Here is a 72089-nt window from a genome sequence, read left to right on the forward strand (position 1 = left end):
ACAGCTTGAAGATGATACCCTTTAAGAATGATATTTTACATGGTGAAACCCTGTCTCTACTAAAAATACAAAAATTAGCTAGGCATGGTAGTCCCAGCTACTCAGGAGGCTGAGGCAGAAGAATCGCTTGAACCCAGGAGGGGGAGGTTGCAGTGAGTCAAGATCGTGCCACTGCACTCCAGCCTTGTGACAGAGTGAGACTCCGTCTCAAAAAATAAAAATAAAAATAAAAATGATGTATTAGGCCATTCTTGTATTTCCATAAGAAAATGTCTGAGCCTGAGCCTGGATGATTTATGAAGTAAAGAGGTTTAACTGGCTCACAGTTCTGCAGGCTATAGAGGAAACAGTATGCTGGCATGTGCTCAGCTTCCAGAGAGGCCTCAGGGAGCTTTCAATCATGATGGGAAAAATGTGGGAGCAGCCATATTACACGGCAGAAGCAAGAGCAAGTCAGAGTGTGGGGGAGGCATCTCTACACTTTTCAACAGACGGATTTTATGTGAAATCACTCATGAAGACAGCTCCAAGCCACGAGAGACCCGCCTCAATGATCCAAACACCTTACACCAGGCCCCACCTTCAACATTGAGGGTTACATTCCAACATGAGATTTGGGGGGATAAATATCCAAACCATATCAGATGGTGAGTGACACTTCAGAATCCTTTTATATTTTAAACTGAAGCCCATTCTCTGGTACTGTGTCTGCAATAGGTAGAATGGATCTGGGAACTAAGGAATATAAATAGGAATGACACTATCTATCATCACTCCTTGTGACTCATATAGTAACTTTGTACAATCCATCCCCAAACATTTTGGCTCTGTGAGATTAGAAATCCTGGTTTTCTGAGCAGAGACACCACAAGCACATTAATTCTACCTCCAAACTTAAAACCCCAGCTTTCACTTGGTCATTTGATGCTTTTTGTATCAGTAGATCAACAGGCATGAAAGAAATATCAAGCTGGAAGAATTATTGGAAATAAACTTATGAGAAGTTAGTACTGTTGCAATGGCATAGGAAGGGAATACGCCTGGAACTTAGTTTAATGTGCTAAGGTGTATCTTTTTGTACTTCCAGGTTCCGTTTTAATTATAAATGAACAAATATAGCAACCACAGCTGGGTAAGTGCATGTTAAACCAGGGACACAGACAACTCAAAAATGAAAGTCTGCTTTATCCCAACAGACAGGGTACCTAGATCAGCAGAAGTACTATATATAACGGAAGGGAAACATTTTGAATGGATGTTCCAGGATGGAGATGATGAGTAATAGTCCTGAAACTAGAAATAGCTTTAGCAACAGGGAGTGCAATTCATTCTGTTATGCCTCTTCTTTTAAGTTTCTCCAGAAGCAAAAAAAAAAAAAAAAAAAAAAAAAAATTTAAATGGTACAAAGGTTGGAGACAGTAGATTCAAGTTGTCTCCTCCAGATCCCTTTTGCCAGGTCAGTTTATTTGTCTTCTAGTTGCTATTGAGTGTTGGCAGTCAATAACTCACAGTTGCTTCAGTTCTCCAGAGAACTGACCTAACTGGCACTGCCTTGCAAAGAGTAGCATGCTTTCGTTCTTAAGAGTTGACCCACAGCTAATTATGAATTATAAGAGATACAAACAACTATATCCATTGATTCAACTGAAGTACATTTTTATGTTGCAGAATCTACCCTTAGAGTAGCCTAGGCTTAGAATTTAATGGAGAGCACAACTATGCTAGTCTCTTTCTATTTTGCTTCATTTCCCTCATTACAAGTTTTTCCTAAACAGGACTTAAAGCTGCATGTGAACTTCATTTCTTTTCCTTCACATATATACCCATAAATCCTTAAAGTTTTATGTGCACTTCAATTTCTGACTCAGCCTCTACATCTAAGGCATCCATCACAAGAACACCTGACTTTAAATCTTTACATTAACCCCTATTTCATTAGTACCCTGAGTCCAAAATGATCTAACTTATGTCTTGACTGTAAGTTAAAATTTTTATATTAATTTACCTTCTATTATTAAATTAACTTATATGATATAAACATTTAAATAGATTCATGTCAGAATATTTTAAAAACTCTAAATTATTCACTTCTTTTGATCAAATTGCCAACAATGACTGATCTTGTATATAAACACATAGATATATGATTGGCAAATGATAGAAATAGATATGTATATTAATATACCAAATGCAAATCATAATTATAATTGCATATTAAAACTATTTGGGGAAAACTTTCTGCCTTATGTTTAAAATTAAGTGTTTATGGACAATCCAGTTGATTCAACTAAAATAGAATTTCTTGTAAAGTTCTTCTTAGAGTAATCCTTAGACAATGCTTAAAATATATTTAGCATTTAATGTTGTATTTAGATTTTCTATTTCTTGGTTTTACTGTAACTCCTAATTTTTACCAATATGTATGCCACTACAAAATTGTCAATTTCATCTTGTTACTTTGAAACTTATTTTAGCTTTATTATATTTACCTCTATTTCTTCATGGTGGATGTGTATTTGTGGGGTATGTGTATATGTGGGTATATTTGTAATGTTTTGTATGTGAAAGTATTAACAGTTCTTGTTGAATAAATTGGTCATTTCAAAGTCTTCGATTTTTAGTTCTTTTTGAATTTTGACTTCATAGATTTTCACTTTCATTATCAATGTTTTTCTTCTATCCCTTAAGCTAACTTTTAATTATTTTTCAACTTTTCACAGTCGTGGTTGGTATCTACAATTCTATTTATTAATGACAAAAAATTAACATTTTTTATCTAATCATGAATGTATTTATTATGCTGTACGTATTTGCTTTTATATTTTATCTGTGATTAAGACTTATTTAGAAGACTGAATAAAATAATAAAACCAGATTTTTTTAAATTGCATATTTATATTCATTATAATATAGTTTCATTGCATTCTAATTATAGGTTACAGTCTGTATGATTTCTGATTTTGGAATATGTATATATTTATAGATACTTTTCTATTTTGTAAGCCAATTCTTACTTTTGCTACAATGTTTCACTTATGTATTTTATTTTTTTACTTGAAGGGCGCAATGCATTTTAATTGCATACATAGAAATTTAAGTGATATTAATTTTGAAATTAAATCAACCTTGTTTTCAATTTTATTTAAAACTGTGCATTTCTATTTTTAGGCAACTAATAGGTCAAGCTCTGAGAATAATGGCTGTGGATGTTTCTGTTACTAGTATCACTATGCTTGGCCTTTGTTAACATTAACTTATTAAAGTACATATTCTTTCTTCCTTTCAATCTTTAGATACAATTTTATTTTTAGTTAAAATTTCTTGTAAATAGCGAAAAGATAAATTTAAATTTGCTAAGTTTGATTCCTTAACAAGGAAAAAGAACACATTCATGTTTAAGGTGATGACTAAGATTTTAGTTTTTATTTTTGCTATTTCATAAAATGGCTTATGCTTGTTAGGCTTTTTTTTTTTTGTCAATTGTATTTTTTGTAGTATGTACATCATACTATATTTGCATTCTATTTTTAGCTACCCTACATTTTTACATGGACATATTTGAAACTATGTAATTTTATCAATATCAAGACTTAGTTTTACTATGTAATTCCATTACCAGCAAGTTTTATCATAGCAAGTTGATATGGTTTGGCTCTGTGTCCCCACCCAAATCTCACCTTGAATTGTAATCCCCATAATCCCCATAGGTCAAGGGCGGGAACAGGTGGAGGTAATTAAATGATGGGGTGGTTTCTCCCCTGCTGTTCTTGTGATAATAAGATAGTCTCATGAGATCTGGTGGTTTTATAAATGTCTGGCATTTACCCTTCTTGCACTTCTCCTCCCTGCCATCATGTGAAGAAGAACGTGCTTGCTTCCCCTTCTGCCATGATTGTAAATTTCCTGAGGTCTCCTCAGTCATGCAGAACTGTGAGTCCATTAAACTTCTTTTCTTTATACATTACCCAGTTTCTGGCAGTTCTTTATAGCAGCTTGAGAACAAATAATACACAAGTTCATGAGTTAATGGTCTTTGTTAGATTGTGAACTCTGGGAACTTGAATTGTGCATTATTTGTCTTTCATTCCCCAATGTCAGAACAGTTTACCACACAGGCTCAACTCAAGGTGATAATAGTTGTGATGGTTAATACTGAGTGTCAACTTGATTGGATTGAAGGATACAAAGTATTGATACTGGGTGTATCTTTGAGGGTGTTGCCACAAGAGATTAACATTTGAGTCAATGGGCTGGGGAATGCAGATTCACTGTTAATCTGGTGGGCACAATTGAATCAGTTGCCAGCCAATGTAAAGCAGGAAGAAAAATGTGAAAAGGAGAGAGTGGCCTAGTCTCCCAGCCTACATCTTTCTCCCATTCTGGATGCTTCCTGCCCTCGAACATGGGACTCCAGTTTCTTCAGTTTGGGACTTGGACTGGCTTTCCTTGCTCCTCAGCTTGCAGATAGCCTATTGTGGGACCTTGTGATCATGTAAGTTAAAACTTAATCAACACCCCCTTACATATATATATATATATATATATATTAGTTCTGTCCCTCTTGAGCACCCTTACTAATAACATAGTAAATAGATTATTTCCTAGATTCTATTGCATTGATTTTGAACTCTCTTTCAGAGACATGTCTGCTTTAGTGCCCCTTTGACTCACTAATGTAAGGCTTCTCACTAATTGATCTTGCTAGGGAATACATTACCATGATTAGTCATTCATTCCCCATATTGTTCTTATTCTTCCTATAACGTTTCCCTAGTCCAACTATTATTTGAATGACAGACTGTCACCTCATTTATAGTTAGAGTCTATTTATCCATTGCAAAGGATTGGATATTTATATTGCCCCAAAATTCATATATTGGAATTTTAACCCCCAAGGTATTAGGAGGTGGAACCTTTGGGAAGTGATTAAGTCATGATGGCAGAGGACTTATTAATGAGATTTTAGAGCCTTTACAAAAGAGACACCAGAGCGATCCCTTGCTCCTTTCACCATGTGAGGTTACATTAGAAGACTGCTATCTATAGGAAATATATCCTGCCCAGCACTTCTCAGCCTCTAAAATTGCACTTAATTAATCTTGCACTTCTTAGCCTCTAAAATTGTGAGAAATAAATTTCTGTTGTGTGCAGTCCTAATTAGCAAAAAGGAGTCAGGCTGGTAACACCAAGGAAAAGAAAAAAAGAATGCAGATAAGCTAAAAGTCTGCCTTTCTTCATGGTCCAGAACGCATAGCCCTCCTGCACAAATAACTCACAGTATCCCAGACCAGTTATTGCTATACCCTCAGGTGATATAAAAACTGCAAGTTAACTCACTACAACCTTGGCATTTTCAATATTGCACAAAGCCCTCCTCAGCACATAGCACAGACACCATCCTATAAAATCCCCAGCAAGCCTTTGTCTCTTTGCAGTCAGCTCCTCACTTGCTGGCCTGCCTGTTGCTTCCTTGCAATGTATTTTTATACTTTCTCTAATAAATCTTCCTGAGGTAGTTGCTGATTACATGAAACATGTTGTTTAAAAGCCACTCAATCTATGATATTATTTTTCTTGCAGCCCTAACAGACTAAGACACCCATTGTATACATTTTTACTATCCAAAAAAATTATCTCAATCTATTCAGAGTTTAGTGAATGGTTAACTTTCAATTTTATTAAATATGCATATATAAACATGGACATTTTGAAATTACATTCAGTAACTTACCAAAGTTGTGGAATAATCAGAATGCAGATAATTTGAGCAATGGTTATATTTCTGAAGAGTATTCCAAATTTAGAATTGCCTGCATTAAAACTAAAAGTATGCTTGAGCTGATATAAATATGTGTCTTTACTTTAAGCAATTTTAATTAAAGATTATATGCAGTCAAAGAATATGAGATCCCAATTGACTCAGGATTAAATTCTCACTGTTGCAGCTGTACGGTTTTTCCTGGACACTAAATTGATAGATAAATTTCTGTATATTCAGATGTGTTAAGACCATTAATTCTGAGTTTGTAAAGATAATTAAGGAAGCTGGCAATATTTATTCGAAAAAATAGAAATACTATAGGGCCTATAACAATTATACTCAAGTGTTTGAAGAAATTTCCTTGGAAAATTAGACCATACTACCTCAAAGAGATGAGCTAGTGATAACAATTAAAGTCACAAAGCGATAAAGCTTAGTTCACTACATAGAAGTATTGTTAGTTGTTCATGATTCAAAGCGGGCAGCTTGGAAGTTTTTGGATCCCCTGTCAGTGGAAGCATTCAGAAGCTGAATGACCATTTATTGAAATGATTCAGGAATAAGAGGTGGTGTTTCCTTTCAGGTCTTTCCAATACTAAAATAAAAAACATGAGTCTATAAAATATCTTTATTCTTCTTTATTATTTTTAGCATTTTCATCCATTATTTTAAAAATTATCATAGATTTATAATTATGGAGTTCTATTGAGATTACATGCTCATAAAACAGGTGAGTATACTGAAGACAGAAATACAAAAAGACCCATAGGGAGTTGCAAAAAGACCCATAGGGAGTTTTTGATATTAAATAACTTGTCCTGCTGATGTTTTTGTATTTTAGTAGTGGAACATATGGTAGTTAGAACTTGGGTGACTGATGCAATGCAAGATAGATAATGCAAGTCCAATTATGTAACTTAACATTTTATCATGATTAGTTTTAATGTGATTTTAACATAACCATGTTAAAATGTCAGTTACAGAATCAAAAATATACTGTGATACACACACATATAAACAGAGAGCTCAATATAATAACAGAGGGCAGGTATTAAGGTCCTGCCTTATGGAGATATGCAAAGATATTAAAGATCACATATTGTAGCACTCTATCATTATACATTAGTACATTTTAAGTAATTTAAGCAAGGTTACAAAAGAGAAAGTAGCAGAGCCAGAAGTAGTACCTACTCTTCTAAGAAGCAATCTGCTTTTCATTTCTATAAAGAGTTCACACGTTTCTCTAAGCTACATGAGGGGTAATTTGCTATGCATGAACAGGTAAACTATTACTTGCAAGAGGTGGTAAGGAGATATTAAACATATATTTTTCAAAACAGGAAAAATAACCTGAAATTTTAAAGTTACTTCTCTAAAAGTTTTGCCTTTTACTCAGTGTTCTACTTATCTTTTGCTATCTACAAAAATTTAGGCAGGTGATATTCAGAAACAATCAATAGTATATCTCCATTAAATCCTCTTTCCAAGGTCATATGATTTGACCCTCTTGGAGTTAATCTTTTCAATTCCACTAAGCTAAAAACGAAAAGTGATTTTGAATCTCTAAGGGCATACAACACCAAGAACAAATTAAAGGGAGCCCTCCTACTGCAGCAGTGCCTTGTTTTTTCAGAGTGTCTAAAACAAGAGAACTAAAGGACAGTCCCCTAGAGTAGCTTCCAAAAGAATATTCATAGGCATAGAAAAAAATACAACTTGCACAAACATTAAAAATCCAATCTAGAAAATTAAATTCATCAGAGTTTCCAAAACCTCAATCAAATATGATATAATAAAGTTATTTGCTTCATTGAACAGGTGAATGGTTCAATTTATAGAAATGAAAGCAATTGCTACAGGAGAAAACATCTAATGTTTTAGCAACGAATGAATATAAGGTACTGTGTCTTGGCACCTTGTGAAATTATCTTCCCAGATTGTTTTGTTGTTGTTCATAAAAAGGTAGAATTAATGTTGGGGTCAAATTAGTTTCCTAAATTGATAAATATTTATTGATATGTATTAATGGATAGGTAAACATTTATTAATAACCTATTCTAAGTATGTCATTGATAAAATGACACACTGTTTATATTAACAATGCACTGAGGAAGAAATTTTGATCCTTATAAAAAGGGCAACAATTATGCATCAGAAATATTCCATGAGTGTTTTTATAAGGAAGGTAATGCAAGAAAATATCACACTTCCGTGATATGTACATAGAGGGAAACAATATAATAGGACAATTTGCCTCTGGCTCATTTAGTTCAGACAATAGGGAAGAACTCAGTGTTAGTATGTGGACAGTCATTATGATATTCGAAGATAAGTGAAAGGGTAAAGGAGGAGAGATGTGTTACTCTAAAAAAAGCACAATGATAGGACACTGGGAAAGAATGATAAATTCCTTTGTAATTGTGAGATTTGGAAAGAGGAAAATGTCTGCAAAAGAAATCTCAGACGTTTACTGAGAAGTGTGTTAAATAAAAGTCCATGAATACCCTTTAAGGAAATCTTCATTAAATATATATATGAAGTCTTCATTAAATTATGAATATATATGTATATACACACATACATATATAAATTATTTAATTTTTGAGTCAGATTTGTACTTATGTTAAATTATATTAAATGAATCTAAATTAATATAGATGTTTCATTATGCAGAGACAGAACCAAAAAGGAATGTAACATTTTATAAGTGATTTTCTTTAAATATAATTGTGCTTTCAAAGTACAAGTTACTTTCACAGATTTTATTTCATAATTTGTTTTCATCTAGATTTTCCCACACAAAATAATCCCAAAAATTATCTTTAGAAAATAATTGGGAATGTTGTATCTTTGAGCAAGCATAAACATAGGTTGGATTCTACAAAGCAAAATAAATGCAAAACGATTAATTATACTCGCTCACCAGGTGAAGTGATTTAAAAATCTATTACGTTAGCACTAAAAAGTAACTAACTTAGGACACATGATCTATTTTTTAAAGTTCAAAAAACAACATAACTTGAAGCAATTGCAGGAAATCAACCTCTATTGATAATCGTTCCCTTCATCACACAAAGAAATGTGCACAGGTGAGAACTGCATCATTGTTTTTCCCATAGCTTACTGACTCCCTGCTGTATACCTTCACCTAAAGTAGCATTTTAGAAAAATTAGTGACTGTAGAGATGATTATAATGTCACAAATGTGAGATTATGACTTTAGCTAAAGAATAAACAGCAGGAGGAAAAAGGCTATTAAGGAGTAAATATACTATTTCTCAGGAAGAATTGTTTGCAATTAGAAAGAAATGGGAACAACAGAGAATAGAAAGATACAGTTATGCTAATTTTAGCAAGAAAATAGTTTTATGAAGTAAGCTATCGGTTGAATTAAAAAAAAATCACAGAGGACTATAATTTCGAGAAGTTCCCCTTTGTCTTGGAAAAAAAAAATCAAATACTTTTAGAACGGAAAATATGACAAAGATCAAATCAAAACATTGCTAATTAAGTATGACAGATAATATGTATGAATGTAAGTGTTAATTTTGAATGGTTATAGTTACTTGAATGAAATGCTCCGCCAGGATATGTGAAAACTAGATGTCAGAAATCTGAATACTTCCACCTCACCCATCTCATAATATAAACTAGATTAAACAAGAATGAGTAGAATCCATGGCCAGGCTGTGCCAGTATTTCTCTTCTCAGTTAGATCACTGTTATTTTTAAAAATAATGTGCACACAATAGAGATAGATACATAGATACACATATACACACAAGAAGACAAAAAGGCAACTGAGGTAATAGACAATATTTTTGAGGAACTTTGCTTCAAAAATGTGATTGATTTCCCAAATCTTTTGTATTTTTGCCCTGAGTAAAATATATATATATCACCAGCATTCTAAAAGAAAATGTTGAAATAAAATATGAATGACAAATGAGGTTACTAATAAAGCAGAAAGAAAATCTGAAATTTCTAATTCCATATCATGAGAAGTAAATTCTATATGCAGTAAGGTTTCTGGCTGACAGCTTTTAGGAAAGAAAATGGAATCCTAAAACAGGTGAAGAAATGTAGTAAGATAATGGCCAAATTAGGACACTGAGCACCAGAAAAAAAAAAAAAACACCACCCTTGGTTCAAAAATGTTAAACCCAAGAAAATTGTGCCCAGAGTAGTCTCAGTAGGGAAGACACTCGTGGGAAATGAGGCTGGTGAGATAGCACAGAGATAGACAATTGGTGTCAGTCAAGGTTCTCCAGAGAACGGAACCAACAGAATATGTGCATGTAAGTGAATGTGCATATGATTGAATGAAAAGTATGTTCATGTGTGTGTGTATATGTACATATGTGTACATATAAAGAGATTTATCTCAGATATTATCCCCATTTATTAAATGATTTCACTGCAATATCTATATTAGTGTTCAACTAAATAACTAAATACTATAGCCTAGCTAAGTTGACACATAAAACAAATCGCCACAATGATACAGAGTCTTCTGAGCTATGACAAGGGATTTGGAGTTGACTGTAAATAAAATGAGAAGCCTTTGATGGGTACTAGGCAGATGAAAGGAGCTATAACGATGTAAACACAGGGCCTAATAGCAAGACATTTATGTTATCTGTTTATAATGGTGGTTTTGAGTAGAAATGGCAATACTTAAAGGACTATGTGCAAGTAAGTAGAATGTAAAACTCGCTTACCTAAAGGAAGCTTTCTAAGTATCCTAAGAAAACTGTCAGTCACAATTGCAAGGCTGCCAGTAAGGATAAAGAGTTTATTTATAAAATGTTTACAGAAACAGTTTACCAAAATATTCAAGGAATAATACAGATATTTCCTTAGTCTGTATTTTTGCTTTGTCTGCTTTTCAAATGTTCAAATGATTATAAAACAATTTCAGAGACAACTAATATATTCTAATTTTTAAAAATAAATTTGCATTGACTTTTTCAGTAAAATCAGATTTATTATAGTGTTTAATCAGTGCTGAAATGCTGAATGTATATTTTTAATGGCTAAGACATAAATTGAAGTATACTGATACGAGGAGAACATCAATTATATTCCAAGTCAATTTATATGATGGATCATCCGCGCTGGGAAACTAGACTTAACAATTATGGAACACAGGGATAGAATAACAATGTAGGTGTATTAAAATATGCTTTTATGAAAGGTCTATTTTATATTACTTTTCTTAAGCTAAAAATATTATCTTTCTTCTCTAATAAGCATAATAAATATTTTCTCCTTTCTAGTTATACTGAAATTATGTACTACCATCACCACTATATAAAGCTCATAAAATATTTTTAATTCATATAAATTGTTTCCTTAGTATGAGTTATCTGGCTTATAATAGTCGTAACTCAGCCTTCATATTGAACTTCTTCTCTAAGAACTTAGATGACTTAAATCATTAGCTAATTAAATCACCAACTATTACATCCTTATAATTTATAAGGCATTTAATGTTTTCCTTATACCCTTTCTTGGATGCTAATCTTTACTTGGATTGGAAACATTATATTTTGATAGCATCTCTCTTTATTATTTGGAGTGCCTTAGGTTAAAGTACTTCCATTGATTCTTTGCATTTAGTTTTTAAATAGCATGTTTTCTGATAAAGAAGATGTAGGGTCTGTTTCCAGATTCAGGCAGGCCATTCAATATCAGAATTTTATTTTTTTTTAATTCAAAATCACGATTCTATAGCAGGCAACTGCATACGCTGCAAAGACTTGGGGAAATGGGCATTCCAGAATGTATAACATGCAGATTATGATTTCTTATAAAGCCTGTAAGTGCATCGAGCCAGTGTATTTTCGTTAGAAATAGATTAGATACTATATAAATGGGGTCAGTCATTGGAGGAACTCATAATGACTTCTTTATTGGGAGTATACATCACTGCTAAAGTCACAGGGGAGCTTGGTTTGTGTGATGGTCGTTTGACATTAACACTGTACTCCAACCTGACCCAGAGAGAGTATCCGTCTTCAAAAGATGGCTCCAGGGTATCATTCAACTCATTCTGTGCAGTTGTTCCCTACAGAGTCCATCTATAGCTTTTATCTTTGCTTTTGGAGACCTTTGACTTCAGAAGGTACTCTGAAGAAAAATCACAAAGGTTCTAAGAGTTATAGATGCTTCATAACCTCTACTTAAAAAACAGTACCTGTTATAGTATTGCTAATGTAGAACTCATCAGTTATGTAAAGTGGAAAAATCTATAGACAGAATAAGTCATAATAAATATTTCAAATAAATAAGGTTCTGTTATTTTTAAGGGTATTTTCAAAGCATAAGTCAAGTTGTAAATAAGTAAAACTTGCAAATTATGTCTGTACTAAGTACAATATTTAAGAATTATTTAGAAGCTGCAATATTGTAAACACTACCAACAAAAGTCAAAGAAAATATTTATATCTTTTCATGTCCTTCTATTTGAACAATGAAATTATCTCAATTTTATAGAAGCAATATCTTTCTAATTAATCCAGAGTTTCAGTAAGAAGTTATGGAAGCTTTTCAAAATTGTTTAAATTGTTTTCATAAAGTACCAGAGGCAGACTTACCTGTTTCCTCATGCATTTCACAAATTTGAGATTTCCCACTGAAACTCACCCAGTTGCCCAATAGACTGTCCTTTTTGATAAACATAGAAATTGACCCTCCTGGTCTTAAAAGCTTGATACTTACAGTTGTTTTATCTGAGTTTCTTCCTCAGGAAATGACCTTCAGGCCTCTCACAAAAGGATCAAAGAACTGAAACCAGATTGCACCCCTCATTCCACACGATTGCTTCCTTGCCCCTCCCAAGTTTCTGTTTTCTTACACATTGTTACATTTCTTGCCTGCTATATAAACCTCTGGTTTCAGTTAGTCAGGGAGTTGGATTTGAGACTGACTGAGCTCTCTGACTGCAATACCCAATAAAACCTTTTTTAGTTGGCAATACTCAGTGTCTCAGTGATGGGCTTTTTTTTTTTTTTTTCCTGATGGAGTCTCGCTCTGTCGCCAGGCTGGAGTGCAATGGTGCCATCTCAGCTCACTGCAACTTCTGCCTCACGGGTTCAAGTGATTCTCCTGCCTCAGCTTCCCGAGTAGCTGGGACTGGGACTACAAGCACGCGCCACCACGCCCAGCTAATTTTTGTATTTTTAGTAGAGACGGGGATTCACCACGTTCGCCAGAATGTCTCCATCTCTTGACCTCTGGTCTGCCTGCCTCAACCTCCCAAAGTGCAGGGATTACAGGCATGAGCCGCCGCGCCTGGCCAGTGATGGGCTTTTTGTGTGGCGAACAGCAGGACTGACACCGAATCCCTGGTGTGTCAGTAACGCTAGTGTGTACTAGGAACACGGCAAGACATCGGGAATAAAATAGTGAGTAAAAAGATATATAGTTCCTGCTTGCTATGGTTCTTTTGGTATAATGGGTACACTAGCATTGGAAAAAAAAGAACCAACAATAAATGTAGAAATACAGATTGCGATGTGTTGTAAAGGCAGACAAATAGGTTCTGTGAAAAATAAGTTAGAAAAATACCCTGTATTTGAATGGAAGATTAGGAATAGTATCCTGGGGGAATTTATAGCTGTCCTAAGCTCTTTTCTTAAATCTTTTAATGTATTTATTTTTATTGATAAATAAAATTTGTATCTCTTTATGGGGTACCTGTAGTATTTTGTTATACGCATATAATATATAATGATCAAGTCAGAATATGTCCTAAATTCTGACGTTTGAGTTAAGATAGCATAATACTGATTAGGGAAGTTCTGATTATAAGAGAATGGAATAATACAGGAAGAAGGGAAATAATGTGCAAAATATCAAAGGCAGGAGAAAACATGGAACATTGGTGAAACGGAAACAAGGTCAGGAAGGTTCGGGCACAAAACCGAGTAGCAGATTAGTTGTAACCAGGTTAGAAAGGGAGTCAGCGATTACATTAGTGGGTCTTTAAACCTCTTGAAGAACTGTGCTTTTTTTTTCCAAATAGTGATAAAAAGTTAAGAGAAATATTAACCAAGTGAATAAAGTCATCAGTGTAAAAAACATTTTGTGCTGCAAAATGAATAAACCTAGAGGATATTATAAGTGAAAGGAGTCAGACACAGAAAGACATACTGCAGGGTCTCAATATTTTTATCATTACTTATTAAAGTCAAATAAGCTATAGAGACAAATCTCTGAAATTGAAATAGTTTATTTGGGAGAAAATAATTGCAATTCAGGGCATACACGCAAATCAAGTTGTCTTCAATATGTCCGAAGAACAGGAAGGGTGGAGGTCTTATAAAAAGGATAAATATTACGTATTGAGAATTCTCTTTGAGAAATTTCACTGGTGCTAGTAAGGTTCTGAGGAGGAGGCAAGTTGTGACTGGTAAGTGATGGTGGTGGGCAAAACTAGTCTTATAGTTACAGCAGATCTTTTAGGAGCCATTTGACGAAACTGGTTTAGGGTTACAGCAGGCAGTTTTAGCTTCAGGGCTTGTAGTCAATTACATTTTTTAGAGCAATATTCTGCACCCTGAGTGTGTTCCCCCCCTGGCTTCTCAACTCTGTTTTAGTTAGAATGACAAGAATGACCCAATTTGAATAATCACCTTTCACAGATTCAATATGCGGAATCTTTAAAAGAAAGGGAATAGATCGAAACAGAAAGTAGAGTGGTGGTTAGCAGATGCTAGGGTGGGTTGGGTGGAGCTGTGGGTGAAGAATTGGGAAGATATAGGTGAAAGGGTACAAAGTTGCAGTTATATTGCATAATATATATACATTGTATAATATGTATATTGTATACTGTACAATATTATTATTGGTAATTTGCCAAGTGAGTAGATTTTAGGTACTCTTATCAACGTTACTTAAACTTGGAAATGGTTATATAGTTTCAAATATATGCATAATAAAAAAATAAGTAAAAGGGAAAGAAAGAAAAAAGAAAACTATATGAGATCATAAGTATGTTAATTTGCTTAACTGTAGTAATCACCTTACTATGTATATCTAAACACATATATATATATGTGTATGTGTGTGTGTGTGTGTGTGTGTATACTGGTCTCTATGAATCTACTCTGGTCCTCTCCAATCTATTTTACACATTAAGGCCAAATATATTTACAGGTAATGTATGTATTTTTTATAATTATTGTATTTTATATATACATTCACAGATTTAGGCAAATATATATATATACACACATACACATACATATATATTTGTCCTTAATGTGTAAAATGGATTGGAGAGGACCACAGTAGATTCGTAGAGACCAGCATATGTATATATATACACACACACATATATGTGTATATATAGTGTAGAACGTGATGTTTATATATGTACTTTATATATACATATATTTATTTCCTATATACATATATGTATGTATTTCATAGCTATACATATGTATATGTATGTATATCTATTTGGTATTCATGTGTAAAATGGTTTGCAGAGTACCAGAGTAGATTCATAGAGACCAGCCATGAGGAGCATGAAGAGTTTAGTAATAGAAATAGAGAAAAATCTAAGACATTGGCTGTGGTTAGTGAAAAAAAGGAATGGATCAAGAATGACTTCTGGTTTTCTGACTTGGGCTTCCAAATGAATAGCACCTATTCCAGGATTTTCATTTTTTGGGATCGGGGCTAGTTTCACAGGAAAGATCAGAATTTAGTTTAAAAACTGAGGTATTGTTGAGACATTCAGATGGATAACTCTGGTAGCTAGTTACGTATATGAGCTAGTATTCCAGGAAGTGTGTGGGGAGACCCCCTGAAACTATTGCTACAGAATAAAAGATGAAATGCTCCTGATTATTGTAAATACAGAACTGCATGCAGGGTTGTGTAAAGACAATGCCAGGTTGGGCTGCCAGAATGAGCCAACAGCGCGTGATCTGCTTCCCCCTGCAGAGAGCCTATGAGCAAAGCTGCAGTCAGGGAGGGTTCACATCACCAAGACTCCTATCCCAGAAAAGCAGATGTTCATAGCTCTGGGAATGAATGGAATGCGACCCTTGTGGAGAACCTATAAATGGACGCATGAGGGGTGCCAGTTCATATGGATAAGATAGGAATATAAATATCCTCATCTTGCCATGGCTCTTCTAGGCCTCCTTAGGATTAAGGCATACTCCCTTCTGAGAATTTCTGGTCTAACCAGTTGTCTAGCTTCACGTCCTGTTTCTATTGATTGTTTGTAACTAGCTTTTGCTGCAACTGTTACTGCTGATTAATATCTTGCTAATCATAGGTTATGGAAAGACTGTGTTTCTGTTTTAAGGCTCTGTTAGAAATTATTGATGCACACGCTATAGTGTAAATTTGTATCTCTGTATACTGTAGTTCTGCATACAGACGTTATGTTAAAGAATTACTTCATCCTCATGTGACCATCTCACCTCATAATCAAATGACACTAAATCCCTCAGTAACCTACGCCCGCCCTCACCAAAATTCAATAATAAATGCTGGTATATCCAGTGCATTGGCGGCATCACAGGACCAGAATGAGGTGACACCCTGGACCCAGCTTTCACTATCTTGTGTATGTCTATTATTTCTCGACCTGCGGATCCGCCGGGGCCAAAGAGAGAGCCCCATTGCATTGCAGGCTGCTGCCAGATCCCACAAAAGAAGTACTATTGGCGAATATATAAATGTGAATGTCATCTGCCCAGTGAGGATTCCTGAAGCCCTGAGAGTGAATGATTTTTCCAAAAGAAATGCAAAATTGTAAAATATATTTATAAGAGAGCCTTGGGAGATACTGTTCAACATCAATATTTAAATCCTACAAATGCAGCTTTAGGGAGGAAAGGTATTCAGATTTGGGAACACAGTTTTCAGGGAGAAAGCAGTTTTCAGAGTATTTTCTGCAGATGCAGGATATTATATGTAGATTCTCTTTGGAAAAGATAGGCCTATTAATTCTAGCTGTAGAACAAAAATATTGATAGAAAAAATACATATTCCACAATGTAATTCATTCTTGACGCCCCTCCCCCTACAACAGCATACACTCCTATTCAGTATTTTTTTTTACTGCTACCACTTTTCACTATTTTTTTCTTTTTTTGAGACAGAGTCTTGCTCTGTTGCCAGGCTAGAGTGCAGTGGAGTGACCTTGGCTCACCACAACCTCCGCTTCCAAGGTTCAAGTGATTCTCCTGCCTCGGCCTCCCAGGTAGCTGGGATTACAGGCACACGCCACCACACCCAGCTAATTTTTGTGTTTTTAGTAGAGACGGGGTTTCACCATGTTGGCCAGGATGATCTCTATCTCTTGACGTCGTGATCTGCCCACCTCAGATTCTCAAAGTGCTGGGATTATAGGCGTGAGCCACCACGCCCGGCCCTTTCACCTTTTAATATACAGTGTAATATACTTATTTATCATATTTATCTCCTGCTTTCTCCCACAGGAATGTAGACTTCCAAATGGCAAAATTTTTTCTTTCACTGTGTCACAACAATTTTGACAATGCCTTCCACATAGTAGATGCTTAATAAATATTTATGGAAAAAAGAAAGGAATTAGAGTGAATGAATTGGAGGAGATCTGTGGTATGCTCAAAGCAATTACGGTACCAGGTTAGGTTGTCGAAGAGGCTGGAAATAGTATGACAATGATCATATTGTCCTAGGACCTTGAAGAATTTGCTTCTTTTTCCAAGATTATCCAGGTCACTGGAGGTCACTAAAATTTGCAAAAAAATAACAATGATAACAATGATATTCTAGAATGATATTTCTGGTAATAGTATGAAAGCTTTATCAGATAATAGCAAAATAGTGATAAATATTATCAGGAACGTGTCTTATTCCATAAGATGTTTGACAAGGTAATAGCAGCTTGAGAAAAAGATGGAGGTAAGTCAAATCATTGTAGTATTGCTGAAACAAATAGTGGACAAAAAAACAAACCTAGAGTTAGAAGCAACTTGGTACTCTGACAAAATAAGGTTTTGTGTGTTTGTGTGTGGCATATGTTTTAATGTACCACAAAGACTAAACTTTAGGAATTCAACACTGTTGTTCATGTAATTTTTTTGTGGATTCCAAATGCAAAATCCTGGGTTGTCCTTACCTGGCCTGGTTCTTCTCTGTATCCCAAAACTCAGCTTGGGAGCTCACAGCATCTTTGTTTTTCTGCCCTATGTCATATTAGCAATGATTCATCAACTTATTTCATCTCTTTAGTCTTTGAATGTTTCTATTCTGCAACTAGACTCAGAGCATCTATCTGTGTTTTGTCAAGTTCTCTCTCCAACTTCTTTTTTACACTGAAAAGACAGGACAGTGAAGAAAAAAGAAAGTGCTCTTTTTCTTCAATCAACAAAGGGGACTTTGACATTTATTAGTTTTCATGGAAGAATATAAACTTATTCACTAGGGAATAGAGATGATGTTCTATTTAAATTTTATTCCTGTTTTCCGGTTTAAAATGTGTCCCCCTCACACTGGCTCAAAGGACATGATATTGCTCAGACTGATTCATCAGTGTATTGCACTCAGTGTGCATAATGAGGAAAGGAAGAGAGCACTATCAACATTCATCCATGCTTAACTGAGGACTTGGTTATAAAATAATGGTGATAAAACCACACACTTTAAACTGGAAATAGCCATTATAATATACTCTCTTATGCCCACTGACAAATAAAACTTTCAAGCTACTGCAGGAAAAATTAAGTGATGGTGCTTCCATATAACCCCCATCCCATCCCAGCTTCTGGAATCCAAGTCAGCAAGTAGCAAATAAAAGTAAATTTGTTGCAATTTGGCATCTTTTATGTTCATGTATATCACCATGTTTATTTATTTGGCAGTTTCTAGTACCAGTGAACCAAAATCAATAAACTTTCTTATAGGTTTTTTTTTTTTTTGTAGGTTGACCAAACCAGTTCCCTCTCTCACTGTCCCTATGCACATTTCCCCAACTGTTGAGTTTTCCTTATGTAGCCTTCTGCTCAATCCTATGCCAATGTTGTGTGACCTAGATGTGAATGTGGATATGTTATATAGGTTAAGAGTATGACCTTTGGAATAACAGCGAGTGCATTTGGACCTCATCTCAGTCACTTATATTCTATACACCTCAGTTTTCCCACTTTGAAAATACAGATATCATGTGCTAAGTAGTGTGCTTTTGAGGAGTCAATGAGATAATCCAGGTAGGGCACTTAACACGATTTGTGGTTTGTAATAAGCCCTCAAAATGGTTTGCTTTTATTACTGTTGGCCTGCCCAGTGTTTATTTTCAAGAACACTACATTGGAAATGCATCACTAACTGTAGGTGAATATATAGTCACCAACTGTGATTCAGTCAAGGGAAGTTCAGATAACACTTTTATTTGCTATTTCTTTATTCACTATTTCTAGAAAATCTGTTACTTTGCATACATAGTGTACATTTAAGTGTATTTATGTCTTCCCATAAAAAATATTCTGCATTTGGTTTGCTGTATTGACTGAAGTTTCTTCCACTTTTTAGGTACATACATTTTCTCCAGAAACATCTGAAATACAGTTGCAATATGTTCTATGTAATAGATACAAGATCTTAAAAATCATTTCTTTCACTGGTTTTTCAGCAAAATGCAAGAGGCTAAGAAGCAGATGTAATAAACTTTGCTGGGAATAAGGGAGAAATATAGAGAAGGTGACACTAAGCAGTGACCTATTGAAAAATATCTTATGGGAACCCCAGTCATGGAGCACAAAGTTTCTGAAAAAAAAAAGTTTAGAGAAATGAACTCAGAGTTTCACAGGTTAGCCCTAGGCCACAGTATGCACATATCAAGTGGCATATTCAACAAAAGTGAACAAAAGTAAGTAAACAAGTCATGTCTAGAGTAGAAATACATACTTTGTGGTGACTGATATTTTCATATCTCAGATTTATTCCTTCAAATAGGGAAAATTATTGAACAACCTTTAAAAGGACTCCATGATGAAACATATTGGATAATTATGATGCACACTACAAAGTTCTGTTTTGATAATTATATTATTAAGTGTCAAATTACTGATAAATAATCTATTTGAATTTTTTTAAATAAGTGCTTATAAGTAATATGTAGCTCTATTTTCAAGAATGGTAACATTTGTGGCTGGATGCGGTGGCTCACACCTGTAATCTCAGCACTTTGATAGGTTGAGGTGGGCGGATTACTTGAGGTCAGGAGTTCGAGACCCCCCTGGTCAACATGGTGAAACCCCGTCTCTACTAAAAATACAAAAATTAGCCGGGCATGGTGGTGAACACCTGTAATCCCACCTACTCAGGAGGCTAAGGCTGAAGAATTGCTTGAACCTGGGAGGTGGAGGTTGCAGTGAGCCAAGATCATGCCACTGCACTCCAGCATAGCAACAGAGTGAGACTCGGTCTCAAAAAAAAAAAAAAAGAAAAAAAAGAAAGCAACATTCAATGAAGAATAATTTCATTGTATACTCAAAAAATATAAAAATTATAATATTTATATCTTTTCTCCTAGACAGGGGAACACGTAGACTCTATAATATGTATATTATTAAATCATTTTAGTCAAAAATAGATTATTAGAAATAAATCATTTTGGAAGGCAAAAAATTTGATTTAAGATCCCTGAATATAAACAGGTGTAAACAAAGAACGTGTGTCATATTTACATTTACTTATTTATATTTATGTCTAGATTTCTGTTATCACTTTTTTATAGCTTTTAGATCATATTGCTTCTTACCATATTTTCTATTTTCTGTTTTCTATTTTCTTCCATTATTCTTGAAAAATGTTCAGCCCTTCCGCTATGATTTATTTCCTCATCCATAGATTAAAAGTGAACAATAAAATTAATTTTAAAAGCACAGAATATATCATTCATCCATGTGACTTTAACGTCATGCCCTCAGAAAAATCCTCATGTAAAGTGACACCTCAATATCTTTATCTAATTAAGTTTTTCTCAAAATACTTATCATATACTGACATTTACATATATAATATATGTATATGTGTGCATGTATATATACAAATTTACTGAAATACACACACACATATCCACATTATTTCATTAATTCACAAATTCTCACTAAGTAAATAAATTATTTTAGTCCCTTTTTGACCACAAGATGGTTATATTTTCTTTACCATCAGTAAAACCAGTCTGCTGAAAGAAACAGGAGCCATAATTAATAGGGGCTTAAACTATGCAGAAATTTATTAACCCACTTACCAAGAAGGCTAGAGGGTGGTGGATGCTGGCATCTATTTGTGCATAACAAAAATCATACAGGATTTTGTTTTACTGTCTGTTGTCCTATATTCATCACCTTATGGTTACCATAGGGCTATCACAATCCTTAACATCAAATCTAAATATTAGGTAGAATAAAATGGTAAAGGTAAGAAGGTAAAACTCTCTGCCTTTCACTTTTGTGAGAAACTAGAAATTTCACCAAAAACATCCCAGGAGACTTGACCTTTGTGGGCGGCAAGCCATCCAGGTGCCGAGGCAAGAGACCAAGAGCACGAGCTGCTCTAGTATAATAAAATATATAAAACAACAAGAGTTATACTAGATCTAGATAGTAGACATGATTATATATGAATATCATTAATCATTAGTTTGTAGCAATTACTTCTTATTCTAATATTATAATATTCCTTGCTCTACATGTATAACCTAGGAAAAACCAGACCATACAGAGATAAGAGCTGAAGGGACATAGTGAGAAGTGACCAGAAGACAAGAGTGCGAGCCTTCTGTTATGCCTGGGCAGGGCCACCAGAGGGCTCCTTAGTCTACTGGTAACGCAGCATCTGCGAAGACACCTGTGGCCAAGCGAACCGTGGTCTAGCCGTAGCTTCAGTGCCAAGGAAAACCACCCGCTACTTAGTGGACCAGGAAAGGGAGTCTCCCTTTCCCCGGGGGAGTTTAGAGAAGACTTTACTCCTACACCTCTTGTGGCGGGCCTGACATCAGTCTCCCTGTGATGCTGTGCTTCAGTGATCACGCTCCTGGTCCGTTTTCATGTTCCATCCTGTACACCTGGCTCTGCCTTTTAGATAACAGTAGAAAAATTAGTGAAAGTAATAAAAGTCTCTGATATGCAGAAATAATGGTGTAAGCTCTCTCTCTCTCTCTCTCTGCCTTGGCTGCCAGGCAAGGAAGGGCCCCCTGTCCAGTGAACATGTGACCCACGTGACCTTACCTATCATTGGAGATGGTTCAAACTCCTTACCCTGCCCCTTTGTCTTGTATCCAATAAATATCAGTGCAGCCTGGCATTCGAGGCCACTACTAGTCTCCGCGTCTTGGTGGTAGTGGTCCCTGGGACCCAGCTGTCATTTCTCTTATCTATTTGTCTTGTGTCTTTATTTCTACAATCTCTTGTCTCCACACACGGGGTAAGAAAACCACCAACCCTGTGGGGCTGGACCTACAGAACTTAAGTTTTACTGGGAGAGCAAAGTTGACCTGGAACAAAGTCAATGGGAAAAGAGGGGTTTGTAAACCCATGTTGGCCAGGAAGTGTACTGTGCCTGCCATGGTGTGTTATACTCTTTCTTGTATATTTTAGTATTTCTAGCTCCTAGACTCTGTGAGAATTCTGGCACATTAATTTACTTTTTTATATTATTTTACCTAGTACTGTTAAATAGTTTGAAAATGGAATTAAATTGAATCGTCTTTCCTGTGCTTTGTCATAAAAATTACCCTCCTGTTCTGGTCATAGGCACTGATAATAATTGATTTAAAACAAAAAAATAAGAAGACCATGCTATTAGTCTGTCTTAGCAGTGGTTCTGGATCATGTGTTGAGTTAAACTGTATCTAACAATCCGCTATTTATTTACCAGGTTTTCCTTTTAAATCTAGAAAGTGATAGTAAAATTCTTTATCTTTTTATTACTAAATTCACAGAGATTTTTCATACTATCAAAGACCCTAAATGAAGCACCAAATTTATCAGATATTTAAAAAGTGTTAAAACTGATAAAGCATATGAAACCAACTTATTTCACAAATATGATAATTATAGTACATCTGGCATAATTTCTGCTGGTCCTCCCTGCTGTTTTTTCTCGGTGGAGATTTGGGCTCCAGATGTTGCTGATGCAGTTGGATGGTCACCCACAGTCTATCACCCCAAGGCACAAGAGCTGGAGCCAAAACTGACTCAAAGTTCCTGATGGCAAAAATTTTCAGAACAGCAGAAATGCCTTGAAAACAAATGATCGCGTCCTAAATTATCAAAAGGTAGCTTTACAGAAATTGTTTTATTTATAGAAATATGCAAAGAAGTTTAAAATTGCTTGATTTGTTTCTATAAAAGATCTATAGAATTTTATTATGAAATTCCTTACTCATTAATAAACTACAATATCATGAATATGATTTCTTATTTTATCCTCTAGATAGCTAACGGAAAATTATTTTAAAATGGTATCTATACTCCTGATACATACACATATATGCATATATATAGAGAGAGAGAAATTGTGATTAAGATATCACAAATCACATTTACCATTTTTCTCTGACTTGAGAGACTTACTCTGATATGTATGTGTACATATATAAAATACATATTTAGACATATGTATATCAGAACATATATATATCTACATAGTAATACTGTTTACAATATCCTTTTGACTTGAGATTTTTAAGAAATAAAATTTCTGTAAACATTTTAACATATGCTTTACATATTTTAACATATTTTTGTGAATGAAGCTACTTTTTCAGTGTTGTGCACCCTCTTCTCTCACATCTAGAGAAAATTTCATATATGATTGTTTCTGGAAAGGTAAAGTCTAAGCCTTGATACTGGTCCCATTTCCTGCTGCTTCATTAAAATACCATCAGTAACACTTCTCTATTCTTTTTCTTTCTTCCCTTTTTTTTTTTTTTTAGAGAGACAATGTCTTTCTTGCTTTTGTCACCAGGACCAGGATGGAGTGCAGTGGTGAGATCATAGCTTGAGACACCCTCAAACTCCTAGGTGATAGCCTCAAGCTCCAAGTTCAAGTGATGCTCCTGCCTCCGTCTCCTGAGTAACTTGGACTACATGTGTCCCATTATGTCTGGCTATTAACAAAAAAAGAGTAGAGATGAAGGTCTCACTATGTTGCCCAGGCCAGCCTTAAACTCCTGACCCCAAGTGATCCTCCTGCCTTGGCCTCCCAAAACACTATTATTATTGGCATGAGCTACTGTGTCAAGCTCCTGGAGTCTTTATAAAGACACTAATTCCGTACATGAGGGCTCTGACCTTATGATCTTATCACCTTTCAAAGACCTCACCCGTAAATACCACCACTTTGGGGAGAATTAGGTTTTAACATATGATTTTGAGGCAATATAAGTATTATCTATAGCAAATAATTCAATTACTTATGCTATAATCAGATAGTGTAATTTAAAAGTGAAGTTATTTTCTAACATATTTATCTATTATAATTTATTTCATATTTAATCCACCCATATTTTCTGTATTAGTTTTCCATTGCTACTATGACAAATTAACACAAATATAGTGATTTAAAATAATATAAATTAATATTTTTCTTATCCTGGAGTATAAAAGTCCTAAAAAAAAAAATTTGGCCAACAGGGCTGTGTTCTTTCTGGAGACTACAGGGCAGAATCCAACTCTGGCTTTTCTAGCTTCCGGAGATCACTTGCATTCCTTGGCTCTTGGGCCCTTCCTCCACATTGAAAGCCAAATTTAGCATTTTCAAGTCTCTCTCTCTCTCTCTCTCTGTCTCTTCTCAATCTCTATCATTATACTTATTTTTTACCTTGAAAAAACACTAAATATTACATCAAATATTACATTAAAAATCTCAATATTTTCACTCTGACCCTCCTCCCTCCCTTTTTGAAGAACTATTGTGATTACATTTGGGCTCGTCCAGACATTCAAATAATCTCTCCATGTCAAATTTCTTAAATTAATCACGTCTGTAAATTTTTTTTTTGCTATGGCAAGTAACATATGTAGATTTCCATTATTGGGGCAAGAACATCATTAAACTCTTACTAAACCTACCGAAATTCCCTTTCAATTATTACACGAAAAGGCCTACCTCACATAACTGGCTGCCACCAACTAAACGTCAATGATCTAGAAACGAGCTAAAAAAATGTAAGTACAGAAAAATACATAAATAATGTGCATTTAGTCAATTTTACATTTTTTATTCATGGATGTACATATTGATCCTTACTTCATTAATAATTCTTCATGGTTTGATTTTCCTTAACCACAGAGCTTTAAATGTAGAGGATTGTAAGAAGAAAGTTTCCAAACAAAGCAGATTTATTGGCAATTATAAGAACTAGAAACTTAGAACCTGATAGTCTTCCTGGGGTCAAGGGTTGAATTCCAAGAGGTCAATGTACTTCTCACCTCATGCAAAATTTAGGTACAAATAGGAATATTAAAACTTAGTTTCTTTTTATTGTACTAATGAAGCATCTAGATTTCTAAACCAGAATCAGCACTAATGTGAAACAAAGAAACATAAAGTTATCATAAAGCTTCAATTTTTTTACCCTATTTAAAAAACTCAGCAGGATGACTTACATTTGGGAAATATTACCATGCAAGATTTTTAAAGTAAATTAATTATTTTGCTTGAAGCAGTAAACACTATCTGAAATATTTACTGACATAAAATGTGGCACTACAGATAACAAATAATTGCAACTTTTCTTTGATACAAAACCAGCAACTTTATCAACTCCTTATGTGGACTCTTTGTAGTACACTTATTTGACTAAGACAGTACCGAAATCTTGTTATAGTAATCATTAATATCATTCTTGTCTCAAAGTATCAGCGACCATACTTTAAGACTGAAATTGCCTTTTAATTTGTATGTTGAAATGAGTTAAGAATATGGAGTGGGGTATTTAATAAGAGTAAATTTTCATCAACTTTAGAATTTACGGAATTTATTTCTCCTAATACATATAGTAAATTGTATACATTATTTTAATTATGTGCTTTATTTTATGTTTTACTTCAGATAAACTTTTGCTATTTGCTGTTTCATGCATCTTTAGTTATGTTTCTCTGCTTACTTTTGATAGGAACCATGTTATGAAAAAAATCTAATTTGACAATATCTTTTTCTTTCCTAGAAATTTGGGATATAAGTAATCAATTTTTACAGTACATAGTGGTGTTGTGAATGAAATTAGTTGTCAAATGAGAATACTATCAGCTCAAGTGGTTAATTGTGCAATATGCACATTATAAAAGAAGAATTATCTTAGTTGCTGCTCATCTATCATTTTCAAGCAGTCTTTTAAAGACATAAGAAGACGTTGGACATTTGGAAGCTTCAGGTGACAGATCATTTTAAGAGAAATAATTTAAACTTTGAAGATAGAATAGAAGTGTCTGGTTACCGTCTATCATGAAATTCTAAAAAAAAGAGAAATAAGGATGTACCTTTTCAATGTTTTTATATGTTTTGTGTATAAAGTCCTATATATGAGAGGCTTTATAGGTAAAGCAAGGCGAAAGTGAGTGAATGAGAGAGGTAAAAGCAATAACTCTTTAAACCATGTATGTTATTCTTAATAATTATACTAAATTTCCTGAAACTAGATAAGTGAACCAGATGCACTGGTTTTGGAAGAACTGCACTCATGAAAGTAGAATATATTAGAATATATCTCTCTATTATAAATGATACAGAAGGATAATATTAAGCATAGTTGGAATAGGAGACCAGAATGATAGGAAAAAGTCATGGGGGATAAAATTAGTTAACTGGCCTAAATGGTTTATGTAGCTTATCTTGCATAATCCGGCTTAGAATTCTATGATACTAGGGTCTAGTTTCATTTGAATTTCAGAAGTAAGATTACTAAGCCTAGACCTGCTAAGTAACATGTCAACAGTTAATAGGTGCCAGAGATTTGGGATATGAGTACATTTATTCATTCACCAAATATGTTAAGCCAGGTCACTGAGGATAGGAAGTTCTATCATCACTGATCATAATTCTACAGGAGGTATCACAAAATAAATGGGAAAACAGCTAATATAGCAAGTGGTAATAAAGAGTAAGGAGTAAAAAGTAAAGAGGGGATAAGGAATTAAAAGAACAAGGCTTGTTGATACCTGAGTGTCTTATTCTATTTTTGCTGCTGTGTAAGATATCTGAGACTGTTACCTTTATTTATTTATCTAATTATTATATTGTATTTATTTATTTATTTATTTTTCAGACAGAATTTTGCTCTTGTCTCCCAGGCTGGAGTGCAATAACATGATGTCAGCTCACTGCAGCCTCCACCTACCTGGTTCAAGCAATTCTCCTGCCTCAACCTCCCGAATAGCTGGAATTACAGGCACCTGCCACCACGTCTGACTAATTTTTATACCTTTAGTAGAGATGGGGTTTCACCATGTTGGCCAGGCTGGTCTAAAAGTCCTGATCTCAGGTGATCCACCAGCCTTGGCCTCCCAAATGGTATCTTTATTTTATTTTTTTAAACATTTATTTCTTATAGATTGGGAGAATGGGAAATCCAAGGTTAAGTCACTGGCAAGTTCGGTGTCTTGAGAAACCCTAGTCTCTGTTTCCGTAGTAGCATGTTGAGTATTGTGTCCTTACATGGTCGTAAGGGAAAGGGCCCCAAAATTTTGGAAGCCTTTTTTATATGAGCCTTAATACCATTCAGAAGGGAAGATTTCTCATGATGTAACCACCGGTTAAGGGCCCCACGTTTTAACATGATCTCTTTGGCAATTATGTTTCAACACGAATTTTGGAGGGGATAAAAACATTCAAACTATAGCACTGGGGGAATAACATTTCAGGCAGATAAATAGCAAGTGGAAGACTGGGGTGTTCAAGCAAAAGCTGGGAGGCCAAGAGACCTGCATTAAACCTCTGGTGATGATAGGTTCAGTAACAGATGAGATGCGACACCAGCGAATGTATGGTCTGGTTTTATAGACTGTGTAGAAATTTTAAGTGTGCTCTGACATATAAAGACATCAAATAATTTTGAGTGGAGAAGGAACATGCCATAACTCAAACTTTAAAAGGATCACTCTGCTGACCACTGATAGAAGTGATTGATTGGTACGAAGGCAGGGTGGAGAGCAGAAGAAAGGAAGCCAGATAAGATGCAAATTAACTGCCTGGGAGGCAAATTATGTTTGTGTTGACAAAAATAATAAAGGTAGTAGTGTTGAAAACTTTGCAAGTATGTCTCTATAGATCTTTGTATTGTGTTGTACATAGATGACAGGCAAATAGAGATGTCAAGAAGTTTGATATCAAAATCTGGAGGACTCATATAAAAATACCTGTGGTTAAGATAGACATTACAACTGGAAAGTCCTCACCCTTGGGTCCTGATAATATTGTTAGGGAAATGGTGCAGATATAGGATAGAGTCAAGGAGAAAACACTGGAGAATGCTGATAGGATCAAGTGGAAAAGTAGGGAGCTGGAAAACAAAATTAAGGTGGGGGGGACAGTGAGTTCACATGAAAACAAGTAGGAAGTGCTCTTAAAATCAAAGAAAGCTGATTTTGTCCTACTTGGCTAAATAAGACAAGATAATGTAATTTATTTCTATTTATATCACTAAACAAATGGTGGGTTTTCTTGATTGTAACATAAATAACATCAGTAGAAAAGTTGGGCACGTATGTCAGTTTGAGGAAAGTTGAATGAAAGGGAAGTAAAAAAGCACAATAGCATGAACACACAACGCTCGAAAAGAGAGTAGATGATAGGGGCAGTATCTCTAATGGGATGTGTGGTCAAGAGAGTTTTGTTTTGAAGTTTTCTGTTTTGTCAAGGAAGGATTTTTTAAATATTAAATTTGGTAACTGATGAACTAATTCTGTGTTAAATAGTGATGGCTGTTGCAAGGAAAATAAGAGTAAATTAAGGAGCAATGTCCTTCTGAAATTTGGAGGAAATGCGATCCAAAGTAGAGAGTGGAAGTGGGGTGACTGTTTTCTGATAGGTAAAAGGACAATTTTTTCCCCCTATTATAATAGAAGGGAAGAAAGAGAGATGGTAAACATGCATGTTGTCTTGTAGATAAGGTAGGCTGAATAATGCCTTCCCACCCCTCAATGGTGCTCATGTTCTAATTCCTCAAACCTGTGAATGCATTACCTTAGATGGCAAAAGGAACTTTGCAGATGTGAGCAAATTAAGGATTCTGAGATGGGAGATTACCCTTCATTATTTAGATAGGTACAGATGTGATCACAATTGTCCTTGCAGGGAGCCAGGAGAATCCAAGTAAGAGAAGAACACATGAAGATGGAAGCAGAGGTAAGAGTGATCCCCTTGCTAAAAGGGGCCCTTAAACCAAGAGATGCAGTAGCCTCTAGAAACTGAAAGAGACAAGAAACAGATTCTTCTCTAGAGTCTCAGAAAGAATGAAGTCCTGCTGACATTTTAATTTTATTCCATTTAGACCCACTGTTGAAATTCTGATGTCCAAAACTGTAAAACAATAAATTGATGATTCTTGAGGCCATTATGTATTTGGTAATTTGCGGCGGCAGGAAAAGGAAACTAATCCAGTAGTCTTGGGCGTGGGAAGACAAACGAGGGCACAACTAGGCTCATGTTTTTTCTTAGAGAAGATGATATCTCCTGAGATGCATGCAGTGGATAGAGAATGGGAAGTAAGGGGATAGAAAAGCTTGTATAATAATTTAATATCATGAATTGGAAAATGGCAAAGTAATAGAATTTCTCCTGAAATAAAAGAGGAAACAGTCTCTTCACTTGTGTTAGCTTTCCTAACCAATATAAATTCAAATACAGAATAGAGAGGCATTTGTTGTGACTAATCCGTTTTTTTTTTCAATGTGGGGAAAGAGAATGAAAGATGCACAGGTGATTTGAGGGCACTGACTGATGAGTGAGTCTTGCGATAGGCAGTGAATCAAGTCTGGACAAGAAGAGTGCTGAACACAGGAAGGCTGATGAATAGTGACCAAAAAAAGTGAAGTCAAGTAGTTTAGAAAAAATGAGTTAAGTCAGTGGTTTGTAGAAGAAGGAAAAACTTAAGGACAGAATATAGTAATCAGAGAGTAATCACAATAATGATGAGCTCAAAAAGCAGAGTCCAGGATATTGGATGATTTACCGTGTATATTTAACAGTGTAAAATCACTAGGAATGATGCAGAATTAGAAAATATGGAGCATTTGACTCAGGAATAAAAGTCTTCATTTAAGAAGAGTAGTCACAAAGAAGTTGACACGTGTCAGAAATACGTGGAGAGCATAGTGTAAAGTGTCTTTTTCAAATGGAGCTAGCGGTTTTCAAATAGAGCAGATTTTTCGGAAACAGTCAATGATTTGGGAACTCATAATAGGAAGCAAGGATGATACTATTAGTACCTATGTAGATGGGAATATATACATAGGTTTAAAAGATATGTACAAAACACATTGTTGTAAATAATCATTAGTGAGATAACAAATGATTTAAAAACCTCTTCACAAACAGGACGTACCTTAGCAATAGAGCAATGACAATATAACGTTACTCACATTTCCTTATGTACTAATCATTTATTTTAGAAATTTCTGAAAAGAGATATAATGAAAAAATTATTCTTTAAAATCTGACAAAGATCTGCCTTAACCCGTTAAATGCATAAAATTTCCCAAAGCTATTATTACAAATAGATGTTATGATGTGGTTGATCATTTAGTTTTACTTACATACTAACACATAAGGGACCTCTGAATACTTCTAGTTTCAATACAGAAATTGATGATAGAGTAAAAAAGAAAGCACTCTGAGGAGAGAATCTAAGCCCACAGTGGAGTCTTTTCTTTTTTTTTTTTTTTTTTTTTATTATACTTTAAGTTCTAGGGTACATGTGCATAACGTTTATATCATGTATAACTCCCCAATGCAATCCCTCCCTCCTCCCCCCTCCCCCTGATAGGCCCCAGTGTGTGATGTTCCCCTTCCCGAGTCCAAGTGATCTCATTGTTCAGTTCCCACCTATGAGTGAGAACATGCGGTGTTTAGTTTTCTCTTCTTGTGATAGTTTGCTAAGAATGATGGTTTCCAGCTGCATCCATGTCCCTACAAAGGACGCAAACTCATCCTTTTTTATGGCTGCATAGTATTCCATGGTGTATATGTGCCACGTTTTCTTCATCCAGTCTGTCACAGATGGACATTTGGGTTGATTCCAAGTCTTTGCTATTGTGAATAGTGCCGCAATAAACATACGTGTGCATGTGTCTTTGTCTTTTCTTTCTTACTTTCACAGACTAGCTTTGGACAGATATGCATCCTAAAGTACTAAAGGAATCCTCGGGTGGCAGGGCCTCCAGCAAAAAAAAATGTTTCTGTTAAATTTTGGCAGCTCACGATTTGAAACATTGGGGATTTCTGGTAGACCATAAAATTTCCAATTAATTCCATTAATTAAGGCACTTTAATTAAAGTGATAATCCTTGATTGAACATAAATCAATATCTCATTTCTAAATTCAGAGAGTGTTTACAATAAGAGAAGATTAAGTTCATAGCATGAATTGAGACAAATTTTAACCTTAGCTTCTATTTTGTTCACAACTAAAGTGAAGCTTCCTTAAATATGATGCAACAGTTGTTAGTGTAATTGTGTCTGTGGGCATTGCTTTATGATTGATATAACTAAGCATTTCTTTTCCTACTCTGATGTTGCTGCAGCTCCCAATAGAAATTTGTTTTGCTATAATCATTCTGTTTAAATTGCACAATTTATTTATGAGGATACATGTGGATTACTTTGATGCCATGTCAAGAAAGACAATTAAGCTATTTTTAGAATTCCATATCAGAAGTAATTTATTTCAATTTCAGAGGCATTTGTTAAATTGGTTAAAATTTTATTCAGTGCTTTTAGGAAACAACGGCTCAAGGATAATATGCTTTTGAGAGGCTTATTTAGCAGAGATACACTGCCTTTATTTGGAGTTTACTTGGTTAAACAAAAGCATTATTCATAAAATTCTAACTAAATTTGATAATTATAACAAAATCAAAGTGAAATAGATCAGAAAATAGATTTTTAAAATTATTTGAAGGGTACAAAATGGCAGCAAGATTCAAGTAGATCCACATTTTGTTCACTTCCCTGAACATAAGGATCTTGCGCCAGTTTCCCTGGAGCATTTCAACATCTCTTTACATAAGAATTTATTTCATATCTGTATAAAGGATGGAAAAAGGAGTAATGAGGAGGTCATGGCTGACTCATCACCCTACCTCTCTGAAATTTAGGTAAAAAATTACAGAATTAAAAAAATGTTTTATCTTAGTTTAGGTAATGATATTAAAGACATTTTATTTTAGTTTGGGTGAACTATATTACACAAATATAACGAGCATTTTTGTTACAGAAGAGTGAATGTTTTTCATTTTTATATTGGCTACCTCCTAAGGCCAAAGTGATGATGATATGTCATGGCAACCAGTGGAATGAGAGGAAAAGATGGAGTTATTGCATGACATCCCTATGGCATTTTGGGGAAAGATTCTATTAATTGCTATTTTACCTGAGTTGTAAGTTTAATTTTTTTTTTTTTTTTACTTTTTGATGGAGATAATGTAATTTTTAGATAGTGTAATAGGCTAGGAGCATGCAAATATATATATATATACATACAATTATAAATATATATTTATATTTATATACATGTATGTAAAACTAAAAATAAAATCCTAAGCATCTGCCTGGACAACTGAACAGACACCCTCTTGGCCAACAGGACCCCAGACAAACTCTTAAACCTGACTTCCAGCCATGACGAGATGAGAGGTCAGATCCGCCTAGTTATACCCCTGCCTTTTATAGTTTAGGCACAACTGACTAGTATTAATGTTAAAATAGAGATCCTAAGACTGACAGAACAGACTCTCTGGCAATGAGATACCAAATAAACAGGACCTAAGCCTCTGCCAAGCAAGGATTAAGTCACGTACCTCTACACTTAACGAACAAAGTATATTCTAATAATCACAGGAAGTTTTCTTTTTTTCTAGCACGTAAACAAGTACTGGCCACAAGATAAGCAATATTAAAACAATTACAACTCATCCAGCTCATAGACACTGACTAACTGACATCCTGTTCCACCAGCCGGAACTACAACTTTGATTGGACAAGAAATTGATTTCAGTAACCTTCTTCTGATAAGAAAATCACTAACCAGGGACTGGTTCTACCTGGTTTACAGAGACTGAAAACTTGCACGTCTTCTTGTCCTGACAAGGTCTTTGGAGATACAGGGCCTAATTGCAGTATATTTAAATGTTAGGTCTCTACCCAAAAGTGAACATGGCGTATATGTTACATGTGTGTTTGTTCAATACACATGTGTCAGGACCACCTTCATGTATATTCATAGCTCCTCCTACCATCTATTAAATATATATATTTAGCCAACTCATTCAGCATAAACTCCTACCTGAAACCCTCCTCCATCAAAGTGCCTGCCTTTGGTCTTAGCAGAAGGTTGTGCTTCCCAGTTTATGGAATGGCCATCTTGCAGCATGTAATACTTTATTTAAAAAAAAAAAAAAGTTTCGTTTCATTTTCGAAATTAATTAATCACTTTTTTTTTTTTTTAGACAGAATTTCCCTCATGTTGCCCAGGCTGGAGTGCAATGGCACGATCTCGGCTCACCACAACCTCTGCCTCCTGGATTCAAGCAATTCTCCCGCCTCAGCCTCCTGAGTAGCTGGGATGACAGGCATACACCACTACACCCAGCTAATTTTATATTTTTTAGTAGAGACGGGGTTTCTTCACGTTGGTCAGGCTGGCCTTGAAATAAATCACATTTTTTTAAGTTGACAAAATATTACCTTTCATCTGCACTGCTGCTCCAACCCATATGTGGTATTAACTACAGGAATTAGGTATCTTTCTCCTCAGGGGGAACTACAATGGTATGTCTACAACAATCGGTCTGTTTCCATTTTGGTTGATCAACATTCCATTATGTCTCCCACTAGTCTGTGTCACAGCGACTTCATCCAAATCTTATCTCCCTGTTTTCTGCATGTCCTATGATTTGATCTAATGCTCTATTCCTCCTTCTACTTTGTTCTCTGCAAACTTCCGGATGACTTTATGTCTTTATCTTAATTTAAAACTGATTGCCCCTTGAAGGCATAGTTGTTTTTTGTTTTTTTGTTTTTTGTTTTTTTTGCCTGTAGTCTTTTCAACAATAAATTGTGCCCTTAAACCAACTGAATGTGTGGATTTTTTGAGTTCCAGTCTCTTCTCTTGCCAAACCTATCAGCTTCTTGGAGACTGATACCGCTGGCTTTGCAGTTTTCTCATTGTCACTACGTTCATCTGTTGAGCTCCTGTTCCTCACACTCACCTTCATGGACTGAAGATTTCAGCTACATTTCTTAAATCCTTCAGTTGCTTCCTGTCATTTCCAAACAATGTCTAAAGCCTAAAGCCGGTGGTACACAGGCCTCTATCTTTACAACCCTTTCCTACTACGCTTCCTCTTCCTCACTGAGCTTTAGACATACTAGTTGTCTTTTAGAACCTAGAATACATCCATTTTATCTCACTTCTGAGTCTTAATGCTTACTTTCTTCTCTTCACAAGCCAGCTACTTTTTTTTTAAGCTCTCTAATGAAATATTCTTCTTTCATGCTTGAGGTATTAGGGAGTCCATTTGTTCACTACAATAGGACTTTCCTTAATACTAAAGTAATTTCATTAACACTAAAGGAGACTCTCAGAAAAGCTGAGCTTCTGTTATGAAATACGATACAAATTGTTCCAGTATTCAATTATTCATGGTGATTATGCCTTAACACTGTGCTTTAAAAAATGTGTTATTTGTTGAAAAATATGTCTAACCTAACACACATCCAGGTGCCTTTTCTCCTAAGTGTTCGTTCATGGTCAAAATATTGACTTATGTCTTTTCATAGTAGAGAACATTCATTTGATTTTTACCAGCAAATTTCCACAACTGCGAGGCATTGGCAACCTTGAGACAACATTTAACTACTAATGGCAGTCTCAGAAACTCTATCAATCTCTTTCTTCTGTTTTGCCTCCAGGTGTGAAACTTGTCTACTATTGCATGTTGAACCACAATTTAAAACTTATCCCCATTCCTTGTCACTGCACTTTCTAAGAATATTGCTTGTTTCTGATATATTGCAACCTCTAAAGAAGAAGCAGTGTTTGTATGATCACCAATCGCACCGTGGGAGGCTGGTCTTCAGTGGATTTTGTCTTGGTACCTGAAGCAGGTGGGGTATCTAGATCAGCCTAAGCATATCTGATTTGAATTTCATTTTTATTTCCAGTAGATTGTTGAAAATATATATTTAGACACATATTTGAATCCCTTTTTTTGCATATATATATAGCATTCTTGGTTTTTGTTTAAATCAAACGCTGTGTAACAATGCATCTAGTAGATTGTTGAAAATATATATTTAGACACGTATTTGAATCCCATTTTTTTGCAATTCCTCGTATATTTAGCATTCTTGGTTTTTGTTTAAACCAAACACTGTGTAACAAGGCACAGTCCATACACACTTATACCCATATGATATACATAACATGCGTCCACACAAGAACTTCTACCCCAGGACAATTATACCAATCTAAAAGAATAATCTAAAAACTTCCTCAGACTCAGTGTGTTTAAAGGATGGCCCAAATCAATTTAGCATCAGAACTCTTCTACTCCCACAGAGTGCAAGGGTTTTGATTGAATTTTATATGCAACTGGTAAATGTACCTAATGATAATTCAACTGACACATCATGAGATGTGTACAGAAATATATAGCCTAGATATAAATTTGATCCAGAAATACAAGATAGAATTTGCTTGAACCTCAGGCTATTCCACAGTGTTTCAGAGTCAAGAGATTTGGAGAATTCCTGAGGAGGATCTATGTAATGATCTACGACTCAAGTAATCTTTCCATTGTGCTGTGTAAATTGAATTCCCACACACACTTCCTTCAGAGCATTATAAAATGTGTCTCTTTTTTATACTTATATTTTTCTTATACTTGGTCATATTTTCTTTTAGTTCTATACACACCGAATCTTTTGAGGATCGTCTTTTCTCCCAAGTGACTAAATCATCATTTCCCCCAAATAATATTATTTTACTCCCAAAAGAGCAATTTAGCAATCCCCTTAATCTAATAAGATGTCTCGAGTTATTTAATATAATTAGTTATATTAAATATTTTAGACTTTTCAGTTGTTTTGGCATGACTACATTTTTGCCATAAGTTATATTATCAGATTTTATTACTGATCTGTTGCTGTGTTTGGTAGTATTTTATTTATGAAATTAAAATATCTGTTTGTGAAATAGGCTTATAATTCTCTGTGAGATTGTTTACATTTGTTTTCCATTTCTGCTTTTTATAGATAAATATCATAGGCTGCGCTTGGAAGCTCACGTCTATAATCCCAGCAATTTGGGAGGCTTAGACAGAAGGACTGCTTGAGCCCACGAGGTTGAGGCTGCAGTGACCCCTGATTGTGACATTACACTTTAGCCTGGTTGACCGGGCAAGACCCAGTCTCAAAAAGAAACAAATACATATGATAGACTTAAATAATAAAATATGGAGCTTTTATCAGTTTTATATGTCCATTCAATTTGAATATTATAGGAATTATTCTCACTTCCAAATACATTAGCACTCATTGCATTATATTCATTCTAGATATATAGAATATATATTTATTATAGCAGACATGTTGGCTATAGAAACATATCACAGCAGGACTCATCAAGCCAAATGAAAATTGTGTTAACAAGCATCTACAATCTCACACTGCTATGCTGAGTGAGGGGTTCAAATTCTTGCTACTGCTGCTGTAGCCCATAATATGCTCAAGTCGTAATCCCACTGCATCTACTGAACTCAACACCAAGGCACCTGGAGATTGCTGTCAACTACAAATACCCGCCACAGCTCTTGCCAGGGCAAGAAACAGGAAAGAAAACATGTAATTTCTCTTTTTCTTTCTCCTTTGAATGCCTCTCAAAGGCAACACTTAACTAAAAAATAACTGTAGAAAAAAGAGAGATGAATGTGCACCTAATATCCACAAAGCAAAGGAGAAAATATTGGTAGTTAATATTGCTCTTATTTCCGTATATTGTCACTGGACTGTACATAAAATTAGCAACAACTATCTTTCATTACTTTTTTCCATATTCATTTTTCTTATTTGCATGTTCTGTTGTCCTCAGATGTTCTGAGTTAAATACCAAAATGCATCTTAGGTAGTCACTGTTTGATATGTTGTAGCATGACTCAAATCTTTATTTAGGGATAAACAACCTTCAGTCACCCTGCTTACATTGGGTTTCTATGGTCTTGCATTAACTTTATGGCTAGACTAGCAATACTGTGAGGTACAATGGAATACATCACAAGTTCCTGGCATAATTGTGCTTACATTCACAAGGTAACAAATTTGGGTAAGAAAAATAACATCTCAGTCTCCACTGCATTTCTCTTTTTTTTGCCTACTGGTCCCATAATATGTTGAGTATATAATGGCTGAAAGTCAACGTAGGCTTCTGGAGCAGTGGAAGCATTGTAAAATTTTTTTGTCAAAGCAAAAATCACAGAGGACTAAGTTAAACAGGAAAAAAAAAAAAAAAAAAAACACATTATTCAAAAGTATCCCAATAAGGGAGAGAGGCCAGAATTTAGTCTAAGCTCAGCTTCACTAAAAAAAAAAAAAAAAAGATGAAAGCTTTTAGAAGCTGAGGTGAGTGGCTTACTGGCCATCTGTGCTTACTGACTGGCTTGACTTAAAGGAAAAGTGAATTTTCTGGTATCTTCATGACAGGAAGCAGTTTCACAACTTGAAGCAAAGGAACCCATTCTTAAGCTCCCACAGAAAACAGAAGATAGAGATCCTATCTTCCTCGATGGTTACAGTTCAAAATGATGACTCCTAGGTCCTTGAGAAAGAGTAGTAAAGGCTCCTAAAAAAGATTTACATTTCAAAGCTGTGGAGTAAAGATTACAACTTATGTATTTTCCAAACTAAATGCTTTAAGGAAATTGAGTTCAGGGCCTAGAGTCAGGAAGATGACTTTCTAAACTTTAGTCTAACTGAGGAAATGTCGAGACTGTCTTGGTCACTCCTGCTGAAATCGTTTTTGCATTAAATACTAAGACCCGTAAACAACACCCACAGTTTGTGTGCCTCTCTTACATCTATTCTTTGGTTACCTGACCTCTCCATTGTGGATATGGGAGGAAGAGAATGATTTGTCGGTGACTAATTTAGAACAAGTGCTGCATCCTGAAGGGCAGCCCAATAGCTTCATGCCACAGTAATCTCCACTCTGTCTTGCTGTCCTCTATAGTCATAACTGTAAGCATTGGTCAATGATTAGTAAAACTGGGCTCATTCTATCATTCCCATTGAGAACTCAATAGCTACAATTCCCCATCTTTACTAATGGATTCCATAATGTATCATTTGAACTTTTTCCAAGGATATTAGCTCTTTCTTCACTAATGAATTGTTCAAGTACTGGTTAAGGAAGTGGCTTCCAGGCCTGCTAGGGAGACATAGTTAAAACATGGGTAAACCAAAAACACGTAAGTCCACTTGAATACCCCAATCTTTTAAAGTCTTCAGATCCTTTCTTCTAAAAATATTGTATTGAATACAAATATAGTGTTAAATTCATATGTGTCTTACAATTTTTTTAGTCATACTAAAATGGAAAATATTTTAATAATATGTTTTATTTAATCTAATATATCTAAAATATCACTTTAACATAATTAATATAAAATGCACTAATGATATTTTACTTTTATTTTGTATTAAGCCTTCAAAATATGGTGTATATTTTACACTTAAAACACATCTTGATTTAGAGTAATCACATTTCAATTGTTTGGCAGTCATATTTGGCTAATGAATGAATACTGTACTGAACAGAACAGTTCTTGACTATAACCAGAAATTTCTAGTGTTTAATCACATGCTGAGTATAAAACTGTTGAGTCTGCTTCAGACATGTGACAGAGAAAGAAAGCGAGAAAGAGACAAAGAGAAAATTCCTAACTGCTAGATAAAATACTTTGAATTCAGCATCTTTTTCCTTCCTTCTTCTTAGTTTAGCAAACTCACAAATTACCCATGGTTTTGAAGGTATAGATTTAAAAACCTTGCAATACTTTTGCCATCCCAAGTTCAACTTCTTAACTGACACCCTGGGATAGCCTGGGATGTTAACAGGAGTACAGATCAAGACCCATTCAGGAATGGTAAAGATGAACCAAATTGACAGTCCCTTAAAAGATAGCTACTTAAATTGAGGTCTGAATGGATTTCCAATTAATGCAAGTCAGATTTCATCAGACAGTGAAAGAGTAACCACCTCTGCTGACTAGAAAAACTCAATGAATTTCGAACCTTTGCTTCTCAAGATTATCTAAATACTTCTGAATGTCATTATTCCAGCTATCAGGTTCCAATATTCCTAATGAATAACTTTGACAGAAGAAATCTGGAAGTCTGTCAGTTCAATCGACATCATAATTCATATCCACCCGTCACAAAGTCTTTGTATGACTTTTGATGATAAAAACTTATGGACTCTTTAGATATTTCTTCAACAGGGAACTGAAAATGTTGTTTTCTTTCTTCAATTTTTCAGTATTGTGAGAAGCATTTATCCCCCTCACTCTATAACCTCTGTGTTTTGTGTGCCCAGAACAAATGCTATGTTGGTCAGTATTTGTTCCTCCATAGTTATGCCGCCAGTAGGCATTTTATTCCAGGTCACTACAGGTGCTTATTTAAATGACAGTTTTGTCACTGTGCACCTTAGACTACTTCGGTTTCATTCTCTAATGTTAAAGATGTTAAACTTCATTCTTTTGCCTTTAAAACCTAGAGGAGATTACATAGCCAACCTCAAAATCCCATTCTTCTAGGGTTGGCTATTTGCAATTATGTCTGTTACTGATTACTTTATAATTTAGGTTTCAGCTGCACTTCATGTTTCATTAAGCAAAAGGGAATTTAATACAATGAAATATAATAGTAGAATCTGAACTATGAACTATCTGAGCGACTCAGAGAGAAGTAGAAACTAGTTGTACATAGCATAGTACAATTTTGAAATAAGTAGATTTCCACTGATAATTCTATTTAGTGGTTTTATTTCCTATTTTATTATGAATGATACATTATTATTTGTAAATTAATGCAATTATATTTATGATCATTTTCAGTGTGCCATGCATCTTGAGATGAGATGTGCTTTATTTTCATAATTACATTACTTGCATGAGAAACATGTAAGATTAGTAGTATGACAATCAGCTCTTTGCCAATAAAGACATGAGAAACAGGGTGGTGAAGGCAAATAACTGTTAAGAGCGAGCACTAAGGCTCGAGTACAGTGTACATCTCTATCTGAAAACCTCATGTTTTCAAATATTATGTTACACAGTCTCACAAAATATAAACTAACTAACAAACAAAATTACAATAATGACTAATTTTTACTGGAATAGCCACACTAATATTTAAGTGTCAAGCTAATTTAAATATCAAGCTAATATTTAAAAGGTACTAGATTTTTGTCTCTTCTCGTTACATGTGTTGGTTAACCTAAGAAGAAAAATAAAGTTCGGAAGCCTGCATTAGTGTTTTGACTTATAGCCTAGTAATTACTTCATAGGTAAATCTCAGTGAATATTCTAGATAGTATTTAAAGGACATTTCTAGTGCCCATTTCTTTGCTTGTAGGATATGCAATATCTATGGCATATTATATTCTTGAGGATAATTGGTTGTATTTTTTTTCAAGGAGAAAATTTAAAAAGTAACTCTGAATTCTATTAGCATACTTTGAACGTATTTCTTTCTTTCCTTTTTTTTTTTTTTTTTTTTTTGAGACAGAGTCTGACTCTGTCGCCCAGACTGGAGTGCAGTGGCGCGATCTCGGCTCACTGCAAACTCCATCTCCCAGGTTCACGCCATTCTCCTGCTTCAACCTCCTGAGTAGCTGGGAATACAAGTGCCCACCACCATGCCCGGCTAATTTTTTTGTATTTTTAATAGAGACAGGGTTTCACCGTGTTAACCAGGATGGTCTTGATCTCCTGACCTCGTGATCTGCCTGCCTCGGCCTCCCGAAGTGCTAGGATTACAGGTGTGAGCCACTGCGCTCGGCCCTACTTTGAACATATTTCTAATCAATAATATTTTAAAATATAAAACCTGCATACACAAAAGTGCAAATATCATAAGCATGCATTTCAATGCATTAAGTAAAATGAACCTAAGTAAACTTCATCCAGGTCATGAATTATAATATTACCTTCATCTCAGAAGCCTCCCTCTTAACTTTTTACAGTGATCACCCTTACATTTTCTCCAAGACAACCTTGTGACGACTTCTAGTTCCATATATATATTTTGCCTGCTTTTGAAGTTTATATAAATAAATTGTAGAAAGTCTATTCCTTTGAATTTGACTTTACTGGCTAGGCATTATGTTGACTAAAATCATTTATGTTGTTTACATCTCTAGTTAGTTGGTTTTCTTTGATGTGTAGGATTCTATACCATTATGTATCCATTTTAATGTTGATGAACATTTGTTTTTTAAATTATGAATAATGGTGGGATAAAACTATTATTCATAACTTTTGATGAATACTTACACACATTTCCATGAGTTATTTACTCATGTTTTACATTACTAGAAAATTATTAGGAATTTTAGCTAGTGGTAGATTTTGACTCCCATTGATAGTACATGAAAGACCTACAGACCTTCACAAACACACACTTAGCATTGCCAGTCTTTTCCTTATAATAATTCAATTGAGTCAGTAGCAATGTCTTGTTTTTTATGACTGTGCATTTACATGACTGTTAATGTAGTTGATTATTTTTTCATATTTTTGGCCCAATATCTCTTCAAGTATCTTATCCGGTTTTAGTTTACCTGTCTTTCTTGATTTATAAAAAATCTTTATATATAGATACACACACATACACATGCATACATATGTACACATATACATATACACACATATGCACATACATATACATATACATACACACACATACATATTAAACACCAGTCTATCAGTTTTGTGTTTTATAAATCTTATATCACACCTAGTGACTAGTATTTCTATTTTTTTAATTGTGTCTTTTGAAGAAATTCTGATAAAGAACATTTCTGAGTTATATTATTACTCTTGTGAGAAAGGAAACGTATTATCTAAAGAGTAGTTTGCATGAATTACTCGTCTAATAAGTATTCTGACTTTGACATTTCCATTTTATATAAGAAAATTACCCACTAACTTCCCAAAGTGGCTGAGTTTCTTGACTATAATTGAGAGGTCACAAGGCTTTAAGTAGCAACCCTTATAAAATGCAAATTGAAAAGAAAGTACTTCAAGTGAATAACAGTATTTAATAATCTTCTTTTACTGTGAAGACTACAGTTATTCATACATTGGTACTTCTAGTGGAATTTTTTGTTAAAAACTCTCTCACACTCAAGAGGAGTTTGTTCACATAGCAACAGCATAATATATTTTGTTTATTCTCCTAGCCTGATAGCACTTCAGGCTTTAGGTTCTGACTGACATTGATCTATTTTATTCTTCTCTGTAAGCTGGGGAATATGCATTGCTCAATTTCACAGGAGACTAGACCCTATCAATTTCTACTATTTTCAACATTTCTAACATTTCCATGTGATATTTAAAAAATATGTCCATTTTTGAATTGCTTCTGAGCAATTCAGTCTTTGTTTCGTTACAGATTTTAAAACTTTGGTTTTTTTTGTAGTATTATGAAATATATTTCATTTTATTCTTTCCTTTGCAAAACACAAATAATAAAAAACTTTGTCTCTTAATCTACTTGAATGCAGGTCTTCATATTTTGTGTTTTATCCTTTTTTCTGGGCATTTTATTCTAGCTTTTAAATTTCAATGTGATGAGGAGATATATGTTGTATGAGTTTGTGTGGGTATCTACGTGTGTGTATGTATGTTTTCACTCTAGATGTTAACTCTAAGGCTGGTGTCTAAAACAAGAAGTGAAAAGATGTTTCCATTTCTCAGGGTGTGCTATAGTTTGAATATTTGTCCTTTCTATAGCTCATGTTGAAATTGAAATACAACATGGCAATGTTGAGAGATGAGGCCTTTAAGAGGTTATTAGTTCATGAGGTCCCCACCCTTGTGAGTGGATTAATCCAATAATAGATAAATGGGTTATCATAGGAGTGGGAGTCGTGGCTTTTTAGGAATAAGAAGACCGACCTGAGCTAGCACGCTCAGTCCCTTCACTATGTGATGCTCTGGGGCACCTAGGTACTCTGTAGACAGTTCCCACCAGCAAGAAGAGCCTCACATTAGAATATAGCTTCTCAACCTTAGAATTCCCAGCCTCCATACTGTAATAAATAAATCCATTTTCCTTATAAATTAGGTGTCAGATATTCTGTCATAAGCAACAGAAAACAAACTAAGACAGTGTGTCTTTCCCAGAGTGTCCTCCAATATTCTGACCATGTTGCAAAGTTGCTTTCTAGGAAAAATCTTCCCCTAATTCATTCACAGAAAATAGCCCATCATACCATTTATTAATTAGAATCATGAATCAGGATATAAGAAACAGAAATGTACAAAGAAATATCAACCATAGCATGAATAGTTCATTCCCTGCCAGAGTTCTTAATTTCTTCAATAATATAAAAAAAGATGCTTGAAATTGGTTATAAATGAGGAAGAAGATCATTTAAATATATTGCATGTTTGACATTCTACGATTAACCCTCAATTTAATGAATAAACTAAGAAGAGTTAATTTTGCTGTGACACACAACAAAAAGAAAAATTAGGCAGGGTATAGTGGCTGACGCCTGTAATCCCAGCACTTTGGGAGGCTGAGGCCGGCAGATCACGAGGACAAGAGTTTGAGACCAGCCTGACAAATGTGGTGAAACCCCATCTCTACTAAAAGTACAAAAATTAGCCGGGCGTGGTGGTGGGCATCTGTAATACCAGCTACTCAGGAGGCTGAGGCAGGATAATTGCTTGAACCCAGGGGGCAGAGGTTGCAGTGAACTGAGATCGCCCCACTGCACTTTAACCTGGGAGACAGAGCAAGACTCCATAAGAAAAAAGAAAAGAAAACAAAGAAAGAAAAAGAATTAGAATTTAAACAGTATTGTAAAACAACAGATTTCACCCATGCTATCCCCAGTCTTCCATAGGCCTAGGAAGGTGATCCTGAATGTAATAGAATTTGACCAGTTTGTAAGAAATGTAGGAATTCTTTAATGGATGTAGTCTGACCTCAATATAACTAATATCTGCCATTTCTACAACATATTGCTAGAACACACACAAGATGAGAAGTGTTTTGTTTTGTTTTGTTTTTAATATATATAGTACTGTTCTGTTTGGGGTAGCAAATAATACATCAAAATTACACCAGTTTACAAATAAGCTTTATCTTAAGACAAGGAGAAGGCCTGTCATGATTTTCTCTTTAAATATTTGCTATAACCTAGATTCTAACTAAAAGGACTAGTTTTTGTAAATAGTTTTGTGGCCGAGCAAGGTAATTGAGGTAGAAAAGTGGTAGTATTTATTTCTTGGTAGGGCAAAGTAGTGGAGAAATGGAATCCTGGTGAGTGTGAACCTATTAATTATAAATTTAATTTTGCAGTAATCTATTCAAATAGATAGCTGTCATGCAGTTGAGCTGTCCTTATAAGTTCAATATAGTGAAAACCTTGATTTTTCTCAAGGCCTGGTCTAGTTCAAATCACGAATTCTAAATTGTTAGATGTATTAGGTATAATGTTAAGACAGTCCCAATGAACTTCACCTTGTGGTGTTACTCTTGTGTTTTTGTTGCCTAATATGGAAGAAAGTAGATGTCCTCACTGAGTCTAATTATGTGACTCCTTTAAAAGCAGAGTTTTCTCTTGCTAATGACGGAAGAAGTCACAAAGGTTGAAAGTGTAAGAACATTTCCAGAGACCACTTTTGGTTTGAAGATAGAGGTCTCATGAGAAGAAATGCAGGTAGCCTATGTATGTAGAAAGCATATCCCAGTTGACAGCCAGCAAAGAAATAGGTACCTCAGACTTGCAAAAACAAGAAAATAGATTATTTCTGCAACCTTAATGAGCTTGGAAAAGAATTATTGCCCAGAGCCTTCAGATAAGAGCCCAGTCCAACCAACAATTTGAATTTAACTTTCTGTGGTTCTTAAGAGAAGCCAGACAAGTCCAAGAAACTTATCATCTACAGAACTGTGAGACAGTGAATTAGTGGCTGCAAGCTGCTAAATGTGTGGCCATTTGTTGCACAACAGTAAGAAAAAACAGATTTTGGAACCTGGAAGTAGGATGCTATCTTAACAGAAACTTAAAATGTGAGAGTCTTTGGAAGTGGTCAGTGAGTGGAGAGTAGAAGAACTTTAAGAAGCATAATAAAAAGTGTATATGTCCTTGAGCAAACTGATGCAAGGAATATGAGGGTTGAAGATGTTGCTTTTGAAGGTTCAAAAGAAAATAAGAACTTGTGATTGGAAATTGGATGATTAAAGATCCTTGTTACACAGTAGCAGAAAACGTAGAATTTATAACACAAATTTGTAAAACTTTCTTAAATATTATGAGCTTTTTGTGATATATTTTTAGCTCATCAGCTATAATTACTGTTAGTGTATTTTATGTGTGGCCCAAGACAATGATTCTTCATTCAGTTTAGCCCATGGAAGCCAAAAGATTGAACACCCCTGTTAAATGATGAATGTTGATATTTAGCTGAGATGATTTCCATGCAAAGTGTTGAAGATGTCATCTGGTTTCTTCTTGCTACTTATAGTAAAATGCATGAGGGGAGAGATAAATTGAGAAAGTAATCATTAAGTAAAATAAAATGAGGACTTGATTTAGAAAATGCCCAGTCTAACCAGATTAAAATTAAGAGACAATTTACAAAAGAGTGGTACAGGAAAAATGAGTGTATTCCTATACAAACTTAAGCTGCTCAGTGATCAAAAGGCCAGAGAATCCATTCACAGGAGATTATGTGTGTGCCTCAGATCTTCTCACTAATACTAGTAAAACTAGAGGGCCTATAGGAAGCTTTTGGAAACTGTCCCTTGTACCTCCAGCAGAAATAACCCAAAATAGAGAAGGTATTATTGTAGAAATATCTGTAGGCAAGATTTTTCTCCAAATCGAGTAAACCCACATAAAATCTATGCAAACCTCACAAGATTCTTCTAAAAACCATTTTTTTATGGGCAATTCCAGCTGGGTTGGTCATTCTATTTGACTCTGTGTCCACCCTGCCCCCTGCCAATCTCATCTCTGATTGTAAAAATCCCCATGTGTCGGGAGAGGGGCCTGGTAGGAGGTGATTGAATCATGGGAATGGATGTCCTCCTGCTGTTCTCATGATAGTGAGTGAGTTCTCACAAGATCTGGTTGTTTGAAAGTGTGTGGCACTTCCCCCTTCATGCTGTCTCTCTTTTGTCACCATGTAAGACATGCCTTGCTTCCCTTTTCCTTTCTGCCATGATTGCGTTTCCTGAGGCCTCTGCAGCCATGTAGAACTGTGAGTCAATTAAACTTCTTTTCTTTATAAATTACACAGCCTCAGGTAGGCCTGCATAGCAGTGTGAAAACAGACTAATACAGTCTGAAAGGTCAAAGTGCATGCTAAATAAAATAAGACTTTATTCAGAAAGTTATTAAAACAACCTTAACACTTTAAAATAGTAATTTTTCATTTAATCATACTGGTTTTATTATGAATCACAGTTAATTTTTGAAAAAAAGTCTAATCATATAATTTCCAAACACTGAATTTAGTACAGTGAAATATATCCATTAATTGTATCTAAAGTTATTTGATGAAATTAGCAATTTGTCAATGAACTCAAGAAAAATCAAGTTAACTGAGGATGTCTTACACAACCTTTTTAAAAATAAATTATATTTTAACTTGTATCATGAATATTGGACCAAGGATTCTATTTCCTGTTATTTGTAAAAGTAAATCGTTGGTTAAACCACATTAGCATGTTCATGTGCTGTGGTATATAAAAAAATCATTTTATAATCAAACTCTGCTTTGGGCCTATTGACAGCGGTACAGTTTACTAATATTTGACCAATTTGGTTATGTTTCTCCGTGAAACATATGAATCACTACACTTATTTAAAGGCAACATATTTTTAATGTAGCACATTTAAATAATCTGGGAGTATATTTGATTCACAGAAGCATTGGATAAAACATTTATTAATTTTTCCTTCTTCAAAAATAAAAATAAATCATAATATTCTTTTTTATTGTGGACAACTCAGTTAGCTATTTCATCTTTGGATAAAACACACAAGTATATTTTCACACCAGGACTTGTTTTCTCTCTTACTCTCTCTCTCTCTCTCTCTCACTCTCTCTCTCTTCTACCTTCATTCATTCTGAGTCTCATTGTTTCTATCTTTCTTGTATTATTTTTGAAGAAAAGAGACCAAAGATTAATTTTAATTCATAAATCAATTTCAGTATGCTGGAACTAATTATAAAAACAACTTATGTCCATATAAGTTCATATGAGACACAATACTAATTATCTTTTTTTAACATAAGAATCAAGTACAAAAATAATTTATTGGAACAAGAGTATTTTCTATAGACAAAATTTTATTGTACTCAATAGCTAATTAAATAACATGTTGAACTAACTAAAACTAATTTTATACACACACATGTACATAATAAGAGGTCTTTAAAAAGTTCATGAAAAACATATATTATGAAAAAGACTATGCATGAATTTCAAATTTGTTTGCACCAAAATAAACTTACAGTAACTTGTTGTAACATATCTTAACAGGATCCAGTTTGAGGTACTAAAAAGAGTAAAGCATCAGTTTGAAAAGAGTCCCCATCAGAGCAACATGAATTCTCCTCAAGTGGAAGCAAGAACAAACACCAAATCTATGGTAATGCTTGGGTGAAAAAACGATGAAATCATTGCTGCTTTGTGGAAAGTTTATGAGGTTAATGTCCTATATAAATCAGCAGTTTGCAAGTAGACTCATTTTTAAGAAGGGCCAAGATGGTGTTGAAGATAAAACCCACCATCACAGACCATCTACAACAATTTGTAAGAAAAAAATTAATTTTCTTCTTGCCCATATGAAGAGGACCAATGATTAACAACAGAAATGATAGCCAACACTACAGACATCTTAACTGGTCCAACTTACAGAATTCTGACCTAAACATTAAAATTGAGCAAAATTTCCACTTGATAGGTGCCAAAACTGTTGTGCCCAGATCAACTGAAGACAAAAGCAAAGCATTCAATGGAAATTGCAAACAAGTGCGATCAAAATCCTGAAGCATGTCTTCAAAGAGTTCTACCAACAGATGGCTTTAACAGCATGATTCTGATTTTAAAAAAGCACAATCAAAGCAACAGCTACCAAGAGGTGATATAGTCATAACAAAACCAGATTATTAATCAAGTACAAAGGTGATGGCAACAGTTTTGTGAGATGCTCAAGGCATTTTGCTTGTTGTCTTTCTGGAGGACCAAAGGATGGTAACATTTGCTTGTTGTGCGAGTGTTCTGGGAAATTTAGCCAAAGCTTTAGCAGAAAAACACCCTGGAAGACTTCACCAGAGAGTTCTTCTACACCAAAACAATGCTCCTGCTCATTCCTCTCATCAAACAAGGGAATTTTGTAAAAGTTCTGATGGAAAGTCATTAGGCATTAAGTTTACTGTCTTGACGTAGTTCCTTTTGACTTATTTTTGTTTCCTAATCTTACAAAATCTATAAAGGGCATCAATTTTTCTTCAGATAAAAACTGCACTGATCTGGTTAATTTCCCAGGACTGTCTGGTATTTAGGGATGGACTAACTGATTGCTATCATCACTTATAAAACTGTCTTGAATGTGATAGAGACCATGTTGAAAAATAAAATTTATATTTATTATTTTTGTGTTTTAAGTCAATTTTTCTGTAAACCTTAAATCTCCTATTATACATACACATACACATATTTTAGCAATTTGTCAATGAATTTAAAAAGTTGCTAAAATATTCTTATTAGCACTGTAAAATCACAATTTTTGTGATTTTATATTTTTGTTTGGAATATAACACCCCACACTGCTAAAATATATGTCGTTAATTTTTAAAGAAATATTAATAAAAATACTATAGTAGATTAAATAATGTTCAAAAGGTAACATTTTAAGTTTCATTTAACACAAGCAATTTGGCATAAACATATATTATATAAATATATATTACATATGTGCAATCTCTATTATATTAATTATGCATTATGATATATAATTATCTATTATAATTAATATAGAGATTAGATATATAATAATATATATTTATTATATATCTTATACATATAATCAATATATAGTAAATACATAAATATATATTTATTATATAATATAGTATTATTGTATTTATAATATATATAATTATACCAAAATGTTAAAGTGTTAAATAAAAATAAATAAATCCTGTATGAAAACATAGGTACTTAATATTCTGTGTATCAATAACAAAATGTATTATTTATTATCAAAATGTATTTTATGTATTTTTTAATGTAAAATTATTAGCTTTCAATAAATAATTCAATATAATTTTTAGGAAAAGAGTTTTATTGTTTCCACTAAAAATATACTGTGATTTTCACTATTACTTCTCATCTAGATTTGAAGGAGAAACAGAGTGTGCTAAACTTGAGTCAGAATATGTTAACCTGAAGCACTGTGGTTTGGAGGAGAATAAAGAATGACTTGCATATACAAAACTACTGTAAAAGGATATTGAAACTGATAGCATTAGGCTGTTAAATGTATGTTTAAAAAGTAGAAATCACTGGCCGGGCGCGGTGGCTCACGCCTGTAACCCCAGCACTTTGGGAGGCCGAGGTCGGCGGATCACCTGAGGTCGGGAGTTCAAGACCAGCCTGACTAACATGGAGAAACCCTGTCTCTACTAAAAATACAAAAATTAGCCAAGCATAGTGGCGCATGCCTGCAATCCCAGCTACTCGGGAGGCTGAAGCTGGAGAATCACTTGAACCTGGGAGGTGGATGTTGCGGTGAGCCTAGATCACGCCATTGCACTCCAGCCTGGGCAACACGAGAGAAGCTCCGTCTCAAAAAAAAAAAAAAGAAAAGAAAAGAAATGATTTACATGTTTATTATAGTTCAAGACTTTTTCTGATAGGTTATGCATCATAGAAGTAACTTCATTTTTACTTAGGTCTTCTATGATGTGGTGAGAAGAAACATTATAGCATAGAAAATATAATTACAGGCTGCTGTTGAAAATTACCTGAGTTCAGATCTCAGCTTTTCTACTTAGTAGCTTTGGGATCATGAACAAATTCTTAAAGTATTTTCGGAAAGGTCTCATGATTTACTGCTCGCTGTTGCCACCTTGATATTCTTAATAATATTTGAATAAAGTCTTGCATTTTCATTTTGTGGTTGATCTCAGAAATTATGGTGCTGGTTCTGTTCATACATTAATGTGTGTGGAAAAGAGCTTTGAAATATGTCTGGCATAAAGAAAGCCAGCAATTAAAGAACACTAACACTGTCATACTGAAGTGGGAATTAATTCATCCTCCGATATCTGAAGTTCAGAATGTTTACCAGGAAATCAGTAACACATGTTTTCATGAGGCACTTTAAATTGTCATCTACAATTACATGCATACAATGCATCTGATATTTCCTCTGTTCTTAACAAATTGGTTGTTCATTGAGGTTCTCTGTCAGCATGCTACTGTGTTCATACAGGTAAACAACCTTTTAATTTGAGGAACTTTAGATTGCAAAAAACAAGCTTTTAATTTAATTCCTATTTTCAAACAGTGTACCCCACTTCAAAAATTCTTATTTTTTTAAAATATAAAAGCAAAACAAATCCAGGAGAGTAAGATAACAACCTGCAAAGTCTTCCACAGTGAATGATGACAAAGTTGGCATACCATTAGTAGGATTCTCATCTGAATTCAATGTTTTAATCATCCTTAATATCTCAAACTAAGATTTCCAGAAAAAAATTTATCGTGACAGTGGAAAAAAGTGAATTTAGTTTTTATCACTCCCATGTGTGAATAATGAATTTTTCTCCTTAAAATCAGAATCTATAAGAACAAGAAGTATGCTAGTCTTACTAGTCTTAAAATCTTTATATTTTTTTATTTGCAAATAGTAATCAATCATTAATTATTTTTGAATAAAAAGTAAATGTGTTGAAAATAAAATGTGGCTTAATTATCTATCAGGCAGACCAGGTCTGTGGGATGGCAATCCTTCAAACGCATATACCCACCTTAAATTTGGCGCATAGCAAGTCTTTCAAGCTGCACTTATTGACCTTAAGCTCAGAAATATTTTCCTCTACTACATCAGTACTCACAGCTTTGAAAGTATTCTTTCGAAATTTACGTAAGCAATTCCTTTATTTGTGGGTTTTTTTTTTTTTTTTGAGACAGAGTCTTGCTCTGTCGCCCACACTGGAGTGCAGTGGCGAGATCTCGGCTCACTGCAAGCTCCGCCTCTCAGGTTCACGCCATTCTCCTGCCTCAGCCTCCCAAGTAGCTGGACTACAGGCGCCGGCCACCACACCCGGCTAATTTGTTGTAGTTTTAGTAGAGACGGGGTTTCACTGTGTTAGCCGGGATGGTATCCTTCTCCTGACCTTGTGACCCACCCGCCTCGGCCTTCCAAAGTGCTGGGATTATAGGCGTGAGCCACCGTGCCTGGACTATTTGTGTTCTTTATCTGTATTTATTGCAGGTCATTGCTTGTGTGAATGTTGGAAGAATTGGCAAAGCAAAAATAGAAAGGGGACATGCAAAGTATAAAATTAGGAGGAGCTTCATCTATGCTTTGGTCCAAATACATGACTTATATTTGTCTCTAATATTCTGGATACTCTGCCACATTTATTGCCTCTGGTGAAATAGTACTGATGCTGCTAAGCAGGAAACCAATAGACTTTATACTATCCTGATGCTGCTGAAAATCATTGCAATCTCTACCTGCCTGCCTCCAAAGCCAATGTTGTTGTAATATCCACCAAAAGCAGAAATTGAAGTAAAATGAAATGAAATGGTGATATTTATTTGATTCAACAAACAGCACTTCTCTGCCCTTATACTTATTAATCTGTCATCTTACTGCTCTTTGGTATTATATATTTGTTTTCTTTTTCTCAGCATTCTAAGAATGCTTCTCATGTTTATTAGCAGCATATGTAATGATCAGATTTCTTGGATTTGGAAATACAGATTTAATTAATAATGTCAGTCTGTTATCTTGGAAAAATTTGATATGTACTACTTGGATAAATCATAAATATAAAATATAAAAATAGGGAAGAAAATATCTCATGGCAATAAATACTATATAGATAATTAAGATAGTGATGCAGTAGATACCACCTTAGCTACTTCAGATGGGACAAAGAAGAAGGCCTCACTGAGGAATTAAAATTTTATGTATACTGTCTACATGACAGGAAGGAATCAGCTATCTGAAGACGGGCAGAAGAAACATTCTTAAAACAAGAGAAGAGTTGATGGAAATATCATACATCAAGCAAAAACAGGCATTGTCAGGTGCTATGGTTTGAATGATTTTGTCCCTTCCAGAGTTCTTATTAGAAACTTAATCCCCAAGGCAAGGGTTTTAGAAGGTATGGCCTCTGAGGGGTGATTGAGATGTGAGGGTTCCATCCTTATCAATGGAATTAGGTACCCTTGTAAAAGAGAGCTGGACAGAAGGAGTTTGCTCCTTCTTTTCCTTCCACCTTTCTCCATATGAAGACAAAATGTTCTTTCTGTCTGGACAATGCTGCCCTCAAGATATCATATTCGAAGCAGAGACTGGGCTTTCACCAGATACCAAACCTGCTAGTGCTTTGAAATGAACTCCCAGCCTCCAGACTAAAAAAATAAAATTTTGTGCTTTATAAATTACCCAATCTCAGGTATTCTGTTATAGCAACACAAATGGATAAAGACATCACACCGTCTCCAAATCTCTAACCTGGGTGACAGAGTGAGACTCCGTCTCAAAAAAAAAAAAAAAAAAAAAAAAAAACTATCACACCATCAAAAAAAGGTGAAGTCAATGTGCCAATTATAGAGGTATGGTACTTTTGGAAATACAGTCAGTCTAAAAAATTGTCAATTTAATCAAGGTGCAATGAAATGTCATTAGATATTTTAAACAGAGAGATGACTTAACAAACTTAAGTTTCTACTGATTTAGAATACCGCAGAAATAATGAGATATCTCTTCCAATATTAAGTAATAAAAAGATTGCCGTTGCATCTTGGCAGCTCTTTGTCTTTTGCTTTTAGGTAAGCTGGCTGCCATGTTATAAGTTGCCCTGTGGAGAGTCCTTTACGGCATGGTATAGAGAGAGCCTCTGGCCTATAGGCAATGAGAAATTCAGACCATCAGTCCAGAGACATGAACAGAATTTTGACAATAACAATAAAAATAACTTGTAATGGAATCCACCTCCATTTAAGCCTTCAGATGGGACTTCAGCTCTGGCTGATAGCTTGACTATAATGTCATGAAACACCTGGAGTCAGAGGCATCCAAGGAAGCAACCTCGGGAATCTGGTAAACTTTCTCGGAAACTGGGATATAATACGTGCTATTTTTAGACCATACAGTTTTGATGTAATTAATATGTTACATAACAGTGGTGTGAATGGTCAAAACTTTTAGATGTAGTTCATTATCATATTGGAATAATACAATGCATGTAAATGTAGAGTATCTAAATTTCACAGCTTGTGTGTAAAAATATGAAATATACAATTCTACTAGCTATAACTAAGAAGTTAAACAAGTTTGCCACATTACTCATGAAATTGCAATGTATGGAGTGGCAAACCACTTTTGATTTCTCCTTGCTTAGATGACATTGCTGTATCAAGCAGATGTTTCCCTTCTTAGAAACATACCTTTTTAAAAAATTAATATTTAAAAATTGGCAATAAGGTAAGGTGTTGATAAAGAGAGGTTATGATTTTGCTTATGCAATAAAAAAAATAAGTGAGAAAATGCTATAAGAATGTAGAAACTAGAAGGGAAGGGAAAACATTGACGATGTAGGAGACAGTTTATAGCAGCATGAAAAAGAGAAGTAGATAGATGGTGATGAGCTGAGTCATATTAATAGTGGAACATTAGGGGAAAGATTTATTAACTGATGCAGTTACTTATTGGTCTAGAACTGTCTTAAATCTTCCAGGGTTCATGATTTGTATGAATGCTCCATGAACTTTGAAAATGTTATCCCCATAATGGCAGCTTTAAACTGGAAATATAATGTAAGACCCATATGCAATTTTATTTTTTTAGTAGCTATATTAAATAAAGCAAATGAAAACAGGTGACATTTATTTTAATAACATTTTACTTAATGCATTTTCCCCACAGATCATCAATGTGTAATTATAACAACATTTATTAATAGAGATAATTTAACTTTTTTTTTTCTTCAAAACTAAATGTGTACTACTTTCATTACAATTTGGACTGGTCATATTTCAAGCACTCAATACCTACGTGTGGCTATTGGCTACCACAGCTCACCCCTATATAATTCCACACATGTTCTTTCCCTATAATCACATAAACATTGTCTATTATGAGAGAGTTTGGTTGTTTTCAAAGAAAAGAACTTAAAGAAAATACAAATGCAGCATGGCTAATTGAATTTATAGGAATTATTTAAAAACAACTAATTTAATGTGGAGGAGGGAGGCAATGTCCCTGAATCATATTATAGGATATGTGGAGTTTTATTTTAATTTGTCTTAATTACTTGGTTAAAGGTAAAAGATAATGATGAATTGAGAATAAAATTGCCCAGGAAGATGAAGATGTGAGGACATCTCAGAAACAATTCTTTAGGGCTCAACAAAGCCACATCCACCAACTTCACATTTGATAGAAATTACTATGTGTCTCCAAATTAAAACTAGATCTTTACACTGAACTCCACAGTATAGGACAGGAAGGTAAAGCTTAAGAGCATCAATTACACCAAACTTAAGAGGGGTTAGTTGTAAAATCCTAACAGTACTGCAGTTTTATAGTTACATTTCCCTTCAGGACAGTAAGGGTAGCTGGAGGGAGGTCGTGATGGTTCCTCAGGTTGCCCTAGATAAGACTATACCTAAGAGTGGCTCTCAGTTTTTACTGAGACACATGAAGAGAGATTTTAAAGTTGGAAAGTAGAGTTGCTAGTGTAAACCAGGGACTCAAAACACATTTTAGGGGAACGTTTTAAGATGTTCAATCTAAAGAATTGTAGTGTGTGTGTGTGCACACTGGTTGTGGGGAATGGGAGTGACAGTTTATGAATGCACTGCAAAAACTTTGAGAATTTTTGCTTTCGTCAAATACTTGAGTGATTTATATTTGAAAGAAAAATGAAGAATACTCCAACTCTCAAGTAATAATTGGGACGAGTGGTATACAAATCTGAAAGGTTTTGTCTGTATTTATCTTAGAGTTCTTCTCATAAGAACCTTTGTCCCTCAAAAGCATGATTATCTGATTGCTGTGATTATTATGGCAAAACATAGATGATTTGTGGTCTAGATTTACACATGATCCCTTTTATTTCTGAAAATCTGTTATTCTTTAAACCATGTACATGTTTTAGTATTCTAATAATAAACAATAAAAGAAAAATAAATAAATAAAACACTGTAAATGTTTACAAAGTATGCACTGGCAACCCTGAAATAAAATTTGACATGATGTTGTTGCCAAAGCATTCATTTCCAGTGTTCTTTTTAATGCATTTATATACATATGTAAATGTGCATGTGTTTTTGTGCAATCTTTTATTCCTAAAGATAATCATACTATGCACATTTTTGTCTGTTGCTCTTTTTAATTTAACAAAATATTACTTTGCTCCAGACCAGTACCTGGAGGCCTAACTCATTTTTAATAGTGAAATACTATTTCAAAATACTGAAATGTCGTAATATATTTAATCACTTCACTATCAACAGACATTTATACATATTCAGTTCTCACAAACTGTAAGTAAACATACTTTCATACCTGTAAAAAATTCAAAGAGGAGGAATTGCCCTGTCAAATAATAAACTTTTCAATATAGATGTAGTATAAAAATAAATACATATATTGAATGACTTTCATGTATAAAACATAATTCTAAAAAGCAACATCTAAACAGTAAATACATCTCAAAATAATACATTTCTGAGTACCTAAATTATCTTATACTCTTGCCTTCTGAGCGGCTTTGAAATTCCCCTTATAAAATTAAATAAATAGTTTCTTAGTCTTTGCTTGAATATGTCAATAAAATTCAATTCAATATATCAACAAAGTACTGACGTCACATTAATAAATCATGTGCTGTTATTTTCTGGATATTACATATTTCAGAATTTTCTTAAGATTGTTTATTCTCAAATTAAAAGTTTACGATTTTCCAAAGACCAGACACGTATACACACACACCCCCATACACAGAGAGGCACATACACACCACACATGTTAACTCTTACACCTTAATTGCAAATAAAAATTGTACATAAACATCATGAACCTTTCCTCAAAATGAAGAATATGCACCATGCTTAAACAAGTTAATTTATAGCCGGGCGCGGTGACTCACACCTCTAATCTCAGCACTTTGGAAGGCTGAGGTGGGCGGATCCCAAGGTCAAGAGATCAAGACCATCCTGGCCAACATGGTGAAACCTTATCTTAGCTGGGCGTGGTGACACATGCCTGTAGTCCTAGCTACTTGGGAGGAGGCTGAGATAGGAGAACTGCTTGAACCCAGGAGGCAGAGATTGCAGTGATCCGAGATCACACCACTGCACTCCAGCCTGGCAATAGAGCAAGACCCCATCTCAAAAGAAAAAAAAAAAAAAAAAGTTAATTTATGTTACTGTTATGTTACTACATGACTTTGCTCCAAAAAGTTTAAATGCATACAACTAGTTTCAGAAGAAAGTCTATTTTGTTTTAAAAGTATATCTTAAAATATATTTTCTTAACTTTTAATAATGATATCACTTTACATTGAGTATGAATACTTAGGATGTAACAATTTAAAATAAAACCTAAAATTGAATAACTGTTTTTCTTATTATTATATACCTGATATACAAATTACTTAATGGAAACATTCTGAATTATTTTTAAATGTATGTCCTTTTAGAATATCTTATAAGCATGCTGGGCTTATTTTTTCTTTTTATTACGGTATTAGTTGCATATATATATGCAAGTGCTGCTTGCCTACATTTTATTCCATACAGATTGTAATCCTAGTCAGTTCCAATCAGGATCATTCAACAATCCCTTGGCTGCTGTATACTGTTGAATTATCCTTCTAAGTAGTCTCTGTTGCCTCATTCAGAGGCATTTCAAATTATGTAAGACCCATTTCAATTACTCAAAACAACTGAAAAGTACTGTCTGAACCCAATTATATGATATTATTAAAATGCAATGCATTTCTATTTTAATAGTTTAAATTCTATATTTATTAAAATACTAAGCTTACATGTAGATAAAAAGAACTGCTAATATACAAAATTGCTAATCCTTTAACTGTGCAGCCTAATCTGTCATGTCCAAAGATACATATATCTGGATAGTCTGTAGTGATGGTTGCTGAACTGGTCTGGGCGTAATTTATGTGTGTACTTTGCATGAATTTCCATTTTATCTTCAAAATATTAGAAATATATATCTTAAATACATTTACTATTGCAACATTCTCCATTTATGAAATTCATTTTCATTTTTACATTATGTAAAAACAAATGTTACAAATATTTGAAGTTAAAGCTTAAAGAGATGTTCACATTAGAGACATTATTATAAATATCTGGTCTATTTAAATTGTTATTGTTTGGTTTTGGTTGAATAATTTATTTTACCTGTTGTTTTTAAAGAAGCATGAAATAGATATAATATGCTGAAATATTTGGGGCTAAATTATCTATAGTATTTTAAATATTTTTCTTTATGATATCTTTCTCATAACAGAATAAAATATGAAATACTGAGCTATTTGTTCTCACTTCAAGCAAAGTGTGAAAACTGCATGCCATAACTGAGTAGGAATAAATAGTATACATGTGAAATTGACTCATGTACATGCTATTAGTGCTCCCATTCATTTATTAATAAAAATTAATCCCAGATATTACTATTGGGATATAATTAAAAATTGGGACTAGTTCCTATTCTATATATTATATGATAGCAGTAAAAACATAAATAAATTACAGAAAAATGGTATTCTCTTTCACAGAAGAAACTCAAAATGGACCATAGACTTAAATGAAAAGCACAAAACTATGAAACTTCAGCGAGCTAATACAGGAGAAAATCTAGGTGACCTTGAGTTTGGTAATAACTTTTTATATGCGACAGCAAAAGCACAATCCGTAAAAGACAAAATTGATAAGCTAGATTTCATTAAAATTAAAAACATCTGCTCTGGGTAAAACATTGCTAAATGAGTTAAAGATAAGCCACAAACTTGAAAAATATATTTTCAAAGCACATATCTGATAAAGTACTTGTATTTAAAATATACAAAAATTCTTAAAACTTAACAATAAGAAAACAAACAATCCAACTGAAGAGTGGACAAAAGAAATTGCTATATACCTGACTAAAGAAGACACACCAGTTGCAAAAAAGCATGTGAAGAGATGCTCACTAATATATATCACAAATGTAAATTACAAATTAAACAATGAGAAGCCAACGTGCATCTATTAGAATGACTAAAATCCAAAAACACTGAGAACATCAAATTCTGGCAAGAACGTAAAGCGACAACAATGTTCTTTTATTGCTGGTTAGAACCCAAAGTTGGATAGACACTGGAAGACAGTCTGATGGTTTCTTACAAAGCTGAACATAGTCTTACCGCATGATCATACTCTTAGATACTAAGCAATCATACTCTTAGATATTAACCAAAATTAGTTAAAAACCTATGTCCACACAAAATCTACCTGCAAATGTTTGTATAACATTTAATCAGAACTGAAACACACTGGAAGTAATGAATAGATAAATATTTAAAGAAACTGTGTTATATCCATACAATCTGCTGTTATTTGGCAGTGAAAACAAATGAACTAACAAGCTGCAAAAACAAAAAAAAAAAAAGGAAGAACATTACATGCATATTACTAAGTGAAATAAGCCAGTTTGAAAGGCTACATGCTGTATGATTCCAACCACACAAAATTCTTGATAAGGCAAACTATGGAGACAATAAAAAAAAAATCAGTGGTTGCAGGATTGTGAGAGAGAGATCTCAAGGCATGAATAAATGGAGTACAGGGCACATTCAAGGCCGTGAAAATATTCTATACAATACTTTACATAATTTAATCACTGTATGTATTACCTGACATTATGCATTTGTCAAAACCCATAGAACTGTACAACACAAGGAGTAAACCCTAAAGTAAACTATGAAATTTAGTTTATAACACACAATGTATCAATGTTTTCCATCAATTTTAACAAACATGCTACACTGATAAAAAATGTTAATAGGCTGGGTGCAGTGGCTCAAGCTTGTAATCCCAGCACTTTGGGAGGCCGAGGTGGTCAGATCACCAGGTCAGGAGATCAAGACCATCCTGGCTAACATGGTGAAACCCTGTCTCTACTAAAAATACAAAAAGAAGATTAGCTGGGTGTGGTGGGAGGCACCTGTAGTCCCAGCTACTTGGGACGACTGTGATAATTGTGTTAACTGTACAAATTGATTGTAAAACGTGTGTGTTTGAACAATATGAAATCAATGCAATTTGAAAAAGAACAGAATAACAGCGATTTTTATGGAACAAGGGAAGACAACCATAAGGACAAACTGCCTGCGGGGTCAGGCAGAAAGAGTCATATTTTTCCTCTTGCAGAGAGCCTATAAATGGAAGTGCAAGTAGGAAAGATATTGCTAAATTCTTTTCCTAGCAATGAATGTTAATATTAATACCCTGGGAAAGGAATGTGTTCCTTGGGGGAAGTCTATAAACAGCCACTCTGGGAATGTCTGTCTTGTGCAGTTGAGATAAGGACAGAGATATGCCCCAGTCTCCTGCAGAATCATCAGGCTTCCTAGGGTGGGGAAAAACTCTGCCCTGGTAAATTTGTGGTCAGACCGGTTCTCTGCTCTTAAAGCCTGTTTTCTATTGTTAAAGATGTTTATCAAGACAATACGTGCACCGATGAACATAGACCCTTATCAGTGGTTCCACTTTTGCCCTTTGTCCTGTTCCCTCAGATCTTTGTGTGATCTTTGTTAGACCCTTATTAACGGTTCTGCTTTTTGTGCTTTGAAGCATGTGATCTTTGTACCTACTTCCTGTTCTTACATCCCCTCCCCTTTTGAAACCCTTAATAAAAACTTGCTGGTCTGAGACTCAGGCAGATATCATGGTCCTACCCATATGTGCTGTCACCCCCGGTGTCCCAGCTGTAAAATTCCTCTCTTTGTACTGTCTCTCTTTATTTCTCAGCCAGCTGACACTTATGGAAAATAGAAAGAACCTACGCTGAAATATTGGGGGTGGGTTCCCCCAATAAAACCATATACTTCCTGTAAGGCAATATAATGGTTTATTCTTCCAAATGATGTACGTTGTCAACTCTTGACAGTTGACAGTTTTTTAAGCTGTAAACAAAACATCAGGAGCTAACAAGATATGAAGAAAATTAGGTAGAAATATAAAAAATAAATTCTTTTGCAGTGTTATCCAACAGAGAATGTTTGTCTATCTTGTTATGAAAGAAGTATCCTGAAATCTGGCATTTCTTTTTTGGCCTGCTGTCTTAAAATACTTGAGAAAAAAATTCCCTCAAATATAAAAACATAAACTTGTACGTGAAACATAGCTTTGTTTTGGGACAATCCAAATATTCAGTGTTCTCTCCTCCTCTCCCCTGGTAACAGTGGAAGAGGCTGGTCCCACATATGGAGGACTTTTGATGCCCTAGGGCTAGAGAAAATTAGTTTCATACTTCTAAAGATAAATGCAATTTGCAAGGAGAGCTATATACTGGAATGTTAAGGTCACAAAGCTAACAGACACAGTGGAGTATTCAAAACTGTGGGAGAAGAGAATCCTGTAGCAAAATGAGTATAAAGAACTAGGAATGTCAAGAATAATCAAATAGTGCAAATTGAGATCAAGATAAATTATGAATGATAATTCTTTGCTTTTGATCAACCAGTTATTAATAAGGCATCCTGACCCAGTCTTGTTTTGCTTGGCTAGTAGCATGATTTGATTCCATTAATGCAAAAACTTCTTGTTTTATATTTTTAGAGATTGTGTTTTCCTTTTTTTTTTTTCTGTCAGTGCTTTGTAGAAGGGCACATACTCCCCTTTATCAGAGAAATTATCCTATTTCAAAACATACAGCATCTTTTTCCACATTTTTTTTCTGTTCTTTTCTTTTCTTTTCTTTTTTGTTTTTTAGGATGGAGTCTCACACTGTGGCCCAGGCTGGCGTGCAGTGATGCAGCTTTTGCTCATTGTAATCTCTGCCTCCCGTGTTCAAGCGATTCTCCTGCCTCAGCCTCCTGAGTAGCTGAGATTACAGGCACCTGCCACCATGCACGTCTAATTTTTTTTTTTCTTTTGTATTTTTAGTAGAGATAGGGTTTCACTATGTTGGCCAGGCTGGTCTCGAGCTACTGAAAATCTAAGCAATACCATTCAGGACATAGGCTTGGGCAAAGAGTTCCTGACTAAAACAGCCAAAGCAATGGGAACAAATGCCAAAATTGACAAATGGGATCTAATTAAAACTAAAGAGCTTCTGCACAGCAAAAGAAACTATCATCAGGGTTAACAGCAACATATAGAATGGGAGAAAATTTTTGCAATCTATCCATATGACAAAGGGCTAATATCCAGAATCTATGAAGAATTTCAACAAATTTACAAGAAAAGAACAAACAACCCCATCAAAAAGTGGGCCAAGGATATGAACAAACCCTTCTTAAGAGAAAACATTTATGCAGTCAACAAACAATACTATCTCATGCCATTTAGAATGGTGATCATTAAAAAGTCAGGAAACAACAGATGCTGGAGAGGATGTGGAGAAATAGGAATGCTTTTACACAGTTTGTGGGAGTGTAAATTAGTTCAACCATTGTGGAAAACAGTGTGGCGATTCCTCAAAGATCTAGAACTAGAAATATCATTTGACCCACAATCCCATTACTGAGTATATACCCAAAGGATTATAAATCATCCTACTATAAAGATACATGCACACATATGTTTATTGCGACACTGTTCACAATAGCAAAGACTTGGAACCAACCCAAATGCCCATCAATTATAGACTGGATAAAGAAAACGTGATACATATACACCATGGAATACTATGCAGCCATAAAAAAAGGATGAGTTCACGTCCTTTGCAGGGACATGGATGAAGCTGGTAACCATCATTCTCAGCAAACTAACACAACAACAGAAAACCAAATACTGCATGTTCTCACTCATAAGTGGGAGTTGAACAAAGTTTGAATCTCTTAACACTAGTACTATTTTAAAGATGCTAAATCATACCGATGCTTAGTACCTTTTCAGTCTTTCAAACTCTAAGGTCACCTAGATAACCTAGATAACTGTTAATTTTGCAAGCTATAAGAGTCTCTATTATGGTCTTCTCTACCAGGCTGTATCCTTTATATAGTTAGAGACTGTTCTCAACCAGAGAAGAGCCATGTTTTCCATCTATATTCTTTGAATGAATGATATTAAAAGTATGTTTACTTTATAAAATTATATATAATAGATACTATTTATTAAATATAATAATAAAGACACATTAAATTCATAATTCAGGGGTACGAGAGTACCATCTTGGCAATATTCCATTTGGAAAGGAAGGACAGTCATTTTTAAAGTCAACATTCTTGTCCTCTAGTCTGTATTTGTTTGAAAACTGCCGTTCCATATATGCATTTAGTCAACCAGTTGCTGCTGACTGAATAATATTTTTTGGACATCTTATGTAAAACATCTGTTAGTTTCTGATACATTGCTGAATAAAATACAATTTCTGCCTTCAAAAACCTTTCATACTGTGATAACAGCCTGATAAGATAGATATAATTACATGAATACATGTAACACTAGTATACATGTAATATTATAATTATGGGCGAATTATAGAACGTGTATATTAAGGTGAAAAAATGTAGCCACAAATTTTCATAGAGAGGATAATTTCTGAGCTGAGTTGACAGAATACACAGAAGATCCTTAAGCTGAAAGAATAAGGGATCTTGTTTAAGTGGCAAAAATAAACGTACGTTTAGAGACGTGTGAAGCTTCTTGATGATGGGGAAGTATTAACAATTCTATAATCCAAGAATGCAAGTGTATGTGTAAGAAAAGGTGGAAGCTGATGAAAAACAGCAAAATAAGAAAGTGGATTAATAAATAGAGGCCACATCATGATTATTCCATCTCACAATTTTTGAAACCAGGCATACTAATTCTGGACAATAAAGACAAAGTGAACTCTGGTTGCTCAACCATTACTTCTTTGCTCATGTCAACAATAATAGCATGACCTGGCCAGGCACGGTGGCTCATGCCTGTAATCCCAGCACTTCGGGAGGCTGAGGCGAGCAGATCACCTGATGTCAGGTGTTCGAGACGAGCCTGACCAACATGGCAAAACCCCGTCTCTACTAAAAATGCAAAATTATCCAGGTGTGGTGGCAGGCACCTGTAATCCCAGCTACTTGGGAGGCTGAGGCAGGAGAATTGCTTGAACCCAGGAGGTGGGCAACAAGAGTGAAACTCCGTCTCAAAAAAAAAAACAAAAAAACAAAAAACAAAAAAAGCAAAACAACACAAAAGGCATGACCTTTTTTCATGATGCTCTAACTCTTTTACGTCTCCTAAATCTCACCTCAAACAGGACTCCTAGCCAATACCTGGCCACAACGTACATACTTCAGTCAGAATAATAAAACCAAGTAAAGCATAACAGAAAGACAGTAAATCCCTATCTTATATCCTTAAAAATACAAAGTATTTTATATTTTTTCCAGAATTCCAGCAAATGTTAAATCATTTGCAAGAATTGTCTAAACACATGATTTGAAAGTTTCTCATGCTCTTTTGCTGGGTTAGAATTACTCTTTCCAGAAGCCTAACCAGGAGGTAGGGTGGGAAGAGAACCAAGGCGAGGCTTGCTTGGGCATTGTGGAAGATTGAGGACCTAGCACTGTCTGCCTAGCTAGTAAAAGAAGCAAATGAAGAGGAGCTGCAATAGACACTAAGACTTACGCATGTGATTTTGTTTATAGGTAACTATAGAAAGAATGAGCATGCTAAAGATATTAGAAAGGAATGAGAAAATACAAAAGGAGGTAGGAAAAGATGATAGGCTTCAGTCTTTAGGCTATGAGAAACACCAGCATACCCTTATTTGATGCTGTTGGTTACATAAGACAGACATTGTAAAGGTCAATTTTCACCAGAGAAGATTTAAGAAGCATTGGAGAAATATCTATCTATTAAATTATGTATTCCACAAACAGGAAATATGCTTTTAAAAATCATTTAAAATTGCTTTTTTCTCATAAAATCTAGCATAATTATTTGTATGCATTATGCTAATAGATAGTAACTAATTACCTTAGGAATAAAGCAATGCATTTTAAGACTGGATATATAGCTACAGGGTTTTCCATCAAACACAAACAATAATTTCTACAAAGATTTAAACTTCTAATGGAATAAAATAGACAAAATACATACATATATATATATATATATCCTAGCATACAGGAGCAATTATTCTCACAATGTAACTTTTATCACATAGAATAACTTATTTGAAGTGCTACATTACATGGAATATTCTAGAGGAAGTCTTTTTATATTTAACCAAAGATATGTATACCTGCCAAATACAATGTGTCATAAATATTTGTTTAAATTTAAGGGTATTGGCCATGAACAAAAATGAATGGTCATTGAGGAATCTCTTGTAATTGGGCATACATGATACAAGATTTGCCTGAGCACATTTTAGAGCTCTGGAAACATATAAACTATTTTTATTTTCCAGCATTGTGACTGACGACATCTCATGGTTGACAGGTCAATCCTAATAAAACCATATATCTGACAATCTAGATGGCAGGCAGAGGATGGAGATCAATCTTTACTTAGAAAAGTGGATGGAATATGTCATAAACTGAGGACACAATAATATTGTGACCTTGTATATAATATTGAAAAACCCTTAAAGTGTAGTAACTTGGTAAGCACCAAAATATTAAATACATTCTTCTGTATTTTGGATTAAATTATATGAAAATATTTAAATGTACCAGAATCAAGAACCCAGAAAATATAAACTTGCTGTAGAAATGACAAGAAAGTAGAAATAGATTATTTACAGTGTATCTATTATATACAATATACAAATTCTAAAGAATGTTTGGGTAATTTTTATATCACTTTAAAATTTCTTAATCAAGAAGTGAAGTGATGACACCTCTGTAAAATTGCAATTAATTGAAATAACAGATAAGGTGGGTTTTTTTCTTTTCTTGTTTTCTTTTTTTTTTTTTTTTTTTGAGAAGAAGTCTCGCTCTGTCGCCCAGCCTGGAGTACAGTGACATGATCTCAGCTCACTGCAACCTCCACCCCTCCATGTGAAGCAATTCTCTGCCTCAGCCTCTGGAGTAGCTGGGATTACAGGTGTGTGACACCATGCATGGCTAATTTGTTTTTTTGTATGTTTAGTAGAGATGGGGTTTCACCATCTTGGCCGGGCTGGTCTTGAATTCCTGACCTCGTGATCCACCTGCCTCGGCCTCCCAAAGTGCTGGGGTTACAGGAGTGAGTCACCGCGCCCGACCCCTTGTTTTATTTTCTAGGAAGCAGCATAACTTGTTCAAGTGGGTAGCTCAATTAATTATTCAATGATAACCATAGAAATTAATATCATAGAAAATACTCAATACTTTTTCAGGTGAACATTCATTCTTCTTTTGCACATACTCCTGCTAGATATCATTAAAATATTGATGATAATAATCAAGTTATCATATCTTACCATCTGCAATGCTTTTCAGATTTAGTCAGATTTTGAAGTAGCATTTTTCTCTTGAAAAAATTAAATAGGCTTACATGAAATTATATAGGAAATCACAGATTAAATGAATTTTATTTTAATTGTTTATACATATGGAATACTTTCTATGAAAGTAATTAGAAAAACACTAGCGAAAACTTTGTTTCAATATTATATTTGTAAATTTGTTTTCCAAACTACCTTTTATTCTAAGAAATAACTAAGAGTAAAGAAGCTTAAACTCAAATACTTTATTTTGATATAAAATTTTCCATTTTTTATTTTTTAGGTGAATTTATAATATAAAAACTAATTAAATGTTAAGTGTTAGGAGAGGCTTTTGGTTCTAATAATGGCAGAGTAACTTATATTGGACTAATACTGCTTCAGATAACATTTATATATCTTTAGGGAAAGTATAGAATTAAAAGAAAAATGATTTGAAAGCTTGAATGTAACTAAAACCAGGCAATGGTTGGAAGAGATGAAAAGGTAACTCACTCTTTTCTCACCTATTAGAGGAACATCAGTGACGTGTGTAAGAGTATAAATAGTAAACATCCATTCACCTCTATTAAAATAAGCAGTCTGATCTTTTTAAAACTTTATTTTTTAATCCCCAAATAGTACATAAAATATTGTCTTGATAGTGCAATATTCAGTAAGTGCTCAAAAAGTGTTAGTTCCTGTTCATTCTTGAGAAACATTTTGAAATTTTTCATGGTGACCAAAAATAAAATAAAACAAAAGCGGCATGTTATGTGGGCATTTTGCTGACTTCTCACTTAGAAGAAGAGTTTATTTAGTTTTTTGACAAATTGTAAAATTTGCAGGAAGGTACTTGTTGGGAGGCATTAACAGCCAAAGGAGATCACTGTAGGAAGCATCATTTAGTAACGTGAGAATCTGATTTATATAATTTTACACTGTTTTAGAAATTAGAGATATGATGTTGAAATTACTATATTGGTTAGATTATGCCTCAAAAGGATGAGCTGTTTGGTCAAAGAGAAGGAAATTGAATAGTTTTAGGTATTGGTTTTGACATCTTAGATTTCAAAAAAAGTCCAGGGGAGAAAGATATGATCTTTGGACAAAGAAACTTAAAATTCATATGATTAGCAAAGTTCATTTCAAATACTTCAGGTAAAGCATAATTGTATCATCCATAACCAAAGTCATTAAAAAGATTATGTATTTAAAAGTGTCTAAAATTTTGAAAGCTGAATGTCTCATACTATGATTGAGAAAGGCCTAATAGAGAACAATGAGTTTATATTAACAGTGATTGTATCAGTAGAGAATGTACATGTGTATCTAAATAAATGTGGTAACTATGACTAGATTAGAATATCTATGTCAAGAAATAATTGTTTCCAGAAGTCTCAAGCTAATTGCAATGTAAGGTAAATGAGTTATAAAGTTTAATTACAATGTAAGGTCATTTTTAAAATTTTAATATTAATAACTAGAGATAGAATAACAGATCTCTTACAGGTAACCATGAAACTAGATAATGAAAAGAAGGCAGAATGTATGTTCATACTTTGAGAAGATCACTTCTGAAATATAGAACTTGGAATTCATTTCCATCATTAACCATCTGACTGGATACCAAGAAGCAGTTTAAAATTATTTGCTAAATAAATATTTTCCCATTAAATAACTATTTTCAAGAAATTTAAAAATCACATAAATGTCACCTTCAGAATTACTTCTTTGCATACAATGTTGAATACTACACTCTTCTTTTTTACAACTTCTACCTTGGTTTAACTCAATCCTCTTGCCTCAACCTGGTGGCTCTGAGAAGCTTGAGAAAAATGCAAAAATATCAATTGGTCTCATTTTACATATATAAAGCAAAATCCAAGCTGAAATAGGGCACTCCATACAATGCTAATCTTCCCATATTTCTTAGTATATGTGCTTTGTTTTCTCCACGAATTGAAATAAATATTTCACCTTTGTTCTTCTTTTCAACCGTCCTATTTTATGCATTTTTCTTACTCTGAGTTTATGGTATTTATTCAGACGTCCATGAGTAAATAGAAACTTTCAGAAGATAATTTCCTCTACTCACCATCAAATTTCCATATTTACCTGTATCTCTACCCATAAACTCTCTTCTCATTAGTTACAAAAGATGGCCTGTACTTATTCCTATTTCAGACCAGCTTTTTGACTTGTGTCCTTGATCCTATTCTCACTCATTGGCTCCAGAACTGTCCTCTCACATGACTAATCTCTATCTTCAATTCTCCATCTCCGCTGTTAGCATTTTGTGACTTGGTGCTATGGTTTGCAAGTTTGTTCTCTCAAAATCTCATGTTGACATTTGATTTCCAATGTTGGAGGTGGGGTCTAATGAGAGGTATTTGGGTTATGGGCCAGATCCCTTATGAGTAGTTTAACAGCATTCTTTGGGTGGGGGGAGTGAATGAGTTCTCACTGTATTAATTCCCTTGAGAGCTGGTGGTTTTGAAAAAAAGCCTGGAGCTTCCCTGCTCTCTCTCTTCTTTTCTTGTTTTGTGATCTCTGCACACACTGGCTTTCTTTGCTTTCTGCCCTGAGTGGAAGTGAAGTGTCTCTGTTGTCCGGGGTATATACCCTGGCTCTTGGTCTTGATCGAGAAAGGATTCAGGACATATACCCCCACATGAGGAGTGGGTTTTGGAGCAGAAAGTTTAATGGAAAGAGAAGAAAAGTGAGAGAAATAGTGTCCTCATGTTGAGAAAACTCAAAAGAGGGTCTCTGGTTTCTGGTGGAATGCAACTGGTTTTGCACAGAGGCTGGAGGAGGTGGTGATTGATTTACACAGGGACTAGCGGATTGGTTTGACCAGGTGTGCCTTCTACACAGCCTGCAAAAAGCCTGGCTGTCCCACACATGTGGTTTTATCTGGAGGCTGGCATGACACCTGGCACACCTGGTGACAAGGAAAAGAGGGTGGGAGCCACCATATTGGGTGGACCTGGCTTCTAGCTGCCAGTATTTGCATATCAGTGCTTTCAGGTCTGGTTATTCGAGCCCCTTTCTGACAGAGAAGACATGGTTTGGGAGTTGCTTTTTTATTAAAGTTCCACTGGGAACTTTCACCCTTTCTAGCTGCCTAAAAATTATTTCTTAGTAACACCTGTAATAGAAGCAGCCCAACGCTCTCACTACATGCAGATGGCCAATATTCAATTTTATAGATTATTAGAGATGTGAACCAAATAAATCTTTTTCTTTGTAAATTACCCAGCCACAGGTATTCCTTTATAGCAAAACAAAACAGACCAAAATACATGAGAAGTAAGAAAATTTCTGCCTTACATGACAGAGGTCCTTCTAGTCATTATTATGTGACACTCTTTGCTGCATCTGGTAGAAAATAGAGGTATTTCATAAACAATTATGAAGTAGTCAAAATTCCACAAAGTTTGGGCCAATTTATTTATTCGAGAGATATTTGCATAAGTTTCAACAAGGTGGAGGAAACAAATTTTGATTTTGACTCTAGAAAAAGAGAAATGTTTGCTATTAGAAATATTTCTATTAGAGGATACAGAAATCACACATCTCAGTATAATACATTTAATAACAAAAGATTGTAATGTGATGAAATTGCTGACATTCACCTCAATTATAAAATGTAGACAAGTTTTAGCAGTGCTTTAAAAGAAATACTTGGTCAGACCAGGACATGATGTAATAACAATGAAATATGTACATCCCTATACTTACCTATCCTTCCTAGAATATGGGGAGGGAGTTGAGGGGAAGTCTTCAATTAATAGACTTTTGAAAAATTCAAAGAACCTCATCAGCCAAAATATAAGAAAATAATGCAGTTACTTTATTAATGTTAACTATTATTGTTAAAAATAAAAGCATAAAAATAAATTTGTTGAAAATACTGCCTCTTGGAATGCCGACTTTTTAAATGCATTTCATTATAATAAGAATCTATTAATTACATTAATTACTTGGCGAACTAGAAAGTTGTTTCCCACCTTGTTTTTGATTGGAAAAATAATCTGGAAACACATTACTGTTTACATATCACTTCCTATAATAGGTCCCATATTCTTGAACATGATACTTCTCTGACTACTACCAAGTAAATATTGTCCCTTTTTAGAATAACATTTTTTTAAAGGACTCAGAAACAATTTCCCCATTCATCCACTGCACATTCTCTTCAATCTCCTCCATTCATCCTTGTCACTACACCTCTGAAATTTATTATAGGGTCACCAATGTGCACCATATTGTCTATTCAAGTCTATTACCCATATTCAACTTTCCCACCAGCATTCACACAGTTGACACTCTTATTCTAGAAATATTGGCATTGGTTTCCATGTTACCACACTCTCTTAGTATCCCTCAAGGATTACCAGCTGATGACTCTTTGTACCTTTGCTCTTCTGTCTACTCCAGACCACAAAGTGATGGAGAACAACTGTTTTCAGTTCTTGTCATTTTTCTCTTGTCAAACAACACTTTCCCAATAGGTGAATTTATTTATTTTTTTCTCCTCAAACACACTTTATCATCGCTTAATGTCAGTAGCATAACTTGACAAAGTTTTCATCACTGGGATTAATTTATTAATTCCAATATTTGGCCTTGAATTTTGAATGTTAAATTCTGGTGTTTCTCCACTCACAAATTGCTTTTGTGTGTTTCATACAACATAGTTAATACTACTTCCATTTACCCAGTCTCTCAGACCAGAACACTAGGCTTTCTCCTTGAGCCTTCCAGTCATTGTAACATTATATAATCTTGCTATTTATTTTTTCAGACAGTATCCAAACTGGACTATTTCTTAAAACAGTACTGCCTGGATCCTACTAAAGTATCTAACATCTTTTACATAAACTTTCCAGTAACCTGCTAACAGTTCTAAAACATTCTCTTTTTCCCAAAACTATTAATGACCTGCAAGACACCTGCAGTAATCTTCACATTCTAATTCAGATCACAGATATTATCCAGCATAAAACCCAATAATTATTTCCCATTACTCAAAATAAGGTATAAACTCTTTATCTCCTCCCACCTTATATTTTTCTGTCTTTACTCTTTTCTTCTGAAACTTACCCTTATTCATTTTCTTCCAACCATGTAAGCCTTCTCACATTTTCTCTAATGGGTTATTCCTATTTCCATTATTTTTTCTTTTCCTCTTTCTGAAAAACACTTGACGCATAACTTCTGATAGCCTGTTCCTTTTTATCATTCAAGTATCTGCTCAATAGCCCCTTTTAGAGAGGCCATCTTGTCCACCCTATCTAATTTCCTGCCCAGTCATATCTGTCTCCTCAATCCACTTTATTTTCTTCAAAGTGTAATCACCATCAAAAATTACATTTTCTTGATTCAGGTTATTTTTTCATCCAAAGATGCCTTAAGTTTTCTGCCATTTCTATCATCTCCCTTTGTTCTTCCTCTTTCAACTATTTTCTAAATCTGATCAGAATGCTGCTAGAAGTTTATACCAGAGTTTCTCTGTATAAAAGAAAAAAAGATGAAAAAAAAATAGCTGAACATTTTCTCAGTAATTTGGCATATAAAGAGCTTTTTTTTTCTTTTTTCCCCTCAAGGACTTATTTGTTATTAGTATTCTGAATTTTAAAAAGAACATGTATATACGTGTGTATGTGAGAGAGAAAGAGAGAATGTGTTAACTGTATCATTTGTATGTCTTCATTTAAGTGTGAAATATTATTAAACATCTTTGAAGGGGGTATGTGTACAAAGTAATCTCAGTGCAACACCTTACTTTTAAAGCTTTATATATGGAATACATATTTTTATCATTGATGTTTGATTTATGAAATATTGCTATGTCCTCAGATAGTACAAATATAAATCAATTTGTAGATACAAATTTATTTAAAATTTACTTTCCCTTATTTTTGTGAGTTACATAGCTATTAGGAAATCAAAGACATT

At 34.4% G+C, this 72089-nt stretch overlaps 1 long non-coding RNA gene and 1 other non-coding gene across 2 annotated transcripts; one reads left to right on the top strand and one right to left on the bottom strand.

The window, feature by feature from the left end:
• Positions 1-12957: 12957 nt before the first annotated feature.
• On the top strand, positions 12958-48898 carry LOC117063624. The gene is made up of 2 exons (XR_004429018.1): positions 12958-13170; positions 47786-48898. It is a non-coding gene; the product is annotated as an uncharacterized LOC117063624 (long non-coding RNA).
• A 21763-nt stretch (positions 48899-70661) lies between these two features.
• Positions 70662-70730, bottom strand: LOC117063807. The gene has a single exon (XR_004429091.1). It is a non-coding gene; the product is annotated as a small nucleolar RNA SNORD38 (small nucleolar RNA).
• Between the last annotated feature and the right edge of the window lie 1359 nt (positions 70731-72089).

This window comes from Trachypithecus francoisi, unplaced genomic scaffold (assembly GCF_009764315.1).
Source record: "Trachypithecus francoisi isolate TF-2019V2 unplaced genomic scaffold, Tfra_2.0 Lachesis_group18, whole genome shotgun sequence".
Classification (NCBI taxonomy): Eukaryota; Metazoa; Chordata; class Mammalia; order Primates; family Cercopithecidae; genus Trachypithecus; species Trachypithecus francoisi.